The following is a 72,089-nucleotide window of genomic DNA, read 5'->3' on the forward strand; positions in this document are numbered from 1 at the left end:
CCAGTCAAGTGAGGCTCAAACAAAGGGTTAGACTGCCAAGGCAAGTCAACTGTGTCAGGGTGATGTTAGCTCTTAACCCTGACATTGAGAGTCAGGGTGAAGCCAGATGAAATGGAAGTGAGGGGTGTGCCTCACAGCTCTTATCCCTGGCCAGGGAGAGCTTCAGACAAAGGAGTGTGGGTTCAGAAAGTGGGAACCCTTCTACACTCATGACTCTGACTCAACTGATCTTGGGTTAATATCCCAATGCATCAACACAGTGGTGTGAGCAGAGGGACGACTCAACAAGAATAACAGGGGATGGATTGCATATCCCTTGTGTCTGCCAATTGCCTTAATCAAGGTCTTTTCCTGCTTGGGGACAAATATAAACAATCACAGGCATTGCCTCTTAAGGAGGACTTCAGACAGTTGCCTGGCCAAGTAACAGGTCAGGTCTTCCAGACTACATGGAGAAAAGAAATTCTACCTCAATTGGTTTATACAACCAAGCAGCAGCACAACAAGTTCTCAAAGAACTATTAGCAACTAATGTACCTGAAATCAATCAAATACAATCAGTATACCAATCACAAAGTCAAAACAAACAGCATAAGAGCCAACAGACAATGCAATCAATCATTTGTGCAAAGCACAAGCTCAAAGCAAGTGAGCTAAGCACCCTACAAAACAAACAAGTTATTTCATAACAAGCAACCAAACTCAATCAACTTGCATTAATCTCCTTAAAGCATTTGCCTCTTAACCTGAAAAGCCAAACTCAAATATGAGAACCAAGACCACTAGGACAAGCCTAGGGTCAAAATGAGATCAAAAATCCAAAACAGCAAGTGGAAATTATCCAAAATCACAATCAAACAATCAAGAAACCAACCCAAGTGATTCCACATTCAAATCATTCATCATTATTATTTCATGAAGGAAAAGGCACAACACATGCAATTTGCAACCTCAAAGGACCAAACAGAATGATCACAATCAAATAAATATCAAAACAGCTCAATAAATTCCACAAAAATTCAAGCTCAAACAACATCCATAACATGTCAAGCATACCAAATTTCAGCTCATTTGGATCAAGGGAAGTAGGTTAATGAAATTCAGAAAGTCAACACAAATTCAAGCAAGCTCATACATGGCATCAAAACAAGCATCAACTTCAACCAATCATAAAACAGCAATCAAACATTATAAATGAATGAGACCAAAGCCAAAATGCTCTTCAAGATGTCTACAATACACATGTCAAATTTCACATCCATCCAATTAATAACCAGAATTTCACACAGCAAATACAAACATGTCTCACAAAAAGTCAACAAATGACCAAACAGGGGAGAAAATTCCAATCAAATAGGAAATGCCATCAATAATTCCAGAAAAATACACATATATTCACAACATTCATATGCTCAATCATGCAAAAATTCAGCTCAATCCAAGGTCCACAAGCATAGCAAATAAAATTATGAAGTTGACATAACATAGTGTGACACACATTGTCACACTCAACTTGATCACATCATATCTACCAAACCAGAAACTCAAAAATAGCAAACTATACATAAAAATCACCAGGAAAGAGTCAAGAACATGCATGTAAAAGTTCATGAATTTCTAATGAAACATCAAGATTTTATGATCAAAATGGTGAGCATGGTACACAAATGACACATTCAAACAATCCCTAGGCATTTAATTTTTCCACACGTGCACAAAAATATTAAAAATCATCATAAAAAAGTACACATCACAAGGAGAATGGTGAAAAAAGTCTCATCAAATTTGGATTAAAATTGGAAGAGTTATGAATTTTTAATCATGAATGATCAAAGTGAAATAAAATGGAAAAAAAAGAAAATGAAATAAAATGATTTAATATGCAGCAATGGCATTTTTGTAATTACTGAGCACAGAAAATGAAACGCGGCGTTTTGTTTTATTGCATGGCAACATGTGATTGGTCAGGACTCGCGGGAAACAGAAATTTGAACTCAAAGCCAGAAAAAATGGATCAAACACCAACTGGAAACGAGTTCTTCAATTGTTCATACATTCATCATCTCCAGAAATCGTCAAGAACAAAAGTTCACTAAAATCATCGTGCCATATATCAAAATGACCGGCGTTCAACCTAGATCACAAAACTAACAAGCATTCGACCTAACTCTAGCCATGCTTCACGGATCGAGCAAAAATAGTTTCACCTTCCAATGTTCAAATCCAAATATCTCATTCAATTCAGCATGGAAATCAAAACCACAAGTTGCAACGTGCTCTACAAACTTAGATCTACACAAGCCATATCATGATTTTAGCAATTATTGAAATTGAAATCTAACCTTTGAAGATAGCAGCTGTTGAATTTGGTGAATTCAAGGTCTCTAATGCCAAAACAGATGATGCTCGAGGATGTAGAAGTTGAATGAAGTATGTATCGTAGCTCAACTATGCTCCAGATTGAAGAACTTTCAATTTGCCATGGATGAGTAAGGTGATGACAGTTCCAATTCCTCAAGCTTGGCCACGATTTTGTTGCAAACAATCCTTCACAAGCACTTGGAGATGATGGATCAAACAAGAATGCACACGATGGATGATGAATTTGCAATGAAAAATGATGAAAAAGTGTGAAAAGGTTTTGAGAAAATTGGAGAGAATTTGGATGAAAAGTTTGTTAGATCTGAAAAGTGAATTGTGATTATGCATTTTCTGTTATGATTATGCCTTTATACCATGCCTTAATCCAAGTGTTAATCACAATTAACAAAATCCAAGTGAAATTAGCAAAAATGCAATTTATGTCAAATGGCCAAAATGTCCTTTTCCAATTCAGCCAATGTAACAGTACAAAACCAGTTGGAGCAAGTCACATTTGATGCTTAGAATGTGTTGGAATTGGTTTGGTATGCAAATGCCTTGTATTTTTGAAATTGACCTTTTCTCCCACGAGATTTTTAAATGGTTCACTTGAAAAATGACCTTTTTATGTGAAGGTTTTTGATGAAATGTGATGATGCATCATGATAGTACACATCAAATGTGGTTTGCTCAAAGAAAGATCACCCAATTTGGCCATTCCATTCAAAAGTTATGCCACTTCGAATTTCAATATTTTCTGAAAATGATTTGATCATAACTTGCCAACCACACATGAGAAATGAGTGTTCTTGGACTTTTTGGAAAGGTGAGAGCAAGATCTACAACTTTCATGTTGGACAAAATTTCATTTGAAGCAGTTTTGGACATGTAATTTTGAGGTGAAAAACTTTCCATTTTTGGCAATTTTCAATTACAAGTCACTTCTATTTTTGGAAAATTTTCATCTGACTTTATTTTCTTCATTCTTGATGTTTGAAATGTCAAATGAAACTTGTTTAGACATGAATGAAGTGTCTCTAACTCTCTCCCACCTCCAAATCCATCATTTCAGGCACAGTTGACCACAGTTGACTTTTCTAACTGATAGATGAATCTGGCTATGCACTGATCAAGTTGAGCTTCAAACTCCTGATGAAATGGCTCATCCATGAAACCCTAGCTTTCATAAGCTCAATAAAACCCTATGATGATCCCCATATCCATGACAAACCCTGATTGGCACAATTCAGATGATTAGGGTTGACCAGAGGTCAAAACCCTAATCTCAAGGTATCTGATCAAGCACAAGGAATTTCTTGAATGATGACAAGACCATGATGATGATGATGTACCATTTCAACCAAGATGAAGCTCAATCCCCTTGAGAACCATGAAACCCTGATTTGAATCACCAACCCTCAGATGATTAGTGATCAATCCAATGAAACCCTTAGCTTGAATTTCAACCTCTTATCTTCTGACCAAGACCTAGGAGGATGACTTGCTCAATGTAGCCACATGATATGCAATTATGCAATGCCTAATGACCTACAAACGAAATGCAATATGTTAAGCTAGTCCCAAGAGAGGAGGGCAAATTTTGAGGTGTTACAGCTGCCCCTATTCAATCCACTGTGAACCTGTCGATATGAATAGCCTCGGCTTTCAGATGATCAGGATGAAGAGTGATTGAATACCAAGAACAGACGAACAATTTGCACTCTGATGGGAAAATAATTAACAACGCCTGTCAGAATCGGCAAAGAAACAATCTTGAAGAAAAATCCGTCTGGCACGGAGAAAATCGGCCGGAACGCCGAAACAGAAATGTCGACCTGGATACCAAAATAAATGGTAACGCAGGGACAACCATGGCCTGAACACCTGGGGGAATTAGCTTGAACGCCACCTTGGTCTGAACACCTCTTCGGTCTGGATACCACTTCGGTCTGGATACCACTTCGGTCTGGATACCGCAAAACTGGCCGGATTGCCGCAAGCTGCATCGAGCTAATCGTCGTGAGCTTCTTCGATCTGGAAATCGGAACTGGCCGGAATGCCACAAGTTCTTCGTCCTGATTGTTGAGAACTTCTTCGATCTGGGAATCGGAAACTGGCCGGAGTGCCACAAGTTCTTCGTCCTGATTGTTGAGAACTTCTTCGATCTGGGAATCGGAAACTGGCCGGAGTGCCACATCGGTCTGGATACCTGCCTCGGTCTGGACACCGGAAAACTTCCATGCCTGTCAGCATCGGCGAAAAGGAATAGTGATACATGAGACGGCACGCGTGTGTCATACCCTGAAATTCACCCCGCCCTTTCACGTTGATCTTATAGGTCACTAACCCCTCACATTTGCATATCATCCTCATTCATTCATTTCATTGAATAAGCATGGTTCGCCACAAGCAGACATCCTCTTGGCATCATGTTAATAATGGTTCTGATTAATTATAACTTCGTGTTGATTTCAATTTCAAATTAACGTTTGAAGTTTGAATTGATTTTGAAGTTAGATTTAATCTTTGAAAATAATTCGGTTTTAGAAATCATTTCGTCCTTTCTTCGAATTAATATTGGAAATTCAAGTTGAGTTGGATGCTCCGAGTTGATTACTGAAAAGTTGAATTGGTTTTGGAGATTTAATCGTGGTTGCATTGAGCCCATTCTTTTCTTTTCGTTAAGCCCATAAGTTTAGTACATAAATCCATTTAAAAAATCCACTCTTGTTTTGATCCATTTCATTTCCATTAAATCCAACTTCATTTTCATAATCCAATTTCTCAATAATGCATTTCAACCCATTGTCACACACTCTGTTCATTATAATTTCAACTTTGTTACATGAGCAACAAATGCCAAAATGAAAATTTGGAAAAGCTGCAACAACAGCATAGCACAACAGCAGAAAACCAAGTGCTACACAAAAGCACCATGCCGGAGCTGCAGCAAGCGCAGCTAGCAGCCGAGTCACAACACGCTTCACGCAGCTACCAAAACACCCTCAATGTAAACCAACTTCTCACAGCAACAAATAAAAATTCTGCACAAAAACTCTGCATAAAATACAGCAAAAATTCTGCATTCCATAACCAAAAACTCTGCATAAAATACAGCAAAAATTCTGCATTCCATAACCAAAAACTCTGCATAAAATACAGCAAAAATTCTGCATTCCAAAACCAAAATTCTGCATAAAATACAGCAAAATTCTGCATTTAAATACCACCAAAAACCTGCATAAAAGTGAGTCCAAAACGCCAAACAGCCGAGCCAAACAATAGCCACAATTCCAAGTCGGTAAACCGCAAAGCAAAATGCAAAATCCACAATTGGGCTGCACCCTGTTGGCATACTAAACTGTTTCAAATTAAAGTCAAACAAAGCAGTTCTGCAACATGAAGCAAACCAAAACCATAGCATGGACTCACATTAATTCATATATCAACCAAGCATCCCATCTGCAAGTCTATCTTATCATCTGCAACATTTAAGGCAATTGAGCAATATCATCATGCTTCAAAACCTGTAGCAAAATGTGGGAAAAAACGAGCAGGAATTTTCACACCTTACCAGTCTAGCTCTGCAACCTCAAGCCAATTCAAGGTTTTGCATCATGGTCCAAACAGAGGAAATTGAAAAAAGAGTACTTCACCTGCATTATAACACAGTGAACGTCATGATATCAATAAAGCATCATTAGGGCACCAGCCGAGAACATCTATTGCAAGACATACATCATTACTTACCATTAAGATGAAACCAAAGCAATGGAACCCGATGCTACACCATGAAACAATGATACAGGATCAGAGACAGGGTCCTAATCCAATGGGAAAAAACCATATCAGGAGGGCAAGACCAATTCAAGAAGATTTGAAGAATTCGGTTAAAACCAATCCCAAAAGCAATGCAGTGTAGATATCCACAGTTGGATCAAAGAATTGGAAGAGAATTAGAGAATTGAAGTTGTGTCAAAACCCACGTGACTTAATTCAAAACTCACCTTCTCATTCACTTAAGTGCCAGCTGGATGATTCAGAATTAATTCTCCAATTTGCCCTTGGATTGTGCTATATAAGAGGCAATCATTGCCAATCATTGGGTTCAGAAATTTTTCCCTCATTCAAAAAGCATTTTGCACTCAATTCTCACCTTCAGTATACGCTCATCTTCCATTGTTGTGAGAGCTTCATCACTCGAAGCTCTACACGGCAGAGCTAAACCACCACCGGGAGACTCAAAGTTCGATGGTCACCACCTCTCACACGCTTCAGATACGGAAGGAGCATCTCGGCATTAAGAGAAGAAAAAGATAGGCGCTCAAAAGTGGATCGGAAGCATACCGGTGATCTTCGTCATCATCGCCACCGCCACCGGAAGCTTCGCAGCTCGCAGATCATTATCGCTCACACGCTTCCAATTCGCTCCAACATTGCGAGAAGAGGAAGAGAGGCGATCAGAAGTTGTGCTCGTGTTTTTCATCATCGTCGCCACCGTCGTCGTCGTCTTCGACAGGTAGTTCTTGATCTTTATGCTTACACTTTGATTCCTTTGCCATGATGATGTATTGGATTTTAGATGATGTTATTTGTCACCGTTGCGTAATCATTTGCGAACTTCTGTTAGAATCTCCATATGAGAATTGAGAGCATTTCTGCTTGTGATAAGCGCGTTTGAATAAGCGCTTTTCTGTTTGTTTTTCATTGTTGCTACCTGCTTTCAGTAGATGCAGTGTGAATTGGATAAGGCCCAAGACAATTATGCAAGGCGCCACGTTTCACTATCCATACCCCCTGTGCTCGGGCCTAATCCACTATCCAGGGCCCATTCTGCCACGTTTGTTGGAACCTTTGCTTATTTTTTTGTAGATTTAGTTGATCCATCGGCTCAATTAGGAGATAATTAGTTATTAGGACATAGTAGTAGCTTAATTAGAATTTTGTTTAGAATGTAGATTTAATAATTGTTTGTTTAGAATTTCAATTAGGATAAGCATGAATTAATTGGTTGATAATTGTCTTAGATTTATAATTTGCTAATTGGTTAGAGTTTTATTTGATTTTTATTTTTGATAATTGTTTCGAATCTTAGAATTTTACTTGATTTTGAGTTTATGATAATAGTGTGGTTTGTGTTGATATTAGAATTTGATGTAGATTTTGATATTGATATTGAACATTATATTAACTTTGATTAACCTTCTAACAATTAACTCTAACTCTTTAAATTCCGCATCTAACTCCTAACCTTTATTTTTGTCAAATTTACTTTACAATTGCTTTTATTTGCTTTATATTGTACATATTCATCTCATTCTAAAATGAACATAAAAATGGCAAAGACTTAAAAAATGAAAAAACAAGATAATTTCCCAAGCATGGAGAGGACTTTGGACAATGGACTTAGAGACTCATTAGGACCCTTTGCAAAAGAGACTTTGGACAAATGTGATCTACCATGGAAGAATGCAAGTATCAAAAAATAATTTGTAATATCAATTGTAATAGTTTGCATGCTTAGAACACAATTGCACACACAAGGCTTTCTCTTGGGCTACCTGACAATGAGACCTTTTATTTCCGCACTCCCTTGTACTTTACATGTACCCCCCTCCCCTTTCTCATGTACGCATTTACTTGCTTTCTTTTATTGCTTGTTAGCTACTCCTTAGGCATTAGGAACGTTCACCATTTCGCGACCAATAATCAAACCCTTGATCCAACGTCAAGTGGTCTCTTTTTCAAATCAAATTCAATAAACAAACCCTTGATCCAACGTCAAGCGGCATTTTCCAAAACAAACTCAAAAATATAATAAATGGCGATTAGGATCGTACGTCACGAGCCTTAAGCGATAAAGAAGGGATGAGACTGGAGCTCTCCTACACTCATCCTGAATGCTTCGAACACAAGATGCTCGGCTTGACCGTTTGAGGCATTCACCTTTATCCATAGTCTTTAGTACAATCCTAAATCAATAACTCATTTCTCAAAACATAAAAACAACTCAACGCATTCAAACCTTTTGTTTGAGCCTTAGGGCGACACCATTCGAAAACTCTTCTTCAAGGTAATAAAATCAACAAAACAAACACAAACAATTTCAAAATCACGAACTACGGACGCTCTGATTTCTCACTTCAACAAGTGGGCATACGTAGGCACGAGGATCCATTCCTTGGCGAGCACACTATTTTAAAATCTACCTCCATCTCCACAAACCTTTCGCAAGCAAACGATCGATAAACAATACACACTTAAGCACAAACATCCTAGATGGTTCCCATGGAGTACCATGGATGTGAGGGGTGTTAATACCTTCCCCTTGCATAATCGACTTCCGAACCTGTTCGTGGTTGCGACGACCATACTTTGGGGTTTTCTCGATATTTTCCCTTTCCTTTGGAATAAATAAAAACCGATGGCGACTCTGTATTTTTCGCGTAGCGACAGCTGGCGACTCCACTGGGGACACCTCCCTAAGCAAGTCAAGCCTAATCTAGGTTGCTTCCTCGCATGTGTGTATGTTTATCCTTTTGATATTGCTTGTTTTATTTATCGCCTTTTGCTTTAAATTCTGTAATATTTAATACATAGTTCCTTGCTTCTATGATATCGGTGGATGGACACTTTGATTGCAAGTAAACCTGTGGGAAAGACTCTATACCCGAGTCCAGAGTGTAAACTTGAGATAGGAGAGGTTGAGTAGTATGGGCCACCGAGAAGTTCTTCTCGTAAGGGTCGATACGAGAACCTCGCTTAGAGTAGATTCTTTTGGAGACGTTGACGACCGTCAAGCTCTTGGCGTAAGCGATCAATGTCTTCATTTGGATCCATGACTCTAAGGACCTTTGTAGAACATTAAACCTATGGCCTATTAAGATTGATGGTCGCGTAGTACGGGTCCCCGAGAAGCTCTTCTCGTGTGGGTCGGTACGAAGATCTCACTCAAAAGAGATTTTCTTGATGGAGTTGACGACCGGCAAGCTCTTGCCGTAAGCGGCAAACAGTCAAGGACATCCATGACTTTGAGACCCTTGTCTAGAACCCGATGTCGATGGTCGCGTAGTTCGGGCCCCCGAGAAGCTCTTCTCGTGTGGGTCGATACGAAGATCTCACCCAGAAGAGGTTCATTTGAGGGAGTTGACGACCGGCAAGCTCTTGCCGTAAGCGTCAAACAGCCAAATGAATCAATGATTTTGGGGTCCCTATCTAACCCTAGACTTCAACCAGTGAGATCCCAGTTATAGAAAGCAATCAGTGTTACCCTCCATCCGTATCTTGAGACTTCGATCCTGAACCTGGTTATGTGTACAACTTGTGGAGGCCATGCTTATGAACCAAATCATCCATGCATCCATGCATTCATGCATCATAAATGATACAAGAAGATATATTGCTCATGCATCATTCACATAAACATCCTGCATTACATGAGACCAATCTCACTATCACTTGGCCTTTCCTCAGACAAACTACTTCCAACAAAGCTGATTGCCCGATATCTGTCTTGAACTAGAAGCATGTCGCAGATCACCATGGAAGAGTTACAAAGAAATCAAGAGGCAATGAAGGTTGAAATCAACCAGCTGAAGACTCAGATGAGTCTGATCATGGAGATCTTGCAGTCGATGTTGAGGAAGGAAGGCAATCCCGTGCCAACTGTTGTACCAGAAGTGGTCACTCCAGTGGACATGTCTGACCCTCTTCCACCTCAGGAGCAGCCTCGTGGATTTCATCCACATCCTGTGCCTCCAAGGGCTCCATATCAGCGGCCATTTCCTGTTCCCCGGCCGAGGCAAAGGAACCTTGTGCCGAACCAGTATCCAAATCAGCAATGGAACTTCGCTCAACAAAGAAGAGAGGGACCAAGAGGGCCTCCAAAGCAGTTTGATCCAGTGCCAATGTCGTATGGTCGACTTCTACCTCTGTTGCTTAATAGCTCATTGGTGCAGCTGAGGGAAGCTAAGGCCCCTCCAACACCTCTTCCTCCAGATTATGACATGAATGTCAATTGTGAGTATCACTCTGGAACACCTGGACACTCAATTGAAGACTGTAAGAGCCTCAAGTACAAGGTACAAGACTTAATTGATTCAAGGGCTATTATGTTCACACCGCAAGGCCTGGACATAGTAAACACTCCCATGCATCCACAAGAGGGCACATCTGCAACATCATGATTAGTGCAAATGGAAGCTGGGTTAGATTTGAAGAGTCTGCGCCTATGAGAAAAAGTCTGAGAAGGGTCTCCTTGAAGATGGTCATGATATCTGCTGCCAGCCTATTAATTCCAGTCTGAGGATCTGGATAAGGCCATGTGTGTCCACAATCATTAGTTTGGTTAAAACATGTTCATGTGTGATTTTCTTGATTGTCATTTGTAGCATTCATTTGTAATAAACTTGTTTGTTTTTGAATAATAATGACATTGAAATGAATATGCATGTTTTGAATAAATCCATTCGCGTCCACTCATACTTTATCTTGTCAAATTTTGGTTTTGGGAGGAGGATGATGAAATTAAAAACACGAAACGAATTCACTGCTCGTACGCTTTTGAATAAAACCTTGTTGATGATGTACAGGCATTGTTTCAAATCCCCAAACACCGGAGACATAAGGAAGATAATCCCTAGTTAACCCCTTCGAGCCGAGGAGTAGGAGTTTCTTTCTTAAATATAAAACCCTCGATCTCAAACCGGGGCAGGGTAGTCGTCAGTCAGTTTGACCAAGCGTTCGAACTTCAAAAGAGGAGTGTCCTATCTGAGGATCAACCATATCTTACCCCTCACAAGGGGTCAGAAAATGCAAAATTCCTAAATAGTTGTCCCTCACCCATAGAGGCACGAGGCGGTCACAACCCTTCCAATCAACCGGCCAGATGCCACACGATTTGTTTCGACAAAAAAATAAAGAAAGAAAACAAAAAATCAGAAATCAAAAGAAAGAAAGCCCGCTAAGTCGAAAACTCGAAAACTCGAAAAACGAGTGACTTAGGCAAAAATTAGGGCATCCCTGTGGATTGTAAATCTGAACCAATCCAGCAAAAGTAGGGAAATTGAAAAAAAAAACAAATCTGCATAAGAGGAATCAAAAGAAAATCCTCAGCAAGAGCAAAATCGTGTGGCTACAAACCAAACAAGAGCGGGATGACTGCCACACCTGAAACCTCGTGGGTTCACCAATCATCACTTCAAATCCCTTTTGAAAGAAGAGCGTTTGTATCAAACTGGCTGAACGTAGGACTGAAGAACATCACGAAGAGTGGGTGGGTTAGGATAGGTTTGAGCCTTGTATCCTTTCTTTCTAAAACCGTGAACCAGACCACGTTACAACCCTCAAAAGACCTAATTGAAGCAAAGGTTTATTTCGAAGGCGTACTATAGTTAGAACGACTGTGTTAAAACTGACTCCTCAACAATTTGCTCATAATTTGTGTTGATATTAATATGACATTCTCAATCAGTGATGCATTCGTATATGTCATAATTTCAGTGAGTACGCTTGGATTTTAAAACTAGCATAAACATGACATTGTTATTACCATTTCTAAAAATGAACATGCATTACTAATGAGTGACCAGTTGATGTCAAGAGACTTCCCATAATGAACGTGCATTGGAAAGCTTGATACCCCCAGAAGAGAATGATGCCTAAAGACTTTGTTAAGCAGAGGCCAATTACTTCAACTGATTGAATCCTAAGACAGAATACCTGAGAACTCCGTCGAGCAGAAACAGGTCGCCTTGATTTGATCGTACTCAGAGAGATAAAACGCCTAAGACTCCGTTGAGCAGCGCCAATTTTTTGATCAAACACAACGAGTGCTGAGAGCCTGAGACTCCGTTGAGCAACAACCAGCTACCTCATGTGATTACATCAAGGAGCAGAATGTCCAAGAACTCCGTTGAGCAGAAGGACAAGATGTTTCATATTTCAATCGATCTGAGACAGTTATGTCAAGAAACTTCAGCAAGATTCAGTCAGTCTGAAACAGTTAGGTCGAGATTCGGCGAATCTCTCCAAAGATCAGGTAGTCAAGGGAGTAAATCACTCCAGTTGATCGCGTCAGAAGACCAAGCGCCTAAGACTCTGTTGAGCAGCGCCAAATTATTTTTGATCAACCACAACGAGTGCTGAAAGCCTGAGACTCCGTTGAGCAGCAATCAGCCACTCCGTGTGATTATATCAAGAAGAAGGATGTCTAAAGAACTCCGTTGAGAAGAAAAGACAAGACACTTCAATTTTCGGTCAATCTGAAGTAATCACGTCGATAAGTCTCTATAAGATTTGGTGATCTAAGGAAGTTATGTCGAGATTCGACAAATCTCTACAAGACATTAGTCAGGGGCATTCCCTCAGAAATCGGCCAGCAGAGGCAGAAGCTTATTTCAAGACCTACATTGGGGAAAGATACCTCAGGAATCCAAGAAATCAATCTCTCAGAGATAGTTAAGCAGAGGTATACAGTTCCATGATACCAGGGCAGGTCCGATCGAGATAGCTATCATGACAAGGCTGCTTCATAATTGGTGATTGGGGCAATACATGCAGATTCCCAACATACTGGGGCATGGCTAACTAGAGAAGAAACACCCTCTATGTACTCTTAAGGTTGTTCAGAGCAAGATCCATGGTGCATAAGAAACTGCTAAGTTCAAGGCGAATGTCGGGGAGTCACGCTAAACACATCCCCTAACCTTTCAACAAAGAACACTGATCCCCAATTAGTAAACCCAGTGGTTACTGGTACCCAATGTTCTCAATCTCCAGACATTTCCTGCCATACCGTCTAACCAAAGGCCTGACCACGCATCAGCATTGCATAAATAATCATGCATTACATAACATTGCATCCCCTAAAGGACGTAGCATATTCCATCAAGATGGAGCATTACGCCATATAAAATAAACATGCATAGCTGCATAAAAGTCTTTCTCGAAAGCATAAAAAAGAAAAGAAAAAATCAGTTGTTGATACGTTCTTCCTCCCCAACAAGAACATCATCAAGGATCCTTGGATTGGTATTCCCCGTAGGTTTTCCCGAGATATTTCTTCTTCGTGTCGCCTTTTGCAAGTACCATTTTGGTGTCTTTCATCAGTCACTTACCTTTCGTAAGTCCTTTCGGCCTCGTGCCAGTCCTCCTTGCCTTTCGTCGGGAGAAGATTATTGAGATAACTTACCTTTTGTGAGTTTATTTCGTTGCTTTGTGCACGAAATCACGTCTCCCCCTCGATGCCTTTCGCACGAGAAGGGTACCTTTGTCAGATCTTTGCATCCTGTTTATTTAAACACTTGATGTAGGTTTGGTGAGTCCCGGGGTTTGGGTAGCCATTGTTTGAGAACTTCATCCCCGTCGTTGTGCCTGAGGGACAATATGAGGTTTTCATACCTATTTGCAAAGTTCCCCACCTGTCAGAGTGTGCCAAAGCCCAGATTCGTCTGGCAGATCCCCTTTAGTCTAGGTTTTACCTAGCAGGTCTTGTCCCACTCTTTGTTTTGCCTCGTGCAAATATTTGTGACCTTTCGTCCTTTACTTACCTTTCGTAAGTATTCCCTGCCTTTTGCATGGTAGGTCTTCCACTTCTAGCTTACCTTTCGTGAGTCCCCTTTGTGCCTTTTGCATAAAGATTGTTATCCCCAACTGCTTACCTTTTGTAAATCTCCTCGGCCTTTCGCTCGAGCATTGTCATTCTTGAACTTACTTACCTTTTGTAAGTGATCCCTGTTTTTGGCCTGGAAATATCCCCCTACAAAGAAGTCGTTACTATCTCTTGTATGGGAAGATTTTCCTTTTCGATTTCTTCTTAACCTTTTGTTAAGAAGTTTCTCATTACCTTTTGTATGAGAAATCCTTTCACCTTTCTTCTTTACCTTTTGTTAAGAAGTTTCTCATTACCTTTTGTATGAGAAATCCCCTCCATCTTGCTTCTTAACCTTTTGTTAAGAAGTTTCTCACTACCTTTTGTATGAGAAATCCCTTCCAATTTTCTTCTTAACCTTTTGTTAAGAAGTTTCTCATTACCTTTTGTATGAGAAATCCTTACACCTTTCTTCTTAACCTTTTGTTAAGGAGCTCTCGTTACCTTTTGTATGAGGGATCATGTCCATCTTCATGCGCCTTCTTAACCTTTTGTTAAGAAGTTCTCACTACCTTTTGTGTGAGAATCCCCAGCAGACTTTGTGTCCAGGAGTTCCCGTTACCTTTTGTACGAGAATCTCATACCCCACTCTCTTCTTAACCTTTTGTTAAGGAGTTCTCACTACCTTTCGTGTGAGAAATTCGACCATCTTTCTTCTTAACCTTTTGTTTGGAAGACCCCTTTTTTTCTTGTGCAGAGGAGTCGTTGCTACCTGTTGTACGAGAAAATCATATTCCCCAGCAAGGTCATATCATTCCCATTCACTTCTTAACCTTTTGTCAAGAAGTTCTCATCACCTTTTGTGAGAGAAATCTGTCTATCCTTGTTATCTTAACTATACTTGGGAGATTCACTTTCTTTGTGCAGAGGAGCCGTTGCTACCTGTCGCGAGAAAATGGCATTTCTTAGTTGAGATGTTTGCCTTTAGCAAGATGTCTCTTTGCCTTTTGCAAGAGATATTATTTCAATTCTTTTATCCACCGGTACTTGCCTTTTGCAGACACCTGATTCCTTTACCGTCACAGAATCCTGCGGGAATATCTTGATCACATGTTACATGCCAAAACATGATAGGGGAGGCGAGAAAAGAATGAAAAAGAGAAATGAAAACAGAAAATGGAAAAAAGGAAAAGCTTAGAGAAAGTCTAAAGTAATCTATCATACTGCATTAGCATATGGCATATGTCATGCATACCGCCCATATACCCATCTACCACATAACATTCTGATTCCGAGCAGCTGCCATGCACAAACACTAGCTTGCGCATCCCACATTTCTCCGTGAAGAGACCTCCTTGTGACCTATCTTCATATTGCTTCCCATTTGTTCATGGCGGGTGAATTTCCTATTATTCAAGTATTTAATCATCTCCTACCTTGATTGTTTGAAAGTCGTTGCTATCCATACATTCAGGTCCGAGAAGATTAAATAGGGGCAGCTGTCATACCCTGAAATTCATCCCGCCCTTTCACGTTGATCTTATAGGTCACTAACCCCTCACATTTGCATATCATCCTCATTCATTCATTTCATTGAATAAGCATGGTTCGCCACAAGCAGACATCCTCTTGGCATCATGTTAATAATGGTTCTGATTAATTATAACTTCGTGTTGATTTCAATTTCAAATTAACGTTTGAAGTTTGAATTGATTTTGAAGTTAGATTTAATCTTTGAAAATAATTCGGTTTTAGAAATCATTTCGTCCTTTCTTCGAATTAATATTGGAAATTCAAGTTGAGTTGGATGCTCCGAGTTGATTACTGAAAAGTTGAATTGGTTTTGGAGATTTAATCGTGGTTGCATTGAGCCCATTCTTTTCTTTTCGTTAAGCCCATAAGTTTAGTACATAAATCCATTTAAAAAATCCACTCTTGTTTTGATCCATTTCATTTCCATTAAATCCAACTTCATTTTCATAATCCAATTTCTCAATAATGCATTTCAACCCATTGTCACACACTCTGTTCATTATAATTTCAACTTTGTTACATGAGCAACAAATGCCAAAATGAAAATTTGGAAAAGCTGCAACAACAGCATAGCACAACAGCAGAAAACCAAGTGCTACACAAAAGCACCATGCCGGAGCTGCAGCAAGCGCAGCTAGCAGCCGAGTCACAACACGCTTCACGCAGCTACCAAAACACCCTCAATGTAAACCAACTTCTCACAGCAACAAATAAAAATTCTGCACAAAAACTCTGCATAAAATACAGCAAAAATTCTGCATTCCATAACCAAAAACTCTGCATAAAATACAGCAAAAATTCTGCATTCCATAACCAAAAACTATGCATAAAATACAGCAAAAATTCTGCATTCCAAAACCAAAATTCTGCATAAAATACAGCAAAATTCTGCATTTAAATACCACCAAAAACCTGCATAAAAGTGAGTCCAAAACGCCAAACAGCCGAGCCAAACAATAGCCACAATTCCAAGCCGGTAAACCGCAAAGCAAAATGCAAAATCCACAATTGGGCTGCACCCTGTTGGCATACTAAACTGTTTCAAATTAAAGTCAAACAAAGCAGTTCTGCAACATGAAGCAAACCAAAACCATAGCATGGACTCACATTAATTCATATATCAACCAAGCATCCCATCTGCAAGTCTATCTTATCATCTGCAACATTTAAGGCAATTGAGCAATATCATCATGCTTCAAAACCTGTAGCAAAATGTGGGAAAAAACGAGCAGGAATTTTCACACCTTACCAGTCTAGCTCTGCAACCTCAAGCCAATTCAAGGTTTTGCATCATGGTCCAAACAGAGGAAATTGAAAAAAGAGTACTTCACCTGCATTATAACACAGTGAACGTCATGATATCAATAAAGCATCATTAGGGCACCAGCCGAGAACATCTATTGCAAGACATACATCATTACTTACCATTAAGATGAAACCAAAGCAATGGAACCCGATGCTACACCATGAAACAATGATACAGGATCAGAGACAGGGTCCTAATCCAATGGGAAAAAACCATATCAGGAGGGCAAGACCAATTCAAGAAGATTTGAAGAATTCGGTTAAAACCAATCCCAAAAGCAATGCAGTGTAGATATCCACAGTTGGATCAAAGAATTGGAAGAGAATTAGAGAATTGAAGTTGTGTCAAAACCCACGTGACTTAATTCAAAACTCACCTTCTCATTCACTTAAGTGCCAGCTGGATGATTCAGAATTAATTCTCCAATTTGCCCTTGGATTGTGCTATATAAGAGGCAATCATTGCCAATCATTGGGTTCAGAAATTTTTCCCTCATTCAAAAAGCATTTTGCACTCAATTCTCACCTTCAGTATACGCTCATCTTCCATTGTTGTGAGAGCTTCATCACTCGAAGCTCTACACGGCAGAGCTAAACCACCACCGGGAGACTCAAAGTTCGACGGTCACCACCTCTCACACGCTTCAGATACGGAAGGAGCATCTCGGCATTAAGAGAAGAAAAAGATAGGCGCTCAAAAGTGGATCGGAAGCATACCGGTGATCTTCGTCATCATCGCCACCGCCACCGGAAGCTTCGCAGCTCGCAGATCGTTATCGCTCACACGCTTCCAATTCGCTCCAACATTGCGAGAAGAGGAAGAGAGGCGATCAGAAGTTGTGCTCGTGTTTTTCATCATCGTCGCCACCGTCGTCGTCGTCTTCGACAGGTAGTTCTTGATCTTTATGCTTACACTTTGATTCCTTTGCCATGATGATGTATTGGATTTTAGATGATGTTATTTGTCATCGTTGCGTAATCATTTGCGAACTTCTGTTAGAATCTCCATATGAGAATTGAGAGCATTTCTGCTTGTGATAAGCGCGTTTGAATAAGCGCTTTTCTGTTTGTTTTTCATTGTTGCTACCTGCTTTCAGTAGATGCAGTGTGAATTGGATAAGGCCCAAGACAATTATGCAAGGCGCCACGTTTCACTATCCATACCCCCTGTGCTCGGGCCTAATCCACTATCCAGGGCCCATTCTGCCACGTTTGTTGGAACCTTTGCTTATTTTTTTGTAGATTTAGTTGATCCATCGGCTCAATTAGGAGATAATTAGTTATTAGGACATAGTAGTAGCTTAATTAGAATTTTGTTTAGAATGTAGATTTAATAATTGTTTGTTTAGAATTTCAATTAGGATAAGCATGAATTAATTGGTTGATAATTGTCTTAGATTTATAATTTGCTAATTGGTTAGAGTTTTATTTGATTTTTATTTTTGATAATTGTTTCGAATCTTAGAATTTTACTTGATTTTGAGTTTATGATAATAGTGTGGTTTGTGTTGATATTAGAATTTGATGTAGATTTTGATATTGATATTGAACATTATATTAACTTTGATTAACCTTCTAACAATTAACTCTAACTCTTTAAATTCCGCATCTAACTCCTAACCTTTATTTTTGTCAAATTTACTTTACAATTGCTTTTATTTGCTTTATATTGTACATATTCATCTCATTCTAAAATGAACATAAAAATGGCAAAGACTTAAAAAATGAAAAAACAAGATAATTTCCCAAGCATGGAGAGGACTTTGGACAATGGACTTAGAGACTCATTAGGACCCTTTGCAAAAGAGACTTTGGACAAATGTGATCTACCATGGAAGAATGCAAGTATCAAAAAATAATTTGTAATATCAATTGTAATAGTTTGCATGCTTAGAACACAATTGCACACACAAGGCTTTCTCTTGGGCTACCTGACAATGAGACCTTTTATTTCCGCACTCCCTTGTACTTTACATGTACCCCCTCCCCTTTCTCATGTACGCATTTACTTGCTTTCTTTTATTGCTTGTTAGCTACTCCTTAGGCATTAGGAACGTTCACCATTTCGCGACCAATAATCAAACCCTTGATCCAACGTCAAGTGGTCTCTTTTTCAAATCAAATTCAATAAACAAACCCTTGATCCAACGTCAAGCGGCATTTTCCAAAACAAACTCAAAAATATAATAAATGGCGATTAGGATCGTACGTCACGAGCCTTAAGCGATAAAGAAGGGATGAGACTGGAGCTCTCCTACACTCATCCTGAATGCTTCGAACACAAGACGCTCGGCTTGACCGTTTGAGGCATTCACCTTTATCCATAGTCTTTAGTACAATCCTAAATCAATAACTCATTTCTCAAAACATAAAAACAACTCAACGCATTCAAACCTTTTGTTTGAGCCTTAGGGCGACACCATTCGAAAACCCTTCTTCAAGGTAATAAAATCAACAAAACAAACACAAACAATTTCAAAATCACGAACTACGGACGCTCTGATTTCTCACTTCAACAAGTGGGCATACGTAGGCACGAGGATCCATTCCTTGGCGAGCACACTATTTTAAAATCTACCTCCATCTCCACAAACCTTTCGCAAGCAAACGATCGATAAACAATACACACTTAAGCACAAACATCCTAGATGGTTCCCATGGAGTACCATGGATGTGAGGGGTGTTAATACCTTCCCCTTGCATAATCGACTTCCGAACCTGTTCGTGGTTGCGACGACCATACTTTGGGGTTTTCTCGATATTTTCCCTTTCCTTTGGAATAAATAAAAACCGATGGCGACTCTGTATTTTTCGCGTAGCGACAGCGTGCCACAACGACCCACGCTGAGGATAACAAGCCCTGAGCCGACTGCTCTCTATTCAACCCTGGCAGACAAACACTTCGCATTTAGCTGGGGATTATCTCTTTCTTGTTTTTCTTTTTGGACCCCGAAACTTTTCTGACCATCATTTCCATCTCTGCTCGACAGAAACTCTTCCTCCAATATCGCACTACTGGGGGAATACTGCTGATACAATACCAAACTCCTCGGAGTAGCATCTTCCTTTTGGGCGAACCACCTCTCAAACAATAACCACGGTCTGAGACTAGCTTATGCTTGCAATATGATGTATGATTGACTTTTTTAGCGTAATGCTCCATAATCATGGAAGTGCTACGCGATTTATCATGCAATATGCTATGCTTATTTTTTCATGATGAATGTATAAAAAGTATCCCCCTCAAGGGACTCTTCTGGGGAGCTCGAGACACTCTGCTGAGGAACTCGCCAATACTCCGACGCCACCCTGCTGGGGAATAGCGCTGCCGCTGGGAAAAGGCAACCCCTTGCTGGGGAAAAACCTCCTTCGCACCCGATCCGCTTGGGGCATCGTTGGGGAAAGATCCACCAATGCACTCTGTGGGGATACAACAGTCTTTGACTTGCTGGGGATATCAATCCCGACTCTGCTTGAGACACCACCACACACAGATACTTCCGCTGGGAAAACTGCAACCTCCAGACCTAGCGACTGGGGAAGCATCGATCTGAAACCTGCTGGGGATAACCATCCTGACCCTGCTAGGGAATCCACAGACCTTGAATCTGCTGGGGAATTAGTCATTCCGACTCTGCTTGGGGAGGAGGACAGTCTGGTTCTGAACACCCGTCGACTCGTCGAACCTTGGTATTCACCATCCAAACCCGCTGTCAGCTTTCCAATTTTGAGAACTCCCAGACTCGTCTGGACCTTTTCTGCTTCATCATCTTGTATTCCAAACCGCTCCGTACTCGACGGAGAGCGAACTCCTGGGATTTATACAAACTTTTCAATCCTCTGACTTTGAAGAGTCTTCTTGATTAATTCCAAGGATCGTCGTACGTCTCGCCGTCGTTTCACCATTCTTCCATTCATTCGTCCCTGATTGAACTCCATGGGGATTGTTTCGTCAAAAGCTTCCACATCACAACCTGCAAGTGAGTGAAAAAATCTAACAGTACCTGCAAAACAGATCGTTAGATAAAACCGTGCCCCAGGCGTGTCAAGATTTCAACACTTGGGTCACCCAACCTTCCGAATAAGATTTCAAGCTTCAATCTTATAAGCATGCATTGGAAGGAACCTGTATGTCTTAAAATGCAAGATTCTTTATCAAAATAATCGGATGTTTTTGCAATCAAAACAGTAATGAAAAACAAAAACAAAATTATTTAACTGAATATGCATTTTATTGATTGAAAAATGTGTGGCTCAAATTGAGCAATACAAAGGAAACAATTCCTGAAAAGAGGTAATCGCGCACAAAAGGAAAAATCTATCCTAATGGCAATGTGAAACCCGTGATCTCATCGAGTCCCAACTCAATTACACCCCATATGTCCTCAGACTATCCGTGCTTTCTGCCTTATGAACAAGACGTTTCTGATTGATCCCCACCGGGTATTATCCATGTACTCTAACCAAAGCGCAAACGATCATGCCAGACGCAATTGTTCGTTTCAATCCCTCTTTTGCCTGGACCGCCCTTTCGGGTTTTCAGTCCACCGGGATACCCATTTTGCCCAAGTCGCCTTTTCAGGTTTTCGACTTGCTGGGTGTACATTTTTTCTTTTTATCCCTAATTTTTGCCCGAACCTTTTCTTTCTGTTTTTTTGGTTCGCCGGGATGCCCATTTTTGCCTAGACTATTTTATTCTTTTCATCCAGCGGGTCTCTTCATACGAAGTATTTTTTAACTGCGTCCGCATTTACAGGGGATGGAAAATCCTCGCCATCCATGGTCGTTAACAACAAGGCTCCGCCAGAGAAAACCTTCTTGACCACGAATGGACCTTCATAATTGGGTGTCCATTTGCCCCTTCGATCGTTTTGAGGAGGAAGGATCCTTTTCAGCACCATATCACCTACGTGATATACCCGAGGTCGTACCTTTCTGTCAAAAGCACGCTTCATCCGCTGCTGGTATAACTGCCCATGACAGATGGCTGCTAGCCTCTTCTCTTCTATTAGGCTCAACTCTTCGTACTGGGTCCTTACCCATTCCGCCTCTTGCAATTTCACGTCCATCAGGACTCTCAAAGAGGGAATCTGGACCTCAACTGGTAGCACCGCTTCCATTCCATATACCAAAGAGAAAGGCGTTGCCCTAGTAGATGTACGTACCGACGTTCGATACCCATGCAATGCAAATGGCAACATCTCATGCCAGTCTTTATAGGTCACCACCATCTTTTGCACAATCTTCTTAATATTCTTGTTGGCTGCCTCAACTGCCCCATTCATCTTCGGACGATAGGGAGAAGAATTGTGATGCTCAATCTTGAATTCCCAGCACAACTCTACCATCATCTTATTGTTCAAATTAGAACCATTATCAGTAATGATTCTCTCGGGAACCCCATATCTGCAAATGATGTCTCTCTTGAGAAACCTGGCAACGACCTGCTTCGTCACGTTCGTATAAGAGGCTGCTTCCACCCACTTGGTGAAGTAATCAATAGCCACTAATATGAACCGATGCCCATTCGAAGCCGTAGGCTCTATCTTTCCTATCATATCAATGCCCCACATAGCAAACGGCCATGGAGACGACATTAAACTCAACGGATTTGGAGGCACGTGCACCTTGTCAGCATAAATTTGGCATTTATGACACTTCCGCACGAAATTGAAACATTGGGCCTCCATTGTCATCCAATAATAACCTGCCCTTAGCAGCTTCTTTACCATTGCATTCCCACTGGCATGGGTACCGAACGATCCTTCATGAACCTCTTTCATCAATTGGCTTGCTTCTCTATCATCAACACATCTGAGCAAGACCCAATCAAAATTCCTCTTGTACAAAACCCCATCCTTATTCAGATAAAACACCATGGCCAACCTCCGCAGAGTCTTTCGGTCCTTCTTAGATGCTCCCTCAGGATACTCTTGAGTCTCTAGATAGCGCTTGATATCGTAATACCACGGCTTCTCATCATCAGACGTTGTATCAACAACAAACACATAAGCCGGTCTATCCAGACGACCTACTTCAACACTGGGGAACTGATTCCACCTTTGTACCTTAATCAAGGCGGCCAGAGTAGCCAAAGCATCTGCCAAAGGATTCTCCTCTCTGGGCACATGCTGCATCTTCACCTTGGTGAAAAACGTCAACAATCTCCTCGTATAATCCCGATATGGAATTAAATGAGATTGATGCGTATACCATTTCCTGTTAACTTGATTAACCACCAGAGCTGAATCTCCATATATGACAAGGTTCTTGATTCTCAAATCAATCGCCTCTTCAATCCCCAATATACAAGCTTCGTACTCAGCCACGTTGTTGGTGCACTCAAATGTTAGCCGGGCAGCAAAAGGAATGTGGGATCCTTTCGGCGTAACCAAAACAACACCAACATCGCTACCATTCACGTTAACGGCCCCATCAAACATCAGAATCCATTCGGATTCAGGGTCGGGCCCCTCCTCCGGGATTGGTTCCTCACAATCTTTTGATTTGAGAAACATGATGTCCTCATCAGGGAATTCAAACTTCATCAGTTGATAATCATCAATAGGTTGCTGAGCTAGGTAATCAGACAATACACTCCCCTTGATCGCTTTCTGAGAGGTATACTGTATATCATATTCTGTCAGAATCATCTGCCACCTCGCAACCCGTCCGGTCAATGCTGGCTTTTCAAAAATGTACTTGATTGGATCCATCTTGGAAATCAACAAAGTGGTATGAACCAGCATATACTGCCTCAGTCGGCGAGCAGCCCAGACCAAAGCACAGCAAGTTTTCTCGAGCAGTGAATATCTTGTTTCACAGTCGGTAAACTTTTTGCTAAGGTAGTATATGGCATGCTCTTTTCGACCAGACTCGTCATGCTGCCCCAATACACACCCCATAGACCCCTCGAGGACCGTCAGGTACAGAATTAACGGTCTTCCCTCCACAGGAGGCATCAGAATCGGAGGCTCCTGCAAATACTCTTTTAGTTTTTCAAATGTCGCTTGGGAATCATCATTCCACCTGACCGTTTGATCTTTTCTCAACAATTTGAATATCGGTTCACACGTGGCTGTTAGATGAGATATGAACCGTGAAATATAGTTCAATCTACCTAAGAAACCACGAACCTCCTTCTCTGTTCTCGGTTCAGGCATTTCTCTTATCGCTTTTACTTTAGCAGGATCAACCTCGATTCCTTTTTCACTTACAATGAACCCCAGCAATTTACCGGACCGCACTCCGAACGCGCACTTGTTCGGATTCAACCTCAGTCTGAACTGTCTCAGCCGGTCGAACAACTTGGCCAGATCTGCCAAATGCCCCTCTTCTGTCTGGGACTTTTCTATCATGTCATCAACATAGCATTCGATTTCATGATGAATCATATCATGAAACAAAGTCACCATGGCCCTCTGATAAGTAGCACCGACGTTCTTGAGACCGAATGGCATCACCTTGTAACAAAAAGTGCCCCATGGTGTAATGAACGTTGTTTTCTCCATATCATCTGGCAACATTTTGATTTGATTATAGCCAGAAAAGCCATCCATGAAGGAAAACACCGAGAATTGAGCTGTATTATCTACCAACACGTCAATGTGAGGTAATGGAAAATCATCTTTCGGGCTAGCTCTGTTCAGATCTCGGTAGTCCACACACACTCTCACTTTACCATCTTTCTTCGGGACTGGCACGATGTTCGCGACCCAAGGCGGATAATTAGTGACAGCAAGGAATCCAGCATCCCACTGCTTCTGCACTTCCTCTTTGATTTTCATCGCCATATCAGGTCGAGTTCTGCGCAACTTATGTTTCATTGGAGGACAATCTGCTCTCAATGGTAGCTTGTGCACAACAATATCGGTATCCAACCCTGGCATATCTTGATAAGACCAGGCAAAGATGTCGACATACTCTCTCAACAGTGCTACCATTCTGCTCTTGACACTTTCCTCAAAAGCAGCCCCGATTTTCACTTCTTTCTTGACCTCGTCGGTACCCAGATTCACAACCTCAATCAGTTCCTCATGCGGCTGAATCACCTTCTCCTCTTGTTTCAACAACCTGGCTAACTCCCCTGGCAGTTCACAATCTTCTTCGTCTTCTTCTTCGGCTTGATAGATCGGATTGTCGAAGTCATACAAGGGTGTAACAGGATTGTTATCAATGAGATCCGGAGAAGAATCGCATCTGCATGAATGTGGATTCATGCATTGCTTAGAACCGGAACGAGTCAAATCAAAAGGAAAAACGAAAACATTGCCATTTTTATTTTGTTTTTCTTTTTAAACTGCAAAAATAAATGAAAAACAGGGAACACCGCTTTTAACTGAAAAACATCCTTTTATTGATGATGCAAAACTTGCAAAATTAAACATGAGGTGACCCTTACAATGAACCATTACGTGTCGGGCAACACGTATGGCTTTCATGCATATAAAATTGAAACAGGAAAAATATTACTCTTCAAGCAGAGTGACCCGGATGATCTTTTCAGCCTTCCAGTTCTGGATTCCCATCCCTGGTGCGCACGGCTTTATCCATTGGTCAATTTCGCAGTCGCTATCAGCTTCCTCACTCATCATGCAGATGTGATCCGGATCTAGCATTCCGGCACTAGTGAAGGTGACTGACGTACGACGTCCTCTTCCTTGTCCTGAGCCTCGGCCCGGCTGGTACCCCACTCCGAAGCGGTCCTTCTTTGCAGAGATATCCATCATCCTGCCCCAACCAGGAGCCTCTCCATTCTTCACCACCTCGGCGGCCTGTTTGTACGAAGCAATGGACGGTTTCTCCTCTTCCTTTGCAAACAGAGCATTCTCCACCTTGACGGTTTCAAATGCTTGACTTGGCGTCTCCCATATCTCGCCGTCCATTTCAACGTACTTGAATGAGGACAGGTGGCTGACAAAGATGTCCTCTTCTCCGCACACAGTGACAACCTGTCCTTCCCAGATGTACTTCAACTTTTGGTGCAAAGTCGAGGTCACTGCCCCTGCAGCATGAATCCACGGCCTACCCAGCAAGCAACTGTATGCCGGCTGGATATCCATGATATAGAAAGTCGACTTAAACACCTCCGGGCCAATCTTCACCGGAAGCTCAACTTCTCTAAATACGGCCCGCTTTGACCCATCAAATGCCCGCACTATCAGATCAGTGGGAGTCAGAATCAGCCCGTCACAATTCAGCTTAGCCAGAGCCTTCTTTGGCAACACATTCAATGAGGAGCCGGTATCAACCAGCACATGCGAAAGCACGACCCTTTGCATTCCATTGCAATGTGTAGAGCCCGGTTATGATTCCTTCCATCCACATTCAGATCCATGTCTGTAAAACCCAACCCATGGCTGGCATGCACATTAGACACGACCGTCTCCAACTGGTTTATTGTTATCTCTTGAGGAACATAGGCTTTCTTCAAGATCTTCATCAAAGCCTCTCTATGCCCCTCAGAGCTTAACAGCAAAGATAGGATCAAGATTTTGGAGGGAGTCTGCTGCAGATGGTCAACAAGTTTGTACTCAGACTTCTTGATGATTCTTAAAAATTCTTCTGCATCATCATCAAGCTTTTCTTCCGACCCTCCAGGCGCCGGTGTCACCACTGGAGTACTATCATTCACCACTTGTTTTCCTTTCGCCCTGGCTAAAGCCTCGGCCTTTTCTTTTTTCTCTTTTTCTCCTTCTTCTCTCCTCAACGCGTCCGACGCAAACAATCTGCCACTGCGAGTGAAACCGCTGGGACCGACATTATCCACCTTTGAAACGGTGGTTTCACTTGCAGTCTGATCTTCTACTTTCTCACCATTACAGTAGATCTCTCCACCATAATGCCATGGCACGGCATCATCTTTGTCATACGGAATTGGTCCAGGCACCGTGATGGTAACTGGAGCCGCCTCCGCCAGATTTGACAAATCAACCGGGTCAAAGTATATCGTTATGGTGGAGACCTCTTCTTTTCCCATATCAACCCTCTCAATCAGAATACTTCCATTGTCCATCAGACCCTGAACAGTCTCTCTCAACAATTCACATCCATTGACAGAAATAGTGCACACAGCACAATCAACACCGCAACCCGGATGAACCCCATTCAGCAACAACTGTCTCTTAACCTCAGTCAGAGGAGTCTTCAGTTGATTAACATTTGCAAGCCCAATTCTATTCTCCTCAGAGAGGGCATTCACCCCCCTTTGACCATGCGCGGGCATGGGATTAGCATTCACGTTGGGAGACAGAGCAAAGTTGATGGCTTTAGAATCCACCAAGTCCTGGACCACATGCTTAAAAGCTTTGCAGTCCTCTACACTGTGCCCGGGAGCATCCGAATGGAATTCACATTTGACATTTTCATCAAAATTGGCTGGCCTTTGATCAGGTCTCAAAGGTGCCAAAGTCCTCAACTGTACCAACCCCAGATCCTTTAACTTCTTCAATAGGAAAGAGTATGTCACAGGCGGCCTGTCAAAATGCCGATCACTCATCCTCCCCCTGACTTGATATCCAGCCCTCTGAGGCCTCTGCTGAAATGGTTGTCTTTGTTGTTGCGGTGATTGCTGTTGTTGCTGTGCAGGCTGATGCTGATTATCAGCAGGAATAGTTACTACAGCAGTGTGCTGAAAGTAACGATCCCTACTGGATCCCCTTTGAGTGTACACCGCGCTGGTATCACCCTCTCTCTTCCTCTGGCCATTACTGAAGGGCTTCTTCGATCCTGAAGACGAAGCAGTACCCTGTATCTTCTCGAGCTTCAGCCAGCTCTCTATCCTTTCACCAGCCACAACTATATCTGAGAAATTGGTGACCGGACAACCAACCATTCTCTCGGAGAATGCCCCCTGCAGGGTGCCCATAAAGAGATCAGACATCTCTCTGTCCACCAGTGGAGGTTGCACTCTGGCCGCCAACTCCCTCCACCTCTGAGCATACTCTTTAAACCCCTCGTTATTCTTCTGAGACATACCCTGCAGCTGGGTACGACTCGGAGCCATATCAACATTGAACTGATACTGTTTAAAGAATGCGTCCCCAAGATCTTGTCAATTCTTGATATCTGAGGACTTGAGCTTGGTGTACCACTCCAGTGAGCCTCCGGACAGACTGTCCTGGAAGAAGTACATCCACAACTTTTGGTCCATGGTGTATGCAGAGATCTTTCGGACAAACGCCTGCAGATGAGTCTCGGGGCAGGAACTCCCATTGTACCTATCAAATATGGGCGCTTTAAATTTCTGCGGGATCACAATCCCCTCCACTAGCCCCATATTTGACATGTTGACCACCCCAGGAGTGACATAGCTCTCCAAAGCTCGGATCTTCTCAGCCAGCAGCTGAATCTCTTTATTCTGTGGTGGGGCACCGTATTGACCGAATGGTTCATTGTGCATAGAGAACTGATCCGCCTCTCGGTCTTCCTCTCTATCGTCATCAACCCCGAAGAAAGGCGGGAACAGACTGTCCTTCAGATTCTGGCCGGGTTGACCCCCAGCAGCACCAAAACCAGCAACATTATTCACTATTCCCATTGTTGTTCTTTTACCACCATCTCGAGAACCACCCAGCCCCTGGTTGGAGACACCATCCAGGTTGACACCACTATTTGCTGCTGAAGCCCGCTCGAGCTTCTCAACTTTGTCAGCTAGAGCTTTCTGACCAACTGCAAAACCTTGCATGATGTTGATCAGCTCGTTCATCTTGTCTTTCAGCTCGAGGATATCTGTGTTCGGGAGATCCATTAGTCTGGGAGTATTGCGCCGCATGAAGTATCTGTGAGGACGGGTTGAGTGCAAAGGTACAACTCTGCGAGCACGAGCAATGATTCCTGAAACAATCAAGCACGTTAGAACTGGTACCTGCAAAATAAAACACAAGTTATTATGATCATGCATGAATGCAGTGTTTATCCACAGGAGGAACACTTTATCTCTCGATCCTGGCTTCATCGAGACAGATAATAACCCGGCAGCAATATTCTGACATTCAACATTTGAGTTCATCATACAGATCAGAGATATATGATTTAGCGAAATACCCCCAACCATGTGTATGCTGTGTGAGTGCATACGGGAAAGCAAATAAAGCTTGAAGATCGATCACTGAATGAAAATAATCATCGCATAGCAAAATGCACAATAAGCGCCATAGTCATACATCAAATCAGATACAAATCTCCAGAATCAGCAAGAAAATACAAGCAAAAGCATTCCGTCAACAGGCCTGACGGTAATTTAACACAAATGACAAAGGTCTAGCCTGATGAGGGTCCCACAGAAGGCCCTATATCATCAACCATCTTCGCGAACTCTGCGGCGAACCTGAGCTCGGTGTTCTCCTGCTGTAATCTCCCCACCTCTTTCTGATGGATCTTCATCTGCCTAAAGTAATGATCTCTCTCAGCAATGTAATGATCTCTCTCAGCAATGATCTTCACATTCTCCGCTTCCTTAATCTTCAGTTTGGCCTCCCACTCAGCAATGAGAACTCTGACTCTGTCATCCCTCTGATCCCTCACGAGAATTTGCCTCCTCTTCTGATCTTCAATGACCTTTGAAGCTCTAGCCAATCTCTCTTTAGTGATGTCGTGCTCCTTTGTTGAAGATGCCAAAGCCTGACTGACCTTCCCATAGTAGGCAGTATCCATCTCAAAGCGCTTTGCTTCCAAGGCATGTCGCTTGTCCTGATCTTCCATCTTCACTTTGATCTCCTGATTAGCCATCTGAACCCGTGCGACACTCATCTCCAATTCAGCTTTCTCCGCTAGCAACTGATCTCTGGCTCTCTTCATCTCGAGAAATTCTTCCATACTGACAGAAGAACGCGGACCCTCAATCATAGGACACCAAGGATCACCTCCCGGAAATGGTAGATGTGTGATCTCAATCCTCTTCCGAAGCCAATCATCGAATAGAGGAAAATACCGACTGTTGACCTTGCCAAACGGAACCTTGCCCTTTCTTTGAATGTTACGCCATGACCCAGATACCTGTATCATCTTGTCCTGATTGCCCTCAACCGGGAAGTAAAAGGACTCCTGAGTCTCACACTCAAGGGGAGGAACTTCCATAGCGAACCCCATTTGTCTCCTAAGAAGCGTTGGGTTGTAATTAATGCAACCCTGAACTCCTATAAGAGGCACGTTGGGAAAATCCCCGCAGCTATATATAAAATTCCGTCCCGCCAAACCATTATGAGTCCACGCTATATCAGCAGCCCGCAAACCCATCAATCTAACTGACCACTTGACCGTAGGATCAAGAGAAGCAAAAACACCTCGGGAAGGCAAATACCCCATAAACCATCTGAATAACATCTGAGCACAACACCTGATCAAACCACCACGTCTCTTCTCGTTCCTGTAATGAACCGAGTAATAGACATCTCTGATCAGAGTAGGAATAGGGTTCCTCTGCATGAACAACCTGACGGCATTATGGTCCACAAAGCTCCTCTGATTAGGAAACAGAATAACACCATAAATGCTCACAGCAACCAAAGCACAAACCGTCTTCCAACTACCCGCAACAGCATGTTCCTTGGCATTAGCCTCCAAGAAACTCAAATGAAAACCCGGTAATTTTCCTTTCTCCTTCAAACCCTCCTTGGTCACTTCCAGACTCAAATAAAGAGCACGGGAAATCCCAAGGACGTCAGGCTCTCCCCTAATAGCACAGAAAGGAATCTGATCTCGGATCGGAATACCCAAGATGCTGGCATAGTCCTCCATCAGAGGCCCCAACAAATAATCTGGAAACACAAAACACCTCAGACCCGGGTCATAGAACTGGAGAAGAGTATGAATGGCGCTCCTGTCGCTGTCTGTGAGTCTGAAAACCATCTTCAGAATACTACCGTATGACTCTCTGAACATCCCCACATGGTCGGGTGTAATCAATGCTATCATATCTCTCAACTCATCAATCTCTGGGTTAAAGAAGCTGTAGACAACATCGTCTTTCAAACCGGTCCTCATATCTGAGCAGAAAGTCTCTCAACCAGGATCTTGATAAAAACCGTCCCTGCATATGGATAAACATGTGTTATATGCAGGTAAATGCAAAATGTTATGATGTTGATGAATGAATGCAATGCAGTGTGCCATCCTCCAAGTCGTCTGATCATCTGTTGCTCTGAATCACAACCCTGACTTCTGAATCGATCACAACCATCTGAGGGAATATGTAACCACAAATCCAACTCAAGGGTTCCGAAATAAACGGAACTGAAAGATACACCATCATCATCATCACCAAACAATCTCTGAGCAGATAACCCCAATAATCTCTGAATCGGCCCGGGGAATCCTGAAATAAACGGATCCCCACTGATAAATAACTCGGACAGCACTTCGGCGTCTCAGAAATAAATGGCCATAAATCCGACTTATAAATATGACTCTGATCAACGGAACCAATAGTCACCATCAAAGTCACCATCTGGAACATGCATTTGTAAGAATCACCCTCCCCTCACAGGTAAATTCTAATCAGGTTATCCTAAGGCGGATAATAGTCTCGACAATCGGGCAGAGATACTCAATGGGTTTGCCCTTTCGGGTGTGCCATTGTAGCTCCCTTAAGATCGTCTAAACCAAAGATCCGGGAAATGATCAGTCACCAGAGTCAATAGTTCAGATGAAGTGACACAACCAAAGTGGATACTCCATAAAGGAAGGGCACTATCAAATGAACCTCGTCCGGCTTGTGGTATGTCACGTTACAACAATATGCTGATAAAGCAAATGAGGAACATGAGACCACACTAATCCTAGGTGTATACTCGGGCCTGGGTTTTAGCCCCACTCAGAACACCCACCCCAAATAGAGGAACCACCTGTACAGAGGACAGCAACATGATAGTATGATGCATGCAAACATCTATGTAAATATATACACAACAGAATAATAAACGCAATAACTAAAGCAACACAAGCAACCTAAACTATCCTAGAACGCTAGGAGAGACTCGCTTAGGGAAGATGGACCAGCACAGGTCAACATCTTGTTAGTCCCCAGTGGAGTCGCCAGCTGTCGCATCCGCGAAAAACAACCGGCGGGCTAAAAACAAAACAACACAGAGCCGCCACCGTGCGTTATTTATCCCAAAGAGGGAAAGGAAACGCTCGAAGTAAACCTGGGAAAAGCATGGTCTTGCGACCAAAGAGAATGGGATTGGGAGTCGGTTACGCAAGGGGAAGGTATTAGCACCCCTCACGTCCGTCGTACTCGACGGGATCCACGCTCTAAAAGAAAGAAAAGGTTGCTAAACACATATCACACACACACACAAACAAACTGAAAACAACACAGGTGGGGGGAAGAGGAAGAGGGCTCGCTAGGACATCGCGTCCTATGCCTACGTATCTCGTCTGGAACGAGAATCAGAGCTGCCGTAGTTCGGCTCACGCACGCCAAACAAGACACACACAAACACGGGCAAACTTGGAACTCGAACGCCAATCGCTGGACTTACATCGGCTTCCGAACCAAACAAACACAATCAGGATACGGACAGCCAATCGCTGGGCTTACATCCGTCTCCTACACACAAAAGGGTTAACAAGAAAACACACACAAAAAAGGAAAAAAGTGCCCGGAGAGACCTTGCACGGTCTCCTGCCTACATACCTCATCTGGTATGAGGATCAGGGCGACGTAGTTCCCCTGAACGGGAAAGAAATTCTAACCAGATACAAAGGGAGACACACTATTAGGGAGCTGTACTCGAGCCTAGATATTATCATGCATCATTGCCCTATGTTATGGTTTCTATCCTAACTTGCACAGGCAGCAAGCTAATCCTAACCAGGCAAAGCAAAACACACACGCTCAATCAAAATAAAGCAAACATTCACAAGTAGCACACACTATATCCAGTCAAGTGAGGCTCAAACAAAGGGTTAGACTGCCAAGGCAAGTCAACTGTGTCAGGGTGATGTTAGCTCTTAACCCTGACATTGAGAGTCAGGGTGAAGCCAGATGAAATGGAAGTGAGGGGTGTGCCTCACAGCTCTTATCCCTGGCCAGGGAGAGCTTCAGACAAAGGAGTGTAGGTTCAGAAAGTGGGAACCCTTCTACACTCATGACTCTGACTCAACTGATCTTGGGTTAATATCCCAATGCATCAACACAGTGGTGTGAGCAGAGGGACGACTCAACAAGAATAACATGGGATGGATTGCACATCCCTTGTGTCTGCCAATTGCCTTAATCAAGGTCTTTTCCTGCTTGGGGACAAATATAAACAATCACAGGCATTGCCTCTTAAGGAGGACTTCAGACAGTTGCCTGGCCAAGTAACAGGCCAGGTCTTCCAGACTACATGGAGAAAAGAAATTCTACCTCAATTGGTTTATACAACCAAGCAGCAGCACAGCAAGTTCTCAAAGAACTATTAGCAACTAATGTACCTGAAATCAATCAAATACAATCAGTATACCAATCACAAAGTCAAAACAAACAGCATAAGAGCCAACAGACAATGCAATCAATCATTTGTGCAAAGCACAAGCTCAAAGCAAGTGAGCTAAGCACCCTACAAAACAAACAAGTTAGTTCATAACAAGCAACCAAACTCAATCAACTTGCATTAATCTCCTTAAAGCATTTGCCTCTTAACCTGAAAAGCCAAACTCAAATATGAGAACCAAGACCACTAGGACAAGCCTAGGGTCAAAATGAGATCAAAAATCCAAAACAGCAAGTGGAAATTATCCAAAATCACAATCAAACAATCAAGAAACCAACCCAAGTGATTCCACATTCAAATCATTCATCATTATTATTTCATGAAGGAAAAGGCACAACACATGCAATTTGCAACCTCAAAGGACCAAACAGAATGATCACAATCAAATAAATATCAAAACAGCTCAATAAATTCCACAAACATTCAAGCTCAAACAGCATCCATAACATGTCAAGCATACCAAATTTCAGCTCATTTGGATCAAGGGAAGTAGGTTAATGAAATTCAGAAAGTCAACACAAATTCAAGCAAGCTCATACATGGCATCAAAACAAGCATCAACTTCAACCAATCATAAAACAGCAATCAAACATGATAAATGAATGAGACCAAAGCCAAAATGCTCTTCAAGATGTCTACAATACACATGTCAAATTTCACATCCATCCAATTAATAACCAGAATTTCACACAGCAAATACAAACATGTCTCACAAAAAGTCAACAAATGACTAAACAGGGGAGAAAATTCCAATCAAATAGGAAATGCCATCAATAATTCCAGAAAAATACACATGTATTCACAACATTCATATGCTCAATCATGCAAACATTCAGCTCAATCCAATGTCCACAAGCATAGCAAATAAAATCATGAAGTTGACATAACATAGTGTGACACACATTGTCACACTCAACTTGATCACATCATATCTACCAAACCAGAAACTCAAAAATAGCAAACTATACATCAAAATCACCAGGAAAAAGTCAAGAACATTCATGTAAAAGTTCATGAATTTCTAATGAAACATCAAGATTTTATGATCAAAATGGTGAGCATGGTACACAAATGACACATTCAAACAATCCCTAGGCATTTAATTTTTCCACACGTGCACAAAAATATTAAAAATCATCATAAAAAAGTACACATCACAAGGAGAATGGTGAAAAAAGTCTCATCAAATTTGGATTAAAATTGGAAGAGTTATGAATTTTTAATCATGAATGATCAAAGTGAAATAAAATGGAAAAAAAAAGAAAATGAAATAAAATGATTTAATATGCAGCAATGGCATTTTTGTAATTACTGAGCACAGAAAATGAAACGCGGCGTTTTGTTTTATTGCATGGCAACATGTGATTGGTCAGGACTCGCGGGAAACAGAAATTTGAACTCAAAGCCAGGAAAAATGGATCAAACACCAACTGGAAACGAGTTCTTCAATTGTTCATACATTCATCATCTCCAGAAATCGTCAAGAACAAAAGTTCACTAAAATCATCGTGCCATATATCAAAATGACCGGCGTTCAACCTAGATCACAAAACTAACAAGCATTCGACCTAACTCTAACCATGCTTCACGGATCGAGCAAAAATAGTTTCACCTTCCAATGTTCAAATCCAAATATCTCATTCAATTCAGCATGGAAATCAAAACCACAAGTTGCAACGTGCTCTACAAACTTAGATCTACACAAGCCATATCATGATTTTAGCAATTATTGAAATCGAAATCTATCCTTTGAAGATAACAGCTGTTGAATTTGGTGAATTCAAGGTCTCTAATGCCAAAACAGATGATGCTCGAGGATGTAGAAGTTGAATGAAGTATGTATCGTAGCTCAACTATGCTCCAGATTGAAGAACTTTCAATTTGCCATGGATGAGTAAGGTGATGACAGTTCCAATTCCTCAAGCTTGGCCACGATTTTGTTGCAAACAGTCCTTCACAAGCACTTGGAGATGATGGATCAAACAAGAATGCACACGATGGATGATGAATTTGCAATGAAAAATGATGAAAAAGTGTGAAAAGGTTTTGAGAAAATTGGAGAGAATTTGGATGAAAAGTTTGTTAGATCTGAAAAGTGAATTGTGATTATGCATTTTCTGTTATGATTATGCCTTTATACCATGCCTTAATCCAAGTGTTAATCACAATTAACAAAATCCAAGTGAAATTAGCAAAAGTACAATTTATGTCAAATGGCCAAAATGTCCTTTTCCAATTCAGCCAATGTAACAGTACAAAACCAGTTGGAGCAAGTCACATTTGATGCTTAGAATGTGTTGGAATTGGTTTGGTATGCAAATGCCTTGTATTTTTGAAATTGACCTTTTCTCCCACCAATTTTTTAAATGGTTCACTTGAAAAATGACCTTTTTATGTGAAGGTTTTTGATGAAATGTGATGATGCATCATGATAGTACACATCAAATGTGGTTTGCTCAAAGAAAGATCACCCAATTTGGCCATTCCATTCAAAAGTTATGCCACTTCGAATTTCAACATTTTCTGAAAATGATTTGATCATAACTTGCCAACCACACATGAGAAATGAGTGTTCTTGGACTTTTTGGAAAGGTTAGAGCAAGATCTACAACTTTCATGTTGGACAAAATTTCATTTGAAGCATTTTTGGACATGTAATTTTGAGGTGAAAAACTTTCCATTTTTGGCAATTTTCAATTACAAGTCACTTTCTATTTTTGGAAAATTTTCATCTGACTTTATTTTCTTCATTCTTGATGTTTGAAATGTCAAATGAAACTTGTTTAGACATGAATGAAGTGTCTCTAACTCTCTCCCACCTCCAAATCCATCATTTCAGGCACAATTGACCACAATTGACTTTTCTGACTGATAGATGAATCTGGCTATGCACTGATCAAGTTGAGCTTCAAACTCCTGATGAAATGGCTCAACCATGAAACCCTAGCTTTCATAATCTCAATAAAACCCTATGATGATCCCCATATCCATGACAAACCCTGATTGGCACAATTCAGATGATTAGGGTTGACCAGAGGTCAAAACCCTAATCTCAAGGTATCTGATCAAGCACAAGGAATTTCTTGAATGATGACAAGACCATGATGATGATGATGTACCATTTCAACCAAGATGAAGCTCAATCCCCTTGAGAACCATGAAACCCTAATTTGAATCACCAACCCTTAGATGATTAGTGATCAATCCAATGAAACCCTTAGCTTGAATTTCAACCTCTTATCTTCTGACCAAGACCTAGGAGGATGACTTGCTCAATGTAGCCACATGATATGCAATTATGCAATGCCTAATGACCTACAAACGAAATGCAATATGTTAAGCTAGTCCCAAGAGAGGAGGGCAAATTTTGAGGTGTTACAAACTGTGCCACCATGGCAAGTAACATTCGAATGGACTTGTGCTTCACAACAAGAGAAAACACATCATTGAAGTCAACACCTTCTTTCTCAGTGAAACCCCTTGTGACCAATCTTGCCTTGTATCTCTTCGACATCACTCATTTGGTTCCTTACTAACTTTGAAAATCCACTTACATCTGACTAACCTGGCTCCAGCATGTTTCTTGATCAGTTTCCAAGTATGGTTATCATGAAGAGACTTCATCTCATCATCCATGGTCTTTAGTCATTCAGTCTTATTTCGACTCCTCATAACTTCATTATAGTCTCTAGGTTCTTCATCTAGAACCTCACTTGCAGAGATTAAGGTATAAACTATGAGATCTGCATACCCAAGTCTTTGAGGTTGCTTGATGACTCTTCTCGGCCTATCTCTTGACTCCACCTCAACAGGAACATCTTCTTGTTCCAGCTCTTCTTCAGATATCTATGGACTTCGACTAACGTTATCATTTTTCTTGAAAGCCATCTCATCTTCATTGAAAATAACATCTTGACTAGTCATACACCTCATGTGATCTGTCTCTAGGAACCATAACCTATAAGCTTTAACTCCTTCAAGGTATCCCATGAACATGCATCTCAGAGCTCTAGGTTCGACTTTGTCTTGCCTAATGTGAGCATAGGCTATGCAGCCAAATACTCTAAGTTTGTCGAGATCCGGTGGATGTCTCGACCAAACTTCTTCAGGTGTCTTCATATCTAACACAGTCGAAGGACATCTATTTACAGATATGTTACTGTCGAAACAACCTCTGCCCAAAACACCTTCTTTAACCCAACACTAGTCAACATTGCATCTAATTCTTTCTAAAATGGTTTGATGAAACCTTTCCAAACCATTTTGTTGGGGAGTACCTGCAGTAGTTCTATGCCTTGCAATACCAGAGGCTGCACAAAAATTGTCGAACACCTCATTGCAAAATTCAAGGCCATTTTCGGTTCTCAACCTCTTGACCTTTCCGCCAGTCTGATTTTTGACCATAATCTTCCAACTTTTGAAGTTCTCAAAAGTTTAATTCTTAGTCTTCTAGATGAATACCCATAACTTTCTGGAATAGTCATCAACTATGGATAGAAAATGCCTTTCTCCTGAATGTGATGGGCACCTTGCAGGCCCCCAAAGATCAACATGGACATAATCAAGGGATCCATATGTTCTTTGTTTGCCTTTATTGAACTTTAGTCTGCAAGATTTTCCAAGTACACAGTGTTCACAAAACTTTAACTTTTCGACTTTGTTTCCACCAAGTAGATCTTGTTTCCCCAATTTGACCAGACCCCTTTCACTGACATGGCCCAATCTCATGTGCCAAATTTATGTCTTCGACAAAGGTTTCATGGATGCAACATCTGCACAACCACTGACAACTTCAGCCTCAAGGGTATACAAGCCTTGTTTATTCACGCCTCTTAAGACTTCCTTCGACCCCTTCATGACTTTTAGAATGCTTTTCTCTCCTTAGAAAACATATCATTTCTTGTCGAATTCACCAAGAGAAATCAAAATTCTCTTCAAATTAGGTACATACCTGACTTCAATCAACAACCTTATTGACTCATCATGAAGCTTGAATCTCACAGATCCAACACCTGCAATCTTGCAAGCTTTATTATTTCCAAGAAATACATATCCACCCTCTTGATCACATAGTTCCTTGAACAAGTCTTTGTTTGGAGTCATGTGCCAAGTGCAACCTGAATCCATAATCCACTATTTACTTGAGTCGTCGCTTAAAACCATAAGAACATCAGATGAGTCGAAATCATCTTGAACAATAGTTGCGTTTCTCTTACCCTTACCTCTATGATCTTTCAGGCATTCAGGGCACACTTTTCTTGTATGACCCTCCTTCTTACAGTGATAACATCAAATACCAGATGCATCACCACTATAAGACTTTTGCTGACTTTTACCATTCTTCTTGTTGAACTTGCCATCTCTCTTTGTGAATTTCTCCTTAACCGACAGACCTTCACCAGTCAAAGATGACTTGTGCTCATTTCGTTTGTTCAAATCCTTAGAATACAAGGTTGATTGAACTTTTTCAAAGGTCATAGACTCTCTTCCATACAAGAGAGTTTCTTTGAAGTGAGCATGTGATATGTGCAAAGTACACAATAATAACAATGTTTGATCTTCATCCCCGATCTTGACATCGATATTTTCAAGATCAAGAATCAGCTTGTTAAACATATCCAACTGCTCGGCCATAACTTTGTCTTCACTCATCTTGAATGAATACATAAATTACTTCAGGTAGAGGTGATTGACCAAGGATTTGGTCATGTACAAACTTTTGAGTTTCACCCATAACCCCGACACCGTCGTCTCCTTCGAAACCTGTCGAAGAACCTTATCACCAAGGCTCAATAAGATAGCGTTGTAGGTTTTCTCTACCATAGTCGTTTTTTCTTTGTCCGTTAACGCAACGTCCATGGTTTCGGCTCCCTTAAGCGCTTCTAAACAACCCCGCTGAACCAGTAGGACTTTCATCTTCAAGCGCCACAAACCAAAATTGTTCACTCCGGTGAACTTTTGAATCTCATATTTGTTGGTGGCATCTTCTCCATGCTCACTGCACCAATTTGTTGTGAAAAACAATGTCGGAATAACAAAGTGTAATCGGTTCCTTGATCGGCAAAAAACCCACAAGGGTGGAAAATAGAGAAGCAAGAAGAACACAATGAAATTGGTTATAAATTGCTATTCTTTACTTTCTCTTGGAACAAGATTACAAGTGTTACATAGTAGCAAATAACCTCTCTCGCCTTAATTAGGATTTGCATTATACAATGATGAGAGACTAGTATGCTAATTATAAAAAAGCTAACTTATAAAACTAATGGGCTTTTACACACATACCCATTACACAAGCTAACTTAGAGAACAAGCTAACTTAAAAAATGTGCATAACAAACATATCCAATTTTACATGCTAACAATCCTAGCATATTTCGACTACAACATGTGAACAAACTTTGACGATATAACAAACGATATACCAGAGTTCGATCCAATATCTCACACGAGTGATATGAATCGTTATGATAACTCACTACTTGAGACAAGAGGAAATGTGCCACAATCTGGAAGAAAGGAGAAAAGAAAACAAAGTGTTCCACTTGAAGATTCTTCCTTTTCTAGTATTGCTCATAGTTTTAGTGATTTTGGGATAGGCGATTCATCACAAAAAAGTTAACAATCTTATCCACGTGTGTACCAATATCCATATTTCAACTCTTATAACCAATATCCTAGTGATCAAACTCCTCCGGTCTACCAACAATCAATGAATTATCACAATCCTTATCATCAACAATCAAATAGTGATTTTTGTGTTATGTCTTTGGACAAGGAGCTATACAAGATGATAGTCAAAGTGAAAATACAAGTTATGTTCCTTCACGTTATTCCACTATGTGGTAACAAGAGTCATGTAACTTATATTTTTAAACATTTAAATTTATATTTAGTTAACTATATGTGTGAAAAGTTTTAATATTAGATACAATTTAAAGATACTAATTAGGAGTTTCATCATTTTTTTTTGCAGTGAAGATATCTTTGTGTGACAAAATGATGTTTTTCACCATCAAGATTGCAATATATATATATATATATATATATATATATATATATATATATATATATATATATATATATATATATATATATATATATATATATATATATATATTTGTGTCCACGATCCTATTTATTTTAAATAAATTATAACTTATATTATGTATTATTTTCGAATTTACGTTTGTTTAAACTTATAATATTACTTATGATAATATTTGTTTCATTAGAATTCAACTTAAATTATACATAGTCTAAAAGTGAATTAAAACTAATGCACAATTATAAATACAAGAAACATAAATAATTACTATAATTTTATAATTTTTTTAAATATTTATTGCATGTATAAAATAATTTCAGACAACAATAGTCGCAATGCGCAACATAATGACCACATTGACAACAACCATAACAACCACAACCACAGTTTAGAGTGTCAACCGCAATTTAAAACCATGAATATTAACATAATCATTTCTATTCAAGAATACGTGGCAGCGCGTTAGACTACTTTCTTACTTCTTAACCATAACTTCAATTAAAAAAAACCCTCTTAATTTGAGAAATAACAAAATCTTTCAAATAATATTGAATGTCTATAGGTTCTATAAAATATAAAGAATACAACAAACCAACAAACAAACATATATAGATATTTATATCTCAATAACATGGCAAAAAAAACTCATAACACACCATTAGATTCTCTACCTTTATGACAGAAACTACATTCTGTATATCTATCTCTCTTCTATAACACACCATCTCATGTTATTTTCCTCAATCTCTTTCTCACTTTTATCTCTCATTAAAAAAAAATCTAAAGTTATCAAAATACATTGGATTCAAATCAGTGAATCCATTTTCACATATTATATATTACATAAACCTATAAACCATTCCATAATATCTAGCTAGTTGTTCATGTCCTTCATCAACTTCCTTGTTTCTGTTTCACATATCTTCTACAATATGTTCCTTATAAGGGTCCCTCAAGCCCTAACCTTGAGCCAATCCAATTGGAAACATCAGCCATCTCTCTAGGAACTGTATAATTACCAAGCCTGCACAAAAGTGATGCAGTTTAGTTTCTAAAGTATCACTCTATCTCTAATTTTGTCTCTAAAGTTTATAAAAATTATATGAAGTCCATCACTTTACTGAAAAAAAAATGGAAATTACGTACCCATCATAGGATTTGAAGGTTATATATTGAAACCCTGCTGAACTGAAGGATCGAGCTGATCTCTCTCCATATTCGTAGAGAACTACATCATCATCTGAAAACATACGTAACATTTTAAGAAAATGAAAGTGACTGAATGTAACCACATACGTTTATCAGTGTCAAACATCGATACAACATATTAAGATATATAGTGGCATACTACTTCCATGGCACATAAAAATTGGTAATGAAGCAGCTCTCCTTTTTGCTTCAACTGACACCTCTATCTTGCTCCTTAAGCTCCTACATCAACATCAATTTCCAACTAAACTGTCAACATAGCGAAAGCGACACTAATAATCATTTTACAACTGTATCGTACAAGATTAAACTCGTATCACTGAACTGACATGAAAAACCGGACATCACGCGAACAATAATATACCTTGATCCCGGAAGCCAGCCACTTAGTCCAACAACTGCTCTTAAGTTGATAGGGTAAGGAATTCCATTTCCATACTTTCCCATGGCAAAACATGTTGCAGAATAGAGAGCTGTTGCAGCACCCATACTGAACCCTCCTATCCCAATTTTCACTACCATAAACAACAAAACAGTGATGTTTTAGTGAAATTCATCAGTATCAAAATCTATATTATTTAGTCTAGAAAGTACCATCAGGTGGCTCAGCTGACAACAGATTAGCAATATGTGCTGCTGAGGCATCTAAACCCTCCCAATCAACTGGACCATCTTCTGAAAGTTCTCCCATATCAAACCCTAATCATTGTAAAATATAACAAAACATAAGGTCACAATATATATACTGATATGTGTGCATTCAACAGTTACAAAGTGCTGATTCAATCATAATAAAAAATATAGAAAACAAGATAGCTTAAAAACATTACATGCAGTGCAAGAAAAAGCACCAAGTATAGCCACAGAACGAGTAGGAGCAGTTGGACAAATCCATTTTATCTGCATCATGTAACATCAAAAAACATATCATATGCTTAGCACATGAGAATGAATTTACTATATTATTAGAATTACCTAGCACTGACACGACACAGATACAAACACGAATATAATGCATGACACTAACAGATAGATACTGGTAACAATTTATAAAAAGTAAAGTGATCAGGTGAGAGGACAAAACTTACATTTGGAAGTGGAAGTGATTCCAGAAGCTGATATGAGCTGAAAAAAAACCAAGCTTATATAGTAAGTACAGATTAGGAATTAAAACACATATTCACTAGATAAAAACACATAGATTAAAAATGATTAAACTCAATGGTAAATTTTGTGCTCATGTTCAAAGAAAAATTCTTAAAATTAATTGTTAAGTCATGTTGTCATATAAATATTCTTCTGTCAATTTATAAGTCATGTCAAGTTACTTAATTTAGTAGTAAATCAAGTTATATGATCATGTGGTCCCTTAGTCCAGAATCTTAGTATATACTCTTCAAAATCAAATTTCCATCTTTCAAAATATTAACAACTTTCTCCAACAGAATTTATTCTATTTGGAATCTCAATACAAGGAAGCTTCATAATAAAAACATTAAACAATATTGTAACAAAAAGCTTCATGAAAATCAGTGACAATATAGAAAAGATGGTATGCATATATACCTCAAACCATTGTCACCAAGACCATGCAGCCAAACAACAGTAGCTTGATGTTTTCCTTTAGGCCTCACTACATGTGTCTTACCAAACTCCAAAGTTCTTCTATCAGTTCTACTACCTTCGAAAAGCATATAAAGTATAAAGATAGTTAATATTTCAAAACATAGTAAAGAAATGTAATGATAATCAATTTTTTTAAACTATGATTATGGCCGCGACATCAAAGTTTTTATGTATGTATCTCCGACTGCATTCACCGCGATTCAAAACTTTGACGATAACCCTCCAAATGGGCCAAGGAATTTGTCATTGATGAAACAAAAAACAATATGCATGGAATGAAATGATGACTTTCCAAACACATTCAAATTTGACATGAAAGAAAAAGTTCTTGCTAGGTAGGGATATCAAGAAAAAAACTAACCAGACCCCATATGATAACATGCATAGTTCATTTTGGTGTCAAAAACTTTTCAAAAGCAATCTTCCAACCAACCTATGGAAGACAATCAAGTAACTATAGAAGAGGTTTTGCAATGAATAAAATGTAGAATGGTGAAGGCTTTTTATACACAAATGAGTTAGGTGGAGTTGGAATAAAATACATATATGTTGGGTATAACTCATTGTTGGAATAAAATACAATATGCATAATAAGTAGTATATAAATACAAATCGTATTTCGTAAACCCTAAACCCTAAACTATAAATTCTAAATCTGATATATTCTTTATTTCCGTTTTTTTCATATCTTTTTGTTGAAGCATTGTTATGTACGTGTAATGTTCACATCACACCAGCTATAAGATTTGCTTAGAACCGCCTAAGAGAAAGAAAATCCATGAAAAGATGCATAGAGAGACAAAAGCAAGAAACCTTTTTTTGGGCAGAGAGAATCACAGCAAAGCAAAGCACCTTCATCCATTTCAATGGACTCACACATAAGAGAGAATCTATGCTTGTGGGCAGTGGCTATAAAATAAAGATAAATAGCAACACAAAGGAAGAATATTACTAAAAACAAGAAAGAATATATGATCTTGCTTTGATTGATTGATGGACAATACCCATTAACCTCAAAACTATATTTTTGTACTTCAAAAACTAAAGTTACCAAAAAATATTTATATTGGAAAGGGAACCTTAACTTCTAGGTACTATTTTTCTTCTTTTACTTTCTAGTTTTTAATAGATAATAATTAAAAGCTTAGTGAGTAGTAACATTGATCTCAAATTAGAAGTGACAAGAAAAAGCACTTAAGTGTTTTACTATATAACCTTCCTTCTTACTTGCTTTCTTGTTTGCCACTTGAAGAAAAGTTTTGTTTTTTTAAATTTGTTTATAGTCATTCATGAGAAAACAATACAAGTCTAAAGTACACACAAATTAAATAAGCTCTAAACCTATTTAGATGCAAAATAACATCATAGAATCTTCATTTATTATACACACCACTAGGTCATTTCTTAATAAAGAATATAGTTGACATTTTGTAAAAAGAATGAACCTTATAAGAAGCACAATGTAATAAGCAATGCCATTGCTTACAAATTCTCAATACTAAATTATAAGTATAATATTATAATTTACAATACTAATGGAATGCAAAGATAAGAGGTGGAGGATAACAATATTTTTTTACTTGATAATGATATTTAGGTAGATTAGGGTGAACTCTTGCACTTTTACTAAATGACTTAAGAATCCTATTCTCTATTTATATTAATAGCGGATCAATCGAGTGTTTATCTTAATTTGGAGGTAACTCTTTTGATAGAATCTGATATGTTGATTGGGAATTTGGTTTGAGATCTAGCATGTTTACAACGAACAAGGTTGATTTTTAGTTGCTTGGATCTTTATATGCGGAAACCTTTGGACACTATGTTCGTTGAGTAGGATTTTAAAAAATAGCCCGCAACCGCAACAACGCAGTATTGGCCAATATCGACAATGTTATCACTATTTTATATTAAAGAATAAATTTTACTTAATTTAAACTGCAGTAATCGTAGTTAATGTAGCGATACCTATACACATTGAATCACAAAGTCCTTTACACGACCGCGACCTTTCTTTACAACCTTGTCGTTGAATTGTTTTTGTGTTTGTTGTTCTTTTGTTTTATTGTATTTTTTTTTCTTCTTGTTCGATGTTTTATTGCACTTATTGCACTTTTCTTTATGATCTTAGTTGGATTTTAGTTATTTTTCGCCATTATCTATATAATATATTAAATCTAAATTGGCGGATTATATCACGACAAATCATATGTCACATACTCAAAATTTGACACATCATCATTATTCTTATGTGGCACCTCTAGAAATTCACCTTTATTTTTCAAAAGGTCAAAGTATATGTTTTGTTGCGGTCATGAGTTCGAACCTTGACATATATTATTTTTAATTTTGATATATATTATTTTTCTTAAAATGTTAATTTATTAACATATTAACTTAACAACTATTTTTTAATTTTGATATATATTATTTTTCTTAAAATGTTCATTTATATTGTTGATTAATTCATATTGTTGTCTATATTATAATTCATAATGGATTATTTTGGAATAACATTATTGATTTCTCACATATGAGTCTCACAGAAAAATGAGAATCAAAATATAAAAAATAATTATAAGTAATATCTTTTAGAATTATTAAAATTTGCAAAAATTAAATTCTAGACATAACTGTCAAATTACAAACATATATTTTTTTTCTTTCAAGTAAAATATTCATTTTTATTGTTGATTAATTCGTATTATTATCTATATTATAATTCATAATATGTTATAATATAAATCTTTAATCATATTTTAAAAAAAATTAATTCAATATTAATCAAATAAAAATTAATTCACGACCGCGCGGGTTCATATCTACTTAATATATTATTTATCATTAAATATAAATGTAAATATTTGTAATTAAGAATTTGTGAAAATATTTGCATTAATGAACCTTGAGTTGACTTCAATTTAAATATTGTGTTCTTTTATTTTTGTCTCCTCAAGTTGTGTACATAGTTTACAACTTTGATTCTCACACTAACACAAATGTGTAGTTTATTAGCTGCTGAAAAGTAGACCCCTCGTATATATTCTCCATCTCCAAATATAAGTATAAATAATTTAGAGGCACTATGCACATGTCAATGAGTACATTCATGAATAATTTATCACTATGTTTGTTAATTCATCTATAAAATGTAGCCGACTCAAGGAGATTCTGCTGGACTATAATGTTAAAAGTAATTGCCAATATGTCCAATCAAGGAATTTAATGAAGCTATGGAAAAAGAATCGACTATACCAATTTAACTGTGTAAATAAGCTCCTATTACTTAGTTGGTTATGTTTCACACTTAGTTTGTTAGGTTGATAGACTAACTAATATAATTCTCAATTATATTTAGTTAATGAATACCTTAATTTCTATTCAATTTAAATTGTTTTCTAGTATAGATCGGTATCCAACTCAGAAATCATTATTAGCATAGATTTTATCATAGTATTTGTTAGAGAAGTGACTTCAAATATAAGAAAAAGGGAAAGGATGGAGAATAATGTGACTTTAAAAAAATATGTTTAATTAAAAAATCTTTAATAAAAAGAATTGTTTAAAATAATTTTTGTAATTTGAACAAAGAATAATTAGCAGAATAAGAATAAAACAAAAATTGAAGTAGAAAATATATTTAAGCTCGTCAAAAATAAGTAAACAAAAATAAAGAGAAATGGGAAAAAGATAATTAAACCAGAGATTTATAGAGGTTCAGTCTAACCACTTGACTTACTTATCTTCTTGAGAATTTTTTTTGGGAGTTTTCACTATAGATGTGACATTTTCACAAGTTATGCACACAACCTTCTTATAAACAAACTAGAGCTTTACAATGGCTATCCTCTAAACCAAACACGAGATTTTACACCAAATTATTCTTAACACCAAATGAGAGCTTTTACACCAAACGTAGCTCAGGAACCAAACAAAGATTTTGATGGACAATCTCACGAACCAAATGAGAGCTTTTACACCATGCAAAACTCATGAACCATGACACTAAGGCAATAATGAGTATAAAGTGGGAAAGTATGTCAAAATACGTTTTATGGTATGGTTTGAAAGTGATTAGAGCCCTCTATTTATATGTAAGAAATTTGACTAAAAAAGGAAAACTACCCATATACTTTTTAATGATCATAATCGATTATGCATTATGTCTAATAGATTATGTGCTTCATAAAAATGGAAACCCTAATTCCCAAAAAGAAAAATCTACAATGTTTAGTGTCATAATCGATTAGGAGTGTTCTTGATCGATTAGGAAACTTTATGCCTTGCTCTAATCGACTGGCTAAGAGCCTTAATCGATTAGGCAGAGTATATAAGCTTTCTAAAAGTTTATGACCACCCTTGATAAATATCACAATCACCTTGATGGTTGCTAAAAGGGCTTTAAGGAGTTTTATCAAATAGAGAGATTAAAAATACTTTTGGGTGAGTGTGTTTGCCTTAGTAATTTAAGAATTACTCTAATATCTTTTACAAGACTCTGATCACTTAGATAGGTACCAGACAAACTTTCACACTTCTTCTCTTTCACAATCTATAAAGCTTTAAGATGGCTTGCTAGATTCAACATTCCACCTGGGATTTGAATTCTTCTTACTAATGAGATTTTATAAGGCTTCTTGATATACATTATCATCAGAGAGATTGCTTGACTGAAGATCATCAGGGATTCCACCGAATTCCACTTTACATTAGGCGTTGTCCTTTAAATATTGGATTTGACATTTTGATCTCCCAATCATAACAACTTGATCATAACTTCATATGAAGACTTCACCTCATAGTCTTGTCATCATCAAAACCATTTAGGCAATTAGACTGCTGCAAACATTATACCTTAAAGCACATAGATTCACAATAATATAAGATAAAACCACATAATTCACAGATTCCGCAAACCCCAAAATCGAATTCCTAAATTATAGCTTCTTCTTCTTCTTCTTCGTTTTTTCTCCATTCTCTCATAGGGAAGATCAAGAATCATATTCTTCTTCTTCTTCGATTTTTCTCCATTCTCTCATATGGAAGATCAAGAATCATATTCTTCCTCTAATGTCAACATACATTCCAACATCTCGACCCATCAAGAAATCCCCGGAGCCCCTTTTACTTCCATCATGGGGAAAACCTGACTCCATTCTTGTCGCACCTCTGCTCAACGAATCCTACAACCACAATTGAATAAAATCAATGTAACAACTATCATCCAAGAACAAACTGGTATTCATAAATAGACTGTTCTATCATCCCTCACTAACCGATCCAAACTTTTAATTATGGGATTGATGCAATAACACAATCTTATCATATATAACTCAGACCCTAAATCTCCAAATTTCTAAAGAGTCATTTTCTTTAACAATGTAGTTGAATCTAAATAACTCCATAATTGTTTAGCTTACATGTTTCACCAAAAAACTTAACCAATAAAATTATTAATACTAATATTATTAATATTTAAATAATTAATACTAATCATTATAAAATAATCAATTATTAATATTTAAATAATTAAACAAACTACATACAAACAAACAAAAATACCATCTTAGCCACAAATTCTATTTACAATAGTCAAACCACAAAGAATAATGCTGCGCTAACAAACTTCAAACCAATTTAATCTTATTATTAATTATAGTGTTACTAAAGTATAGCAGTTTAACTTATACTAATCAATCTAAGTGTGAGATACTATAAAAACTAAAATTATTTTATTTAGTTTTAGTTTATTACTTATATATTATCTTATTTGTTTTTTTAATTTTTAATTTGTTTCATTTTTATTTTTTGATTATGTTTAAATTTTTATTTAATAAATAAATAAATAAATAAATAATGTTTCAAATATTTCACTTCAATTTATTTTTCAATTTTATAATTTATTGCAGTTTTACTTTATTTAGTTTTAAGCTGTTTTATTATGTAATTTAGTTTTTATTTTATTGATTTAGTTGTGATTTTATTTTATTAATTTATAATTTTGATTTTATTTATATAAATTAAGATTATTTTATTTTGTTTAGTTTTATTTATTATTTATATATGATTTTATTTTATTTGTTTTTTTAAATTTATAATTATATATTAATTAAAGCAATAAAAAAAAATTGGGGAAATGATAACTTTTCAAACCAACTAAGTGTCGGCCAAGGCCGACGCTAATATTAAAACCATTTCACTTGCTTAATACAATAAGAAAGGATGTAAATGAAATTTGGGGAGGGAATTTAGCGTCGGTAATGACCGACGCAAACTTTAAAAAAAATAAAACAAATGATTTAAATAATTAAATGAACTTATGTTTATATAAATTAGCGTCGACTTAAAAACTGCCACTAATGTTTTAATAATAAATTATAAAAATGTTTAAGATGAATTAAGTTTTGTGTCGGCTTTTTCTGACACTAATGCTAATTAATAAAACACAATAATTCAAGTGATTTAATCTATTAGCGTCGGCTATTAGAGACATATTGTCAATGCTACTAGCGTTGGATCCATCACCAACGCTAAATGTCGGAAGCTAAATCATGATTTTCTTGTATTGTGAGCCAACATATGCATACTCTAACAAATACTCGTTATGAAGCAACAATATCTATTCTAAAATACATTAAGCCTACATCTTTTCCAGAAATCTAACTTTATTAAAACTCACCACTCCAAATCAAGGGATTTAGTGATAGTTATTGAGCCACTTGCCATGATACTAGAAGGTATGTCACTAGATTATGCATATTCCTAGGAAATTCTCTCATATTTTGGAAATTAAAGAAACAAACCACCATATCTAGAAGCTCCTTTAAAGTCGAGTACAAAGACATGACATCAATAGTATTTGAAATCCAATGGATCACATATACGCTTCAAGATCTCTAATTGGCAAATAAAACATGCGCGTTATTGTACAATGACATTCAACCAACAAGATACATTGTTATCAATTCATCATTCCATAAAATAACTAAACATATAGACCTAGATTATCATTTGGTAAAAGAAAACTCCAACAAAACCTTTTTCACATTCTTCCTATCACATATTCCCAACAAACTAGCGAATATTTTATTCAACGTCCTTGATCATGCACCCTTTCATAACTTCTTTTCCAAGCCTGGCCTATTTAACATATGTGTCCTGGTTTGAGGGGGGATATTAGTCAACCATATTCACTATGTGAGTAAGATGTTGTTAGTTAGTTGGTTACAATTGAAAGTTAGTTTTCTAGTTGAATGCCACTTAAGTACCTAACAATCATATGAGAGCGAGATCAAAATTTGTTACAATAACTAACTATATAGTTGAATGACACTTAAGCACCTCACAATCATCTTGTAATTCTCCATTATTCTGTTAATGAATACATTCATTTCTTTCGTTTTGTATTTAATTATAGTTTATTTCCATGTATAGATCACGTTGAAACTATTACTAGCATATATTTTATTACATATCTCACATGTGCGAAGCGACATCAAAATTAAACTGATTTTGTTTTGTATATCATCACATGTGGGATTGTAGTGTCTCATCTTAGCAAGTCAAGTTAGAGAAATAATCTTAATTTTGTATTGCATCCAATGTATGATATGACCCACTCGCACATGCAACCCAAATTATTAAGTGAAATTAGTAGATGATTTGTGCGTCCGCACGAAAAAGTTTATTTATATCTTAAATTATTTGTTGAAACAACATTAAAAATAATATGATATTGCAAATTTATGTTAGTAATACAAAATAAAAATTTCAATTTTTTGCGCCTTACCTTAATACATCTCAACAAACATTATTGTATATTATTTAAATTAAAATTTCCAATAAAATTTTATGAAAAAATTGATATACATTTCATCACCTACAACAATATGCATCAATGAATAATTCAATTTATATTGATATAACATGCAATTTTGATACGTTAAAAATCCGTGCAAAGTATATTACATCATTTTTATAAAAAATAATATATTTATAACGATTTATTTATTAATTAGTTTAGAAAATATATCTAAATTTTTAGAATTCTTTAGTTTTTCAATATTGTAATTTATTGAATGATAATATATAATATATATTTAAATTATTTACATATTATTATTAACATGAAAAATTTGTTGAAATAAAATCCTTATTAACTATAAATATTTGTAGATGTAACATGATTTATTAACAGTTTTAATATAATTCTAAATAAAATACAATAATATGTTGAAACAATACATAAACAATCATGGTTCATAATATAACATTCTAAAATGAGCATAAAATATCATTTACAAATAAATACTATAAAAAAATCACTACATTTTCATCTCGAAAAATGATATAATGTTACTAAATTTTAACATTTACACAGTATATAATTTATTTTTATTATAGTTTATTGCATTGGGATTTGTGCCATATTTGCAATCAAATTTACTCCCTACAATGTAAAGTATATGATGTACAAGTTTGGTGTCAACATAACACATCTCTTTCGTTTCTCCAAAAATGTATTGCCAATTTGAATACATATTTGACAACATTCTAACTTGTATATTGTTTTTTGATAAATTATAATTTAATTAATTAATTTTATATAAAAATTAATATTTCAGAATTTAAAAAGTGATGGCAGTTATAACCTTATTAATTACAAACCTCACACAATTTGTGTATTAATAATCTAGAAACCTCACAAGTGTTCTTTAATCATTTAAAAACATAACCAACCCCCCTTAGATAAAATAAATTTTTCCTTAAGATAAATAATACAATACAAATGTATAGACTTCAAAAATGAAAGTAATGTATATGATATCCATTTTGTTCATATAGATCAGGTGGATTACTTTTTTTAAATCAAAGTCTTCGTTCAACAAACAAAAAATACAACCACCAACAATATAAGAAAGGTTCATTCAACAACAATGACTTCACTCACAATATTTTAAAGTTGTTTGGCATGAATGAACTAAAATGAATTCACTCACTACTTTTTTTATTGCAAGGTTTTGATACTATATCGAAAATCCAACAACTTTGACAAAAAATCAAAATTGCTTATACATCATGAGGTCAAAGAATACATAGTTTCATAAAATCACTAGCATAAAATAGTTGAAGTAGATAAGTTGATTCATGTTAAAGTAGTAGATGTAGGCACAAAAGCTTGGATATGTGAAGACACGAAGAAAAAAACCATTATTTAAGGGTTTTGACTAGATTTTCCCCAATTTCTCCATTCTACTCTTACCTCTATTTCATCTTCTTCTTCTCCCAAGGTTGCTATCATAAATATATTTTTTAATGGATATTTTCTTGACTTCCTTTTGTTAAGAATATTCTTTTATAATATAATAAGTGATTTGACTTTTCTCAACTTCACATTTTATACTTTTTCTTTTCATAATTTTTTTAAATTTTTTTATTTTTATATATTTGTAAAGACCTCTCGAGAGCAAGGAGAGGGTGACCGCCAATAAGGGGGATTAAACAAAGTCAATAGACTAAACAAAATCTATCTAAAAAGTATGGATTCAACGATCCACTACTATGACTAAGTGGAAGGTTATCATTTTCTAGAAACCCTTAACTCCAGACCCACAAGCCTTTACAAATATCTCATCCCTAGTATGAGAAAACAACTTATTACATACACAAAATTCCTTAAGAATACATAGTTTTTCACCTCACGTAAGTTTGCTCTCTCCTTAGCCAAAAACACCACCGAGCAAAATTTCTCACCACCATGAGTAAGCCCTAACCTACAGAAAAACACTAAGGCCTCTGGCCACCTCTACGAGCATAAGGGTGCCACGCATTATATACTTTTTTTACAAGTATAGTGGCGCCCACCATGTGGTGGTAAACTAACATGGATCACACCTTCCATCACCACCGCCATTTTCACCACCTTATCTTGAAAATAGCTAACAAAGATCCAGACTTTGCAGTTAACACTATAGCTGAAGGTTTCACCGACAGAGGAAGTTATACCTCCTCCCGAAGGAAATATGCCATACATGTGTTAATTGCGAACATAATATCCCAAAGACTCTCCAAAGCAGAATGAAGAGAACCAAGAGCCAAAATCACTTTCTTTAGCAATGACACCATCAAAAATACTCCTTCACGATAATGACTCAATGGTCATCATTATGTAACATGGTAATTGAGATATCAAACGAGTCTTGATAGATCACAGAAGCTCAGATGATATCCTATTTTGGAACATCTTCCATAAACTCCAACTCGGTCTCACCAACATCAAGATGTTTCAGGGTTCGATAGTAGGTTTGTCAGGCAAACAAGTGAAAGTAAGGGCTCATATAACCCTAGAGATAACCTGCAATGTGAGATTAGACTCAAATGAGATTGAAGCCAAATACCTCATAATTGACGCTTTATCGTCATACAACATCATGTTTGGTAGACTAACCATCAACTTGTTATGGGAGATTATATCCACTCAGTACCTGGTCCTAAAATACTTGCTACCCAACAGGCGAGTCGAGATTGTTCGAGGAGACCAGCAAAGTGCCTAAGAATGTTACTAGAGCAACCTGGAGATGGGGGGAGAAGAGCTCTCCCTCAAGGCTTCCCTATTCGCTGAATCACATGATGTAGAAATCACTAGTTGGGATCCCAAACTAGGCGTGGAAAACAAGAGGCTCGCGTCTACATAAGAGCTGAAAGAGATTCAGATAGGTCATTTGGTTGACCAAGTGATCAAAATAGGAACATCGCTTTATGAAGAAGAAGAGTGCAAGCTAGTCGACCAACTTATTAGAAACGTCAAATTGTTCGCCTAGGCATCATCTAATATGCCAGGTATAGAAACCAAAGTGCACTACTACAGAAAACACTTATCACAACGGTTGGAAAAGGGATACCACCATGTAGGATCAACCGTTGTGAGGTAAGGTGTGATTGTATGTATGATGCTTTCCAGCACGGTTGTGCGACTGTGATTATAAATCAAGTAGCACATTACCTACCATAATGGTTACTTTAAATAACTATTGTTGTATGTCTCAACCTATCATAACAATTACTTTAAACAACCGTTGTTGTATGTCTTTTAATAAAATAAAATAAAATGTTGCATTAGAACAACAACAACAAGAAGAACAACAACAAGAACAACAAGAACTACAAGAACAAGAACAAGAACAAGAACAAGAACAAGAACAAAAACAAAAACAAAAACAAAAACAAAAATAACAAAAATAATAATAATAATAATAATAAGAAGAAGAAGAACAACAACAATAACAACAACAAGAACAACAATAAGAGCAACAACAAGAACAACAACAAAAACAAAAAAAACAATAACAAAAAAAACAATAAGAACAACAACAAGAACAAGACCAACTAACATTGCTAACTCGCATCCATGTTTCCCTTGTCTCAATCAAGTTGGAGAAGAGGTGATGGAGTTCCGAAATTTGTTAATGAAAGAAATTATGTTTTCGAGTTTTATTTATGGAAGAAATGATGTTTTCGAGATTGGTTTAGTGGATAAATAGATTGTCGTAAATAGAAGAAGATGTTTGGAGGTCAAAGTTGAAATTCGTCTAAGTTGGAAGTTCATCTAAGTTTTAGGTTTCACACGGATCACTAATGGTAGTGTCTTGAGCGTTGATACTCACTAAATGGACGATAAAGATTTGTTTAAGAACTATGAGGAAACTCAATAAACATGCTTATATTTCCATCCTATCATAAAAAGTGGCTTAAAAATAAATAAAAACAAAATTGTAGGTTCCAACCTATCACAACAATTACTTTAAACAACCGTTGTTATATGTCTTTTACTAAATAAATAAAAACAAAATGGTAGGTGCTAGGATCCGAACTCATGACCAGGCGCCATTTTCACCACGGTTGGAAGTTCCAACTGTGGTGAAAAATGACTTATAAATAAATAAAAACACAATTGTAGGTGTTAGGATTCGAGGGCATGATCAGACGCTACTTTTCACCACGGTTGGTACCTATGACCGTTATGAAATGTCATTTAGTAAATACCAAAAACAAAAAGCATAAAAAAATTATTACCACGATTGATGGACTTGAATTATTCTCAGACAAGATCCAGCCTAAAATATTGCCCGAGGGATGCGACCAAATTCTGACCCAAGAGACTTAATCCAAAAAATATTTCCTGAGGATTTTGTCTGAAGTCTTTCTCGAGAGAGTCAACACCTCACCAGAGGGACTTAAATTCTCAGTAGGCAGGCTTAACATATAATCTTGTTTGAAAGACTTAAACTCTCATCAAACAAACTCATCTTAACGCCTTAACTGGGAGTCTTGAAGTCTCCTAAGATAAAATCCAGCATAAAGTCTCGCCCGAGGGATGCAACCAAATTCTTGCCTGAGAGACTTAACCTATAAAGTATTTCCTGAGCGTTTGGACCCAAGTCTTTCCTGAGAGACTTAACGCCTTACCATAGGGACTTAGAGTCTCATTAGGCAGTCTCAACATAAAATCTCTCCTGAAGAACTTATATTCTCATCATATATGCTCAACATATAGTCTCTCTCGAGGGACCTAGAATCTTACCAAACAGACTCATCTAAATGGATCACCTGAGGGATTTAGAGTCTCATCAGACATGATTAATGCATAACCTCACCTGAGGGACTGCCAAAAAAATTAAAACACTTTTCTCTTTATCAAGCCCTTGTGCTTGAGGGACTATGTAATGATATAGTTGTAAATACCCCTAAAGGGCGAAGAGAGGGTGGCCACTAGTAAGGGGCGGAACCCTTCAACCACCCATAATAAGGAATTCTCGCCCTAAAATGCTCCCCACTCGTGTGTTATGGGAAACATGGGAAAATAACCTCTTAGTCATAGGGAATTTATAGTAAAAAAACTAAATAGAGTCTTCTTAGGAAGTATGGATTCAATGGGCCACTACTATGATTAAGTGGACGATTATCATTTCCTTGAAATGCTAACTCCAGGCCCATGAGCCTCTACAAATACCTCATCCCTAATATGATAAAACAACTAATTACGTACACAAAATACCCTAAGAATATAGAGTTTCACACCTCAGGTGAGCCTGCTCTCTCCTTAGCCAAAAACACCATTGGATAGGGTTTCTCACCATCTTGAGCAAGCCCTAACCCATACAAAAAAAACACTAAGGCCTATGGCCACCCTTACCAATATATGGGTGCCACATATTCTATACTTTTTGACAAGTACAAGTTTAATAAATTCTCTTTAGTTGAATGCTAGTTCATCTTCATTTTATTCTTGACAAGTTTATTTGTCTTTGGCATTTTCTTCTTTACTTTATGGTTCACGATCTGTTTTGACAGAAATCATCATACCTTTTATTAAGAGTTTATCCTCTTATAGTATTAATTCACAAGCTTTTAGATATTTAATATAATCTTTTAATTTAAGCATAATTAGATATTTTACTTCAGTGATAGTTGTTACGATATATATGTGGATCTATGTACTTACATGTATGACGTATGTAACAATCTGTTTGATTTTGATGTTCACAACACTCTTAAGTGAAGTCTTCATCAAAAGTGTTGATCAAGTCCATATGTTGTTGATAATGACAACATTATTTTGTGAAGTAGTCATATAATATGGTGATCAAGTTGTGTTGCTTAAATATCATAAGATCAAGTTATCAAAGCCTATCTCTATAGGACAACGCCTTATGTCAAGCAACTTCTAGTGGATTCAGTGAAGATCTCTTATCAAGTAGTGTGTCTGATGATGATGTTTATCTTGAAGAGATATCTCAAGCCTCGTCATAGAGAAAATTCAAGGTTCTAGTGAAATGCTAAAGTAAAAGATAATGTAGCAAGAAACCAGAAGCTTCAAAATTGTGAAAGAGAGGAAATAGGAAAGTTTGTCGAGTCCGTGTCGAGTGATCTATGTTTGTAAAGGTATAAGACTAGCTCTCAAATTTATTAAGAAAAATCACACACTCATTTTCAAATAATTTGAAAACACATTTATTTTTATTAAAAGTACCATAAAATAATTTTGTGTCTAACTAATTGGATAAAAGATCAAAAGGTTCTTTATGAGAGAAGTTTGCAATGCATGATTGATCAACCCTTATGCCTAATTGATAATCTCTTTTTGTAATGCATAGGAGCCTTAAAAAGTCTATGGATTATTTTCATATTTGAGTCACCTTTTATTTTATAAATAGATGGCTCATTTCTCATTTCTAACACATGAAAAAACGTATTTGAATTACCCCTCTCTCTCTCTCTTATGTTCTCTCTTATGTTATTACTTTTTCCTTAGTGCTTTTAAGAATGAAATCTTTTTATCTGTGAGGTGTAGGATCTGGTGTAAGGGTAATATTGTAAATTATAATTTGGGGGAATTTTGTTTTGGTAGTGAGTTAATCCAAGTGAAAAACTTTTATTTGATTGTTGATGTAAACCAATTAAAACCTCTATTTGGTTGGATAGGTCTTTGTAATTAAAAATCTTAGTCGATTCGTGAGTTTAGCCTGCTATTAAAAGCTCTCTTTAGATTTGAGATTTCCCTAGTGAAAAAATCTCTTGATTGAGAGGTCTTCGTAGTTAAAATTATACATTTGATTGGGAAGTTAGTCATTATAAAACTTCAATCCTTATATAAGGAGGTTCATGGACAAGTCTTTTCAAAAACTCATATCATAGTGGGAACTCTCTAAAAGGAATCTTTGAAGAGAGGAGTGAATCACATTATTAGACTGAATATCTATAAATCTCTTATACTTTTCTCTCCTCCCTTAATTCTTTATTTAAAAAAGATATTTTACTAATTGAAGCAATTTTTTAAAAATAAATAATAATTTTCTAATTAAAAAAAATGATTATTTAATAAAATAAATATTAACTAGATAAATAAATAAGGCTTAAATAGTCTATTCATCCCTATAAGTTGAGGTGTTTTTGTTTTAGTCCATAAACCATTTTTTTCTTGAAAATAATCCCCGAATGTTAAACATTTTTGGTTTTAGTCTTTGAAAACAAAATTCATACTACGGATTTTTCTTTCGAATTTTCCTGCGGATTTAAAATCTACATGTTTCATGCAGATTTTCCTTTGAATTTTCACTAGAGACTAAAACCAAAATAATTTTAACATTCAAGAATTATTTTAAAGAAAAAAATAGTTTACGACTAAAAACAAAAACACGCATACTTACAGGAACAAAGAGACTATTTAAGCCAATAAATAAATATAAAAAATATTAGTTTTTTTAAAATATGTAGACAAAATGGTAATAACCACTAAAAACTCATACCCAATATCGTAAAAGACAAAGTTCAAACCTTAATGTTGACATACAACCTAGCAATATCAATTTTCGAGAGTTGAATTAAGATTCATAGATTAAAAAATTATTAATTATTAAAATAAATAATAATAAATAATTATAGAAAATTATAAAATTATTCTTGATTTAAATCTGAATGATTGATTTAATAAATTTATATATATATATATATATATATATATATATATATATATATATATATATATATATATATATATATATATATATATATATATATATATATATATATATATATATATATATATATATATATATATATATATATATATATATATATATATATATATATATATATATATTCCGGAATTCCTTGAAACTGAGTTGGTGAAAAAGCCGAGTATGAAGAGGCAAGTAGGTCGGATGATTGTACTCATACATATAAGTCGGAGTCCGGTTAGGAGCTCCTAAAACGAGTACGTTGGGGTCGACTTCATACATACAAGTCAGGCATGATATCAATGTTAGGATATCATGTGAAGAGTCACAAAAGACGGTCATAGAATATTTCATGATGACATGAGAGTTACATATATTTATGGGAAAAACGTTACCTCACAATTATATGGGCGACATACATGATATGAGTCTGCCTTTATGAGGGATATGAGGAGGCAAGCATTACTGGAGGAGGGATGAGTCAAGACATATAATAGGAGATTCCATGGATGAAAAGGGAGAGCGATAATCACATGATGAAAACATAAATAGACACTCAAAACCAATTATTTAGGGCTCTCCCCGACGAAAACTTGCCCAAGCCACACAAAAACCATAATGAAAGTTGTTAATAGTCTAACTGTATGATGCCTGGATCATCTCCGGGTCGAAGTGATCCACCTCTGCCACCAGATATAACTCAATTGCTCACAATGGTGGAGGCTCACCGTTAACAAAATGAAACCTTGCAAGATAACATTCATGTTTTGCAAACACAAAATCAACAAGAGGGGGGCGCAGGGTAGAAGCCTCTAGATTCCCAACCTTTTTCCGAGGTTATATGGGATGATCAAGTCCCAGAGAACTTCAAACCACCGTCGCTGGTGTCTTTTTATGGTAAAACTAACCCTCAAGAGCATATAATTGTGATTAATAATCAGATGGCAATAATAGGGACTTCTGAATCTCTTAAGTGTAAACTCATGGCTGGCACCTTTAAAGAAGGAGCTCTACGATGGTATATGAACTTACCTCGATTCTTGGTCGTTAGCTACCAGGACTTAACTAAAAAGATGGTACAACATTTTTCAGCAAGAAAACATAGAAAGGTGTCGACTACTAGTTTGTTTAAAGTCCTATAAGGACACTCAGAATCTCCCAAAGAGTATTTGACGAGGTTCAACGGATAAACAATTAAAGTCTCTCATCCGAATCAGGAAATTTTCGTTGGGGAGTTTCACCATAACCTCAAAGTCGGACAGTTCAACGAGTCATTAGCATAAAACTTGCATCTAGCATGAATGCTGTTATTATCAGAGCAAAATGCTACATCAAAGATCCTGAGATGCCAAGGAAAAGATATGAGTCAAAGAGGAGGGATCCAGGCATAGGAAGGATTATCCTAAGACCAGACTCAGAGACCGGACAACGAAGAGGACATCTCATCGTCCGTTTGACAAAGATACTGAGTATACACCATTGAACATCATACGTGAGGATATCTTGAGAGAGGTCTATCATCTCAAATTACTCCCCCATACCAGGGCGTCCAAAAGGGGTCCACACTGTAATGGAAAGAGATGGGAGTGCATGGTATGCATACCACAAACTTCATGGACAACACACATAGACTTGTCATTATTAGATGGATGACACCCGTCACGCAGAAGGTCGGCTTAGAGAGAGAGAATTCCAAGATTCTCTTGACCAAACACTTTAATCCAGTAGGACCTCGCGATCCCGAGGCTTATGTACAACCCGAAATTCCCTGAAATCGAGTTGGTGAAAAAACTGAGTATGAAGAGACAAATATGTCGCATGGTTATACTCATACATATAAGTCGGAGTCTGGTTAGGAGCCCCTAAAACGAGTACATCGGGGCCGACTTCATACATACATGTCGGGCCCAATATCAATGCTATGATATCATGTGAAGAGTCACAAGAGACTATTACAGAATATTTCATGATGACATGAGAGTTATAGATATTGATGGGAAAACTATTACCTGACAATTATAGGGCGACAAACCTTATATGAGACTGCATTTATGAGGGATATAGGGAGGTCGGCACTAATGGAGGAATGATAAGTCAAACCATATAAATAGGAGATTCTCTAAACGAAAAGGGAGAGCGATAATCACATGATGAAACAAATAAATAAACACTCAAAACCAATTATTTAGGGTTCTCCGCGACAAATAAACGGGAAATCAATCATTTAGTGTTATATATATATATATATATATATATATATATATATATATATATATATATATATATATATATATATATATATATATATATATATATATATATATATATATATTATATATATATATATATATATATATATATATATATATATATATGCAAAAAATAAAAAACAATTTTTCTTAAAAAAATATTATATCAAAAAATGTTTTTTTAAATAGGAATCTTTTTATGAAAAAAAATCACCCTTCTAAATTTGATTCCTCAAGATATGATTTTTATACCTTAATGAATGAAAGAAAGCGACCAACCAGTGCCTTTTCTTACTATTAATGGAACTATGGAAGTGATGTGTGACCCTTTCAACCTGCTCCGATGCAATTACTACTTAATTTGGGTTTCATTATTTTCCCATGACTAAAAGCATATAGAATAAATCTTGAAAAGAATTTGAATATTTAGTTGTCACTTTCATATTTTTCTATTTTTAGTCATCAACATTTCTTTTCCTTTCACATGTGTTTTGTTCATTTAGTAAACGGACTATGTTTAATGACAAATTATTAAATATAATTGGAGTTTGAATTTTAATTGCTCTCTTAATAAAAAATTATTTATCGTATTTGAATTAGTATGTTTTTTTGTTTATCAAAATCTATTTATAAATTTATTTCAAAAAACTATTTTGAAAAAAAAAACTTGTTATTTTATTTTGATTTTGATTACCATATTTTACCTCATTTAAGGAAATACTCCCCCTTATTTCAAATTCAAAGTATTTTTGTTTCTATTATATTTTTTATTTAAAATTGATAATTTATTTATTTTTAAATTATATGACACTTCTAAAAAATGACAAATCACCGCATCAAAATTTTGATGGAACTTAAAGACAAAACATGTAAGTTATATGTCAATAAAAAATGGATGCATCATCAATTTTTTTTGTTAACAATCAATCAAATATGATATAACTAAAAAAACAAGTTTATGTCTCTAGAACGACCATTCGACGATTCAACAAAATCAAGAAATACAATCAAAAATTAAAATAGGAGGAACTTTCCGGCCGTCCCAAATTAAATCTGACACCCCCACATTTTTCAAAAATTGCAAAAAAAATCCTGTCAAAATTTAACTGAAAAGATTTTTAAAAAAAATCTAAAAGTACAATTTGAAAAATCGATAGTTCATTTTGTTAGGCAAAAAAAATTGAAATTAACAATATCGGATTTTTTGGAAAATCCACACAATACCGTTTTTATTAAATCCGATAAAAACTCATATTTTTGAACAATTTGATTGTGTATTTGAAAAATCCAATAAAAATTCATAGTTTTTTAAAAAGTCATGTAATACTTTGAAAAATAAGGTAAAAACTTGTAGTTTTTTGAAAAATCTGGTAGTGTATTTTGAAAAATTCGATAAAAATTCATAGTTTTGAAAAATCTGGTAGTGTAATTTGAAAAATCTAATAAAAACTCATAGATTTTTTGAAAAATATGGTAAAAATTCATACTTTTTTGAAAAATCCGGTAAAAACTCAATTTTTTTGAAACAATCAGTAAAAACTTACAGACTTTTTGAAAAATCAGATAGTGTCTTTGAAAAATCCGATAAAAACTTAAAGGATTTTGAAAATTTTGATAGTTCAAATTCGGTAATTTTTTAAAAATTCGCTAAAAATCAATAGATTCCTCAAAAATCCGGTAAAAACTCGTAAAATTCTTCAAAAATTTGATAAAAAAATAAAATAAAAATTCAAAAATCCAAAAAACATGCAAATATTTTCAAAAACATAACAAATCATAACGGGGATTATGGTAAACGGATATGGGTGTGGGGTGCAAGAAATAGCCAATCGAAACTAATAAGAAGGTTCCTTTCGAAATAGCCAATAGAAACTAATACATCATAAGTCTAACTACATACTGAAAATTTTACCTTATACCCCTACATTTATCCTTATACCCCTACATTTTATAAAAAATACCAATTTTATCCTTATATATTTTTAAATAATTTATTATTTTATTATTTAAATATTTTTTAAATTTTATTTTACATACCGGAAGACTTTGTAAAAGAATTCCGGTAGTCGTTTTTCACGTATTTTTTAAACTTTTTTTTATGTATCGGAAGACTTTACAAAAGAGTTCCGGTACACAAAAATTGACTACCGGAACTCTTTTACAAAGTCTTCCGGTATACAAAAAAAAAGTCAAAAAATGTTTGAAAAATGAGTACCGGAACTCTTTTGCAAAGTCTTCCGGTTCACAAAAATTGACTACCGGAACTTTTTTGCAAAGTCTTCCGGTACACACAAAAAATGATAAAAAAATATTTGAAAATGACTACCGGAACTCTTTTGTAAAGTCTTCCGGTACATAAAATTTGACTACCGGAACTCTTTTGCAAAGTCTTCCGGTACACAAAAAAAATGTTAAAAAAATATTTGAAAAATAACTACCGGAACTCTTTTGCAAAGTCTTCCGGTACACAAAAATTGACTACCGGAACTCTTTTGCAAAGTCTTCCGGTACATAAAAAAATACTTGAAAAATGACTATCGGAATTCTTTTGCAAAGTCTTCCGGTACACAAAAATAAAAATTTAAAAATATTTAAAAAATAAAATAATAAATTAATTAAAATTATATAAGGATAAAATTGGTATTTTTTATAAAATGTAGGGGTGGAAGGATAAATGTAGGGGTATAAGATAAAACTTTTCTACATATTCTCTAATCTATTGGTTGGTCCATTAAGCTATTTATAATTTGTTGCCCTATTTTAAAATTACTTACATTGTCCCAAAACAAGTATCATAACAAGTATTTCCAACGTTCATATAAAGTAACATTCATACAAAGTTTCTCCAAAAGATGTTTTAATCTCACATCATCATCAACTTTTAATGTAAAAAAAAAAGATCAAAAAACCATTGTCTACTTTTAAAAAATAAAAAATATAAGTTTCATGTCATTAACAAATGGACATGTTATCAATTTTGAGTGCAAAAATCTGAGAATAGGGTAAAATAGGGGTTCAAACTTTGTAATTTAACCTTTTATTTATTTGATTAAAAATACTTTTTTTAATAAATTTATTTTCAAAATATATTTTGAAAGTTAAAAAAAAGAATTTATTTTATACATATTTTATTTTTTAATATCTTTTATTTGGATATAGATATAATTCGAACTATTTTAATATCTTTGTTTTAACAATTAATAACTTTGTTTTAACAATTAGAAGACAAACATGCAATAAAATGCATCGTTAAGGTTGTAGATGACCACTTCACAACGGTTATGAAAGTGTTTGGGTCATTCAAAATGGCCCCTTATGCCTGTCACTGGAGTACAACAAGGTGACCTGTAAGGGTGACTCCTTTTTGCTCTTATGCTACACTCATTCATTCATCATATTATAGGCAACTGTAAGTTTATTCTTCATGCTTGGTATTTTGATGAAAAATCGTCATATGGGATTTAAAGGAGGTGGTTAAAACCCTTGATATTATTCGAGAGTCAGATTTAAGATTAGCTCTCGAATTGAATACTTGTAAGATTGGGATCTTTTAGCCTTCGTAGGATTGCAGTAAGCATCGTGGATGGGGTTGTTCCCTTCATACATTACGAGGCCTATGTTGGGGATTGAGTTGCTTTGAGGAATTGTTAGTTGCAATTAAGGCTTTATTAGGGGACTGTTTATGAAGAGAGATGTTCAGACTGTTGAGTTAATGCATCTTCTTCCATAACTAAGAGATCCTTAGAGTGAGTTTATTCTACTTCGATCCTTCATGGGCATCGTCAAACTATTTTTTAGCCAAAGAATGTGTCAACCTAACCATATGGAGGAAGAAACTATTTAGTTTGACAAAGAGTTGTGAATTGAAGTAGAAGACATCTTGGTTGGTAGAGGTCCTTTCACCGGGGACCTTTAATGGAATGTGCCTTCTTTACCCATTAGAGTTAAGGGATTGAGTTTGTACTCGGCAATAGAGGTTTCCTCAATCACTTTTGTGGCTTCTAATGTCTAATATTGGGTGTTACAAGATCATATATTGAGAGATAGTGGAATATATGATAAGAAATTTGATATCGATAGAGCTTTGGATGGTCTTAGAGTTGCAATTCTAGTTTCTGACCTTAGTATTTTTACTAGCAACGACACCGTTCATCCCAAAGAACAACATGTTTTGGAGAATTATCTTTTTAGTAAAAGTGTTTAGGACATGAACATAAATTTTGATATGACCACAAGACAAAAAGTAGTTTTTGGTTGTTTGCAAACAACACATGCTCATGATATTTTTGTTACTATTCCTATTGATGGGCTAGGCCCACATATATCACCAGTAGAGTATTGTACTATTATTAGATATCGCCTTATGATTCCATTATTTTCTATTGACGAGTTTTGTCATGTTTGTAGCAAGGCGTGCTTGAATACATTTGGGGAACATGTGATTCATTCTAAAGAGCTTCTCGACTTCAAATACCAACATGACCTTGTTAAGACAATATTTGAGATACAAGTTATATTTTTATTTGATAAATTTATCAAGTGCGTAATGTAGATCATCAATTTTATTTTCTAAAATACCACATTATTCACACTTAATAGATTTAACAAGATCCTTATGAGAATGAAAAGAAGGAGAAGAAGAGCTTAAAATTAAACTATTTTTTTCTCTAGGCCTATCTATTTCTCCTAATACATTTTTATTTTTTATTTTTCAAGAGAAGAAATAGTTGAATTAGAGACATAAACATGGTTTTTTAATTTACTTGACTTGCCAGCGAACATTTTACAAATGCATAATAACTCATTATAAGTTAATTCAGAAGTTAGATTGTTTACCTCATTTTCTTTGTGGTATGTCATGGGACATATGTGAGTTTCTTCCTCTTTGTCAGATTCATTGGAGGATTCCATGTTACTTTTGTCCCAAGCAATGTTAGCTCTCTCTGAATCTTTTTGTAGGTTTTTACACCTTTTAGATTTCCTTTGATTATGCAAACATTCTGCCTTTATGTGACATTTATTTCGTACTAGAAGCAAGTAGGAATGAAGTTTGATATTTCTTTACTTTGCTTTTGGAGATTTGGATTTTTTTTCGTGCCTAAGGAATTCCTTTAATTTTTGAAACATGACATCCATGTTTTCATCACTTTCACTTTGGCAGTCTTCATCTTTTGACTCCATGTCTTTGACATTTGTAACTTTAAGAGCGAGACTTTTCTTCTTTTTATCGCATTCTTTATTTTTAGCTAGCCTTTTTAGTTTCATTTCATGCTCTTTCAATTTTCCAAACAAGGTAGCCAAATTCATAGAAGACAAATCTTTAGATTCATAAGTTGCAAATTATAGTTTAAGCATCTAAGGACTTTAATAACCAAATCCTCATTTTGAAATACTTTACCCAGAGTTCTCATGTGATTCACAATATGAATAAAACATTTTCCATATCTTGGATGTTTTCTTCAGGTTTCATCCTCAAAAGTTCATACTTGTGGGTAAATGTGTTCATTCTATTCATTTTTACCTCAAATTTTCCTTCATGGATAACTTGAAGGGTGTCCCACATCTCCTTTTCAGTCACATAATGAGAAAACATGCAAAAACACATCAATACCAATAACGGTAGCGATAATAGCTTTTTCTTTCAATATGCGTTGCACTTTTTCCTTTTCTTCTTTGGTCTAAATTTACTTACCTTATACTAGAGGAATTCATTTCCTTATAACTTTAGGGATTTTATTGCCTCACACTAGATGAATCATTTTTCTTAAATCTTTAAGACTTTCTTGCCTCACACTAGAGGACTTCAACAATTACAAAGGTGTTTGTATACAATAACTTACACAAAGTGGTAAGCTCAATAAAGTTTGGCTACAAGTGTTTAACATTCCCCAAAAAGAATAATATATAAAAGATAAATTGTATCTAGGTGTTTGTTCTTTTCTAATATTATAATGATTTGAAAAACATACAAATAATTGAGAATGTTGTTGCAATAATTCATTAATAGTACACCAAGTTTGTCATTGTTATTACAATTGATTGGCTAATGTTTGTAGGAAACTTATTGAGAAAGATGTATTGAACATGTTGTGTGACATCCTAACGTGTGTACTGCTTATATTGCATTATATGATCACTTTAGCTTTTGGTTATAAAGTTTATTTCAATTTTAGTATGATCAGAAGATTACTTTTGAAATAAGTTTGTTAATTCAAATCAGTTTAGAAAAAGATTTTATTAAATCATAATCCATATTGGTTGAAGAAGATTTAACTGGATATGAATAAACTAGAAGATTTATATTTGATTGGATTTGGATGGAAGAAAAGACTTACTCAAATATGAATTGAAGGAAGATTTGGCTCAGAGTTATTTTATCCAAGATTATGCTGAAATGTATATGCAAAGATATTGATTGAATATTTTATTAAACAAATATTCCATGAACAAATTTAATTGGATTTATTTTAATGACATGATTTGAATTTGCACTTAATGAGAAAATCTTTAATTTCTAATAAAGATGATTTAAAGTGTGCTTCCATTTTTAGAAGAGTTTGCGTTATGAATCCTTTACTCGTGAAGTTAGAATTCTTATTAATATCAAGTAAAGACAATATTGAAATTGTTTAATGAATATTTAGAATTGGATGTACGCAAAAAGCAAGATGTCAAGCACATTGCCTTAGATATTCTGTCTTGGATTGTTTGCTTGGAGCGTAAGATAAATTGAAGTATATCACTTCCTTTCAAGATTTATTTCCTTTTATGTTCTATCAAAGATATAAGTGTGTTAATATGTGTGTGGTTTTGGAAAATATATGTTTTTAGTAATATTGATTTTAAAGTTCTAATTTGTTCAAAATCTTTATCAATCAAAGATCTCAATCTTCATAATAAAGATTTGATTGATTATGTGTTTTTTTTAAAGATATGATATGAATCAAATGCAACAATATTAAAGTTGTTATAATCAAGAGATTCAGATTTATTCAAGGTGATCAATCAAGATTGATAATCATCATTATTGAAGATTGATCTCATGTCCTTTTTGAGATTCCAACTAAATTCATGACAAATCCCTACAAGGCTTTGGAGCTGGACTTTTCTTACTATCTAAGGAGGCAATCTAATTTATGAAGACTTAGAAATTCAGATAAAATATCTATTCCATATGAGAGTTTTAGTTTAGTCTTGTTTTTGTAGTTTGTACACTTTATTCATGGGCATTGATTCTAAATTAGCTGAATAAAGTTTTTGAGTTGTATTATATTCTTATCTTTCATCTTTGCAATTGAATAAATACTTGGGAGAGTGATTGAGGGAAAATGAGAGGTGTGTCAGATTTAGGGGGAGCCCTTATCGAATCTTCACGGGTAGTATTAGGAAAGCGACATCAAACGAAGTGAGTTCAGATAAGACCAATTATACTTCTGACTATTAGGAGCATGAATCTTTCTATAGGGAGGCCTGAATTGAAGTTCACATGTAGTATTAGGAAAATATGCATTGAACTAGGAGAGTTCAAATCAGACTAATTTGTACTTCTGACTATTAAGAATGAATTTCTCTTCATTAGGTTAATACCCTCTAGACGTAGGTGATTTTACACCAAACTAGGCTACCAATTCATATGTTATTTTATTTTTCTTTTATTATGTGTGCTACGCAATTAGCTTGTCATATACATTGTCCCAAATATTGTTTCTGGCATCTTGTAATTCGAAGAACTGAATTTCCATTAGCATCAGCGGAGGCCCCCTGTTCTGTTTAGTGTGTTCTAGGTTTTTTTTTATTCTGTTCAAGATGGAGAATTCCAAAAAAGGAGGATCAATTAATCGACCAATGATTCTTGAAGGTACTAAAAATCCTCAAAAGATTGTAGCTAAAGTCAATTATGAATATTGTAAAGACCAAGCAAAAGATGGCAGTGAAAGAGAAAAGACAAACAATGTGGTTGCCTTCACAACGAGTGTAGATCCAATCCAAATGTTAAGATGATGGGGAATCTAGTGATGAAGATATCTCATATGAAGATGTTGTTGAAGCCTTCAGGAAGTTGTATCTTAAGTGGAAAGAATAATTCATATCCAATGAGAAACAAAGAGTTTAAATCAGTGTTCTGCTTCAAGGTAACTACATGCGAATTAAAGTAAATAACAAGGGTGGTTTTTAGATTTATTGGGTTTGAGAATAAAAATGAGAAATCAACTGAGTTGATTTCAATAACTAGAGGCGATTATATATCCTCTTGACTCCCCTTCTCATACTTATTGATGAAATGTGCATTAATCAAATTGATAATATGTTAAAGTATTACGCCGAATTAACACGGTCACTACACCTAATTCCTTGGTGCACAAATCAGTAATCTACACAATAATTTCCTAATTCCTTAGGCCAATTCAGAGTTAAATTAGACATTCTAAGTTCGCTAATTCACAAACCACGACTTATAATTACCTATTCCTAGTTAATTACTAAGTTGAATAATTTCCCTAGATCAGATTGGTAGACTAACGATCAGAAATCCATACTCATATGATATCAATTCATGCATTCGTCAATACATAAAAAAAGCAACAAACACAAGGATAATTAAATAATAACAATAACATAAAATAATTCAATTAACATCAAACAATCATATGATCCAACAATCATATGAAGGTTTGTCTAAAAGACCTAATATAATGAATCTAGCTAATCACAGTGATTATAACCATTACCATGAGCTTAGATGGAGAGAACAGGAAAGTCAAGGAAGAATAAAGTCTTCAATGACTTCTAAAACCCTCAAAATCGTCACTTTGATAATCTTCAGACGTCACGTTGTCTCTCAAATTCGAAACCTTAAAAAAGGAGCCACCATTCTCTATTTAAAGCTGCAAAACGTGTCAGAATTTGCCGCCTCATCGTGCCACGATGGGATACAACACGCCACGATGGGATACAACGTGCCACGATGAGCCTTTAGTCATGCCATGATGAGATGCATCACGCGCGGATGAAAACCAGGAGCAAAAGTATCTATTTTCTTCATCTTTTTCATCATAATTGTTCTAAGTCCACTTTCTTCACTCTTTATAATTTCGTTCAATTCTTCTATAGTTTATCTTGGTCTTTTCCCATTATTCCTCTGATTCCATTAAAATTTGCTATTAAAAATCACGTAATGACGATTGTCATCAAAACTACAAGTCATATTGCCCATGCATCTCTTAGAGCTTCATGTCAAAAAGATTGGAATTTGAAAGTGGCTGTTCTAGATATATTATTGAAGAAAAGAACTATTTGAAATATTTAAAACCTTACTCAAATTTCTATGTTACTTTTGGTGATGGTGCTAAAGGAAAAATCATTGGAAAATGGAAACTAAAGTATCTAGGCCTTCCCAACCTATATGATGTTCTTTTTGTTGAAGGTTTCACTAAAAATCTCATCAGTATCAGCCAACCATGTGATCAATAACTTTGCATAAATTTCAATCATTATGAATGTGTTGTCACTAACAAACATATAGAACAAATAATGAAGGGTACCATATCATCATAGAATTCCTGCATGTGGTTATCTTATGAGAATAACCAACTTCAGACTTGTCATATCTCTAAAAGTGTTGAGAAAAATAATAAACCTATCGCTAAGAGAAAGAAATTTGTAAAGAGGAAGATGCCTGCCTCTGAAACCATATAACATAATGTTTAATATCATGTTACTGGCATCATGGATGACATTGTTGATACATAAACTAAGCTATGACATAAAAAGCTTGAGAGTACAAGGAATCTTATTGCAAAGAAACATGTCATGTCTATGTATGAATATGATATCAAAATTGAAAAAGTAAAATATATGAGATCATCCAGATGGGAAGCAAGCCAAGATGTTACATAAGAAGTTTCAACATCTTACTCGTGTTCTTGAATTAATTCATATGGATCTTATGGGATCCGTGCAAAATGAGTTTCTTGGAGAAAAGATTTATGTCTTTGTCTATGATGATGACTACTCAATATTTGAATTTATTTGTGAGAAGTATGATACCTTCACTATTTTAAACCTCTTTTACATCACTTACAACATGAAAATGAAGAAGATACCGGTAAGATCACTCACATTCAAAACGATCATGGAAGGTAATTTGAGAGACCAGACTTCTACTTGTTCTACACTATTGAAGGGATTACTCATAGGTTTTTTACTCCCCTATCACTTCAACAAGTTGTGATTGTCGAAAGGAAGAATAGTAACTTGCAAGAAATGAAGAGAGTCGTGGTTTATGCCATAATACTTCCTATTGGGGGTTCCTTCTTAGATTTCTAGAAATTTTTTATTAAAAAAACATGATATTATGTCTACTAAAGATAAAATTGGTGTTTCTCTTAGTCTGTTGAATTTCATTTATAAATGGGTTGTTTGGAAGCATGTCCCAGACATTATTCTCCATAATATTTGATATTTTGATGAGCCTGATCTGGTTACTGGTGAATATGTTCTTGGAGTCTTGCCTATGAATGAACCTATTAGAAGGCACCTCATTAAAGTTCTTATGCGGGAATTTGAGGCCTTACATGAAATAATCGATGCATCCACTACCAGAGAGTGTGTGATTGAAAGCCTTAATCAAATGTTGAATCCAAAGGTTGTTGGTGTATCATCTTCTCAAGTTGGTGTTAGAGATGCTAGGAAAGATGTTGATACATTGGGTGAAGACATGGAAAGTAGTGATGAAGGCGTATTTCTGAGGTGTTCCATTAATAGCAGAGCGTATACAATGTTTAACGAGCATACAAATCTATGATGGAATTCGTAAAAGTCTTTGTTAATGATTTTCAAATTGAATGACTCCCCATGAAGATGAAGATTCTAATCTCACTGGTTATAATGTTGAGTAGGTTATTATTGATAGTATAAGGAACAATTTAGAGTTAGCTGAAGTAAAAAAAGTTGTTGTTGAAAAGTCGGTGGCTAAAAGAGAATCTGCACCAAAAAGAAAGAAGGATCATGTAGTAGAAGATGTGGAGGAAGATGTTAACAACAACTTGACTCACGTAAAGGTGCCATTGAACAAGAAAAATAATAAGATTGTTACTAGAAAGAAGGCACGATTTGTAGCTCAATACTATGATCAAATTTAAAGGGGTTGACTTTGATGAAGCTTATGCTTCTATT

The 72,089-nt window shown here is 36.4% G+C and overlaps 1 protein-coding gene across 1 annotated transcript; it reads right to left on the bottom strand.

The window, feature by feature from the left end:
• Window positions 1-40,904: 40,904 nt before the first annotated feature.
• LOC127107612 (uncharacterized) lies at window positions 40,905-43,706 on the bottom strand. The gene is made up of 9 exons (XM_051044905.1): window positions 43,512-43,706; window positions 43,091-43,205; window positions 42,613-42,649; window positions 42,355-42,424; window positions 42,119-42,223; window positions 41,889-42,039; window positions 41,664-41,746; window positions 41,462-41,555; window positions 40,905-41,339 (listed from the first exon to the last, which is right to left on the bottom strand). Exons 1-9 carry the CDS (start codon window positions 43,540-43,542, stop codon window positions 41,255-41,257), a joined length of 771 nt encoding a protein of 256 aa, XP_050900862.1. The 5' UTR covers window positions 43,543-43,706; the 3' UTR covers window positions 40,905-41,254.
• Between the last annotated feature and the right edge of the window lie 28,383 nt (window positions 43,707-72,089).

The sequence above is a fragment of the Lathyrus oleraceus genome, chromosome 7 (genome assembly GCF_024323335.1).
Source record: "Lathyrus oleraceus cultivar Zhongwan6 chromosome 7, CAAS_Psat_ZW6_1.0, whole genome shotgun sequence".
NCBI classification, from domain to species: domain Eukaryota; kingdom Viridiplantae; phylum Streptophyta; class Magnoliopsida; order Fabales; family Fabaceae; genus Lathyrus; species Lathyrus oleraceus.

Excerpts from the sequence above, each read along its gene's own strand:
- LOC127107612 (XM_051044905.1), bottom strand. The coding sequence starts at position 43,542 with ATGAACTATGCATGTTATCATATGGGGTCTG. Across the intron at positions 42,040-42,118 it reads GTCAGCTGAGCCACCTGATG|TGAAAATTGGGATAGGAGGG; the intron begins GTACTTTCTAGA and ends TGTTTATGGTAG. Across the intron at positions 41,747-41,888 it reads GGCTGGCTTCCGGGATCAAG|GAGCTTAAGGAGCAAGATAG; the intron begins GTATATTATTGT and ends ATGTTGATGTAG.